General features: G+C 39.0%; 1 protein-coding gene across 1 annotated transcript; it reads left to right on the top strand.

Annotated features, from left to right (window-relative positions):
• Window positions 1–31164: 31164 nt before the first annotated feature.
• Window positions 31165–34085, top strand: LOC145002152 (receptor-like protein EIX2). The gene has a single exon (XM_078961449.1). The coding sequence runs from the start codon at window positions 31184–31186 to the stop codon at window positions 33890–33892; it is 2709 nt and encodes a 902-aa protein (XP_078817575.1). The 5' UTR covers window positions 31165–31183; the 3' UTR covers window positions 33893–34085.
• The last annotated feature ends 38004 nt before the right edge of the window (window positions 34086–72089 follow it).

Here is a 72089-nt window from a genome sequence, read left to right as displayed (position 1 = left end):
CATGTGTGGGGTATCTCGTCTCATGCGTCTTGAGCTGCCGTGATGCGTAGGCTATCACTCGTCCTCTATGCATGAGGACCGCCCCTGATGCATCACAGAACACCACAAAGTCCTCAACTCCCTCCAGGAGTATCAAGACTGGTGCCTCACACAAACGCTAATGGAGGGTCTCAAACGCCCTCTGCTGCTCGGGGCCCCACCGGAAATCCACCCCCTTCCTCGTCAGACGAGTGAGGGGTACTGCAATTTTAGAAAAATCCTGAATAAACCTCCAGTAGTACGCTGCCAATCCCAGAAAACTCCTAATATCGGAGGGAGATTTCGGAATTTCCCACTGCATAACCGCCTCGATTTTGGCTGGATCGACCAAAATCCCCTCCTGACTAATGAGATGTCTGAGGAACTGGACCTCTTGTAACCAAAACTCACACTTCGAGAACTTGGAATACATCCGTTCTCATCTCAGAACTCCCAACAGATCTCGCAGATGCTCCTCATGCTGCTCTCGGGTCTTGGAGTACACTAAGATATCATCTATAAACACTATGACCAAACGATCAAGCATCGGTCTGCAGACCCGATTCATCAGGTCCATGAACATTGCTGGCGTGTTGGTGAACCCAAACGGCATCACCATGAACTCATAATGTCCATAACAAGTTCAGAATGCGATCTTCTTGATGTGTGTGAAACGAACTAGTTTTAAATATACTTTTAATTATAAAATGAACACACAAAGGCAGTGGACCTATCAATTGTGGTACAGCTAAATAAGTAGGGTATCGAACACAAGGAACGGTAAATTAAAACTAAAGACTAATTTTATCTAAATTAAATAATAAATAGGGGTTTTCTCTAGGTTTACAAGACTAGAAACTTATTAACTATCACTTAAACTAAAAACTAGAAAAGAAAAGATTTAACTAAATTCAATAACGAGAAGAACTTCTGTTTAGTTCAACTCAATTGATCCTATGGTTGATATTATGGTAATAGTGCAATGGATTAATTCTACTATTGGCTACCGATTCAAATGATTAGCTTTGCATTCGCTGCACTAATCCTTAGAGAACAAACTAACTCAAACAGTGATCAGTTGTCTAATTTAATTTAATTCAGTAGATTATTTATTCGGGTTAATTTAGACTTGTAATAGCTAACTAATTTGGTCCTTTAGTTAACCTCTTGCTGATGGTCATCAAACAAGCTCACACATGAATTTACCTAATTTTCTATTAATTCTAGTTTCACGTTCGTTATTCCTAGACATATGATAAAGTGGTCACATAAACATATGAGGTTGACAATTAAAAGAGGTTCATACTATTTAATTATCTTCCTATCAACAGTAAAATAGGTATCATTCACACACAAGGTTCTTTAACAAGCTAAAATCAACAAAATCACCAATATTGAATTAATCCTATTAATAATCAAACCATAGTCTCAATTTTGTATCCCCAAACAGAAGTTTAAGAGTTTTAGCTCATGATTGAGGTAATTAACAGCAATAAAACGAATTCTAATTGTCTAACCATGATTGAAAACAATAGATTAAGTAGAATGATGAGAATTTGCCTCAAATCTTCTTCGGAATTGAATTCTAGGTTGTATCTTCGTTCTTCAGATCTATCATGGCTCTGATTTGCAGCTTGCTTCTCCCCACAGGTTCCAGAATACCTTATGTCGATCTGGACAACTGTGTTTATAGATTCGAACCGACTCGCCGAGTCCAAGACCGACTCGTCGAGTCCACCCCTTAATTCCCGTACATGGTAAGTCACGGAGTCTTTATCCTCTCGAATCTTCAATGCTACTCGCCGAGTAGTCGACCTTACTCGCCGAGTCCCTTGTATTTTAAGCCTTTTTCTTCTTTGTTCAACTCCTGAACTCCCAACCGCTTCTCCTGCTTCCTTTTGCTTCCGAGCTTCGCTTTTGGACTGAAAACACAATTCACAAACTTTTAAGTATCTTTTGTCCTTGATATGCAATAAATTGGCTAATAAATGATAAAGTTCTATACTTATTATGAGGCTAAATATGCAAATATCAAAATACCCCACACTTAACTTTTGCTTGCCCCCAAGCAAAAATGAATTTTAGCACATTAGAATCACATAGGACAACTCCAATCCAACCCAGCCATTATGCCAAGACCGCAACGCATGCGTTTGTGTCTAAAAATTTTCCTAATAACCCCCATACTCCAAATACTCACAATCCTCATAAACATTCGCCCACTTATCCCGAACAACACTCATTTTATGCATCCCTCCGAATCCATCCGCATAAAACCTCCTATCCTCAAGGTATTTTTAGTTGAGCAACCCAAGCATACATAATCTAGAATTACAATTTATGATACCACTATGGAGCTCTTTTGTATTCTTCACTTCCTTGATAATTTGATCATTTATTCTTGTAAATTCACCACCTTGTTTGATTTGATTTTTGGTATCTTTAATTTTTTTGAACTCTTGGAATTTTGATCTTTTGATCTTCACTTTAGTTGCTCCAAAATTCTTCAAACTTTTCTTGCAATTCTCTCTCTTTTTCTTTTACATGTACCTCACTTTTTTTCACTCAAAACCCTACATGCTTAAGTAGGGGCTCTCAACTTCAACCTTTATTGGCTAACGATAATAATTTTTCTGGATACATTTCTGGTATACGATGCTAAACATATTGCATCCTTCGGGCTGAGCGAGGTCGTGTTTTTGTCCCATGATTTCACTGGAATAAGGAAGCCACAAATGCACTAGAACGTATATAAGCTCAACTAAACATTTGGGTCTTCATGCAATCATCGAACATAATACTTGCATAAACCCTACTTGCTTTTACCAAAATTTTCTAATTTATCCCTAGAAATTTTAATGCAAAATTTTCAAAATTTAACTAAAAGTTTAACTAATGTAACCAACCCCCTACCTCACACTTAATTTATGCAATGTCCCCATTGCATATTATGCATGATAAAGAAAACATAAAAGGAAAGAGATAATTGGAACAAACTCCCCTGGGATAGTAATCGCGAGGTTAATCTTCTTCATGTAATGCTCCAACTTCAGCTGACTTTGGCATGGGAACAGTGCATCCATGCCTTGGACGTCAAATCTCGTGTGGTTGACAACTCTAAATACGTGGGAAAAAGCATCTTGGAAACACTCGGAAAATGATCTTCAAAAATATAGACAATGCCAGCGTCGAATGGAATCAAATCATCAACTCATATATAAAAATAATGAGTAACTCGCCGAGTTTTATGTGGAGACTCGCCGAGTTGAATCGCTATACTCGCAGAAATCGTGATTTTTTGCTTGGACTCGTCGAGTTAGTATTATGCACTCGACGAGTTCTTGACTCTGATCAGGTCTTTTCTTCTTTCTACCTCAGCTTTAATTTTGTGTTCAAGGAGAGTATCAAGGTAATACAACTCCTCATTTTCTTCAAGGACGAGACTCTTTTTAATCAAATATAAACATCGGCTCAACATATCGCTCAAAATCTTCTAATCTTCTCGTAAACGACTCGACCCCTCACTTTAATTCCCTTACGCTTTAAGAATTCGCTCTAATATCACCCTAGCTTCTAAAAAGCTCAAAGACAAAACCACGTAATAAAAAGGAAAACAATCATCAAAATAAAAATTCCTATATTATCCCTAAATACTAGAAGTTTAAAAGAAAAAGGAAAGCAAACTCTAATGACGAGTTGTCTCCCGCAAGCGTTTCTTTTTGTGCGAGTCTTTAGCTGGACTCCCAACTTAATAAACTTCCAATAAACTCAACTCCAATCCATCCGTTGCATTGAATATCTTCTTTGGACCAATTTGTAAAATTTGGCTCTTTTCTTCTAAAATTGGCCAAACAAGCTTAAGTACATAAAACCCAAGAATTCTGACAAGGGTTGGGACCGGTTGGATACTAATCAGAAATGGATCACACTTCAGAACTTTCTCCAAAGTTGGAATCGTCATCCCATGCTTCGAAACACAAAATGAAAATACAGGGGGCCATGTCGTGGTAATGGTCAAACCACGGGTTGGTTCCTGTAATTCAGCTTGTTCTTGTTCTTCGTCTGACCTCTCTGCTAGAAACCTTTCCAGCTCCTCCAAATCTCTTTCTGGATTAAATTCATCATCTTGTAACTTTACCTCTTGTGACTCAGATTGCTCTTGTTCGTTAGTCAAAAAGTTATCTAACCATCTTCTAAATTTCTTCAAATCATCATCGGAGTCATAGTCCTCATCTTTTTGCTCATTTACCTGCACTACTTCCTCAAGAAAAGCATCAAAAGCATTGAGATTTGGAAAATACATAACAAATAAAAATAAAATAATAAAAATTAAACTATAAAAAAATCCATAAAATAAAAATGATAACAGTTAGCAAATAAAATTAACTATTTGAACCGTTCCCCAGCAACGGCGCCAAAAACTTGTTATGTGTGAAACGAACTAGTTTTAAACCTACTTTTAATTATAAAATGAACATACAAAGACAGTGGACCTATCAATTGTGGTACAGCTAAATAAGTAGGGCATCGAACACAGGGTACGGTAAATTAAAACTAAAGACTAATTTTATCTAAATTAAATAATAAATAGGGTTTTCTCTAGTTTTACAAGACTAGAAACTTACTAACTATCACTTAAACTAAAAACTAGAAAAGAAAAGATTTAACTAAATTCAATAACGAGAAGGACTTCTGTTTAGTTCAACTCAATTGATCCTATGGGTGATATTATGGTAATAGTGCAATGGATTAATTCTTCTATTGGCTATCGATTCAAGTGACTAGCTTTGCGTTCGCTGCACTAATCCTTACAGAACAAACTAACTCAAACAGTGATCAGATGTCTAATTTAATTTAATTCAGTAGATTATTTATTCGGGTTAATTTAGACTTGTAATAGCTAACTAATTTGGTCCTTTAGTTAACCTCTTGCTGATGGTCATCAAACAAGCTCACACATGAATTTACCTAATTTTCTATTAATTCTAGTTTCACGTTCGTTATTCCTAGACATATGATAATGTGGTCACATAAACATATGAGGTTGACAATTAAAAGAGGTTCATACTATTTAATTATCTTCCTATCAACAAAAAAATAGTTGTCATTCACACACAAGGTTCTTTAACAAGCTAAAATCAACAAAATCACCAATATTGAATTAATCCTACCAATAATCAAACCATAGTCACAATTTTGTATCCCCAAACAGAAGTTTAAGAGCTTTAGCTCATGATTGAGGTAATTAACAGCAATAAAACGAATTCTAATTGTCTAACCATGATAGAAAACAATAGATTATGTAGAATGATGTGAATTTGCCTCAAATCTTCTTCGGAATTGAATTCTAGGTTGTATCTTCGTTCTTCAGATCTATCATGGCTCTGATTCGCAGCTTGCTTCTCCCCACAGGTTCCAGAATACCTTATGTCGATCTGGACAACTGTGTTTATAGATTCGAACCAACTCATCGAGTCCACCCCTTAATTCCCGAGTAGTCGACCTTACTCACCGAGTCCCTTGTATTTTAAGCCTTTTTCTTCTTTGTTCAACTCCCGAACTCCCAACCGCTTCTCCTGCTTCCTTTTGCTTCCAAGCTTCGCTTTTGGACTGAAAACACAATTCACACACTTTTAAGTATCTTTGGTCCTTGATATGCAATAAATTAGCTAATAAATGATAAAGTTCTATACTTATTGTGAGGCTAAATATGCAAATATCAAAATACCCCACACTTGACTTTTGCTTGCCCCCAAGCAAAAATGAATTTTAGCATATTAGAATCACATAGGACAACTCCAATCCAACCCAGCCACGTCCTCCTCCCTGACCCTGACCTGGTGATACCCAGACTTCAAATCTATCTTGGAAAACCACGATGCAACCTACAACTGATTGAAGAGATTGTCAATCCTCGGGAGTGGGTAAGGGTTCTTCACCGTTAGCTTGTTCAACTCCCAGTAATCAATACACATCCGGTGTGAACCATCCTTCTTTCGGACAAAAAGAATCGGCTCTCCCCATGGAGAACTGCTAGGTCGAATGAACTTCTTGCTCAGAAGTTCCTGTAGCTGCGACGACAGCTCCTACATCTCTTGGGGCGCCAATCGGTACGGCGCCTTAGCTATAGGGGCCGCACCCAGCACTAGGTCGATCTTGAACTCGACCTGCCTCTCCAGAGGCATCCCTGGCAATTCCTCCGGAAACACATCTGCAAACTCCCTGACCACTGGTACATCAGAAACCGAGGTCTAGTCCCTGACTCGCGTATCCACCACATACGCTAGATAACCCATACACCCATGTTGGATATACTGTCAAGCCCTAGCAGCTGAAAAAAAATCTTGATCCTACCCTGGTGCCCTCACCATATATAACCAGTTCTCCCCCACTTGGGGTCCGAACTACCACTCGATGGCCCTTGCAATCAATCATAGCACAGAACCGACTGAGCCAATCCATGCCCACAATCACGCACACCTACCCCATGGGGATCGAAATCAGATCTATCGGAAAATACACCTCGAAAATCTCCAAGTCACATCCTCGATAAACTGAAGAAGCAGAAACCCCGTGTTCTTTGGTGATAGACAATCGCAACGGACACTCTAACTCGCCCACGGACGCACTGAACTCTCTACTAAAAGACTGAGACATGAAGGACCAACTCGCCCCCGAGTCAAATAAGACCAAAGCAGGCAAAGAGTTCACTAAAAACGTACCTAATAACAGGTACAACATATAAGCATACAATAGATATATAAAATGAGATGAGGATAGAAACGTACCAGCAACCACATCTGGTGCTGCTCTGGCGTCCTCCACCGTAAGCTGGAAAGCACAACTTTGAGCCTTCGGAGGCTCTGCCCTAACTGGTCTCCCATCCGTGATCCTCAAAGTGGCCGGTGCTGCAGCCTGCACCTGCTGGGCTTGTTTGATGACCATTAACAAGAGGTTAACTAAAGGACCAAATTAGTGAACATCGCCCACTCAGTGAACATGCAGGTGATCTCCGTCACGGACTCCCCATCTTGCCTCAAACTCAGGAACTCATGTTCCAACCGTTCCCACTCAACCCTCGGAATGTAACGAGCACGGAACATATCCCTGAACTGCTCCTAAGTAACATCAGCTCTCTGATCATCAGTGTAAGCCCCAGTCGCATGTCTCCACCAGTCCTTGGCTCTGGACCTAAGCAGGTTCAGAGCACATCTGACCTTTTGGTTAGTAGGACACAAGCAGGTGAAGAAGCACCCCTCAACATCTGAAATCCATCTCATAGCCTTTATGGGATTCTGCGTCCCATAAAAAAGTAGGGGGCTTCGTGTTATCGAAGTCCCTGTACTGAAAACCCCTATCAACTCCTCCCCCTGCCGTAAATACAGTTGATGCAGTTGATGTGGCGGCTGTCTCTGCAAGGGCTGCGTAACGCTCATCAAAATACTCCACCATGGCGGTCTTAATCGACCCGAACATCTCCGAAAAATTGGCCCAGAACAACGCAGCAACCTCATCATGCAGTATCGCTTGGATCCTATCATCCATCTCATCTGGCCGATTGTCTCGGGTGCTGTCAGCTCCCTCTGTCCGCCCTCTCCTGATCCTGATCCTGATCCCGAACCGGATCCGGTCACAAAGCGCCTGGTCATCACCATTCTGAAACCCAACACAAGGTATCAGATAACTCATACGAATAATTGGGGACCAACCCCCGACAAAACCCTAGGGGTTGTGACTTCCTTGTTACACGTATGGGTCATGTGCTTTTAGTAGTACGGGCCCATACTACCTTCCACACCTACCCATATTTGTCCCAAGTATCATCACAAGGCCCTAACAATACACATAATCATATTAAACACTCAAGCCTCACTGCTAAATGAAGGCTAAATGCCTCGAAGTCGGCAGACTCCTCCCAATAACCTATCTACCCACGAAACTTCCACCAACCCTGCAGCACTAGCATACGCTAGCCATACATAACGATGGACCCTATATACTTTCGAATATTTAATTCTACCCTAAGCTCCCAATCAAACAAGAACATAACATAAGGCTAAATCAAAAATTCTTAGGCTATAAGATCTTAATTATGTACAACCGTGATGCCTACACTAGATAACTACAGTAATGATGTAAATTTCATATAAGGAAAGACCCTAGGCTAGCAGGCATTATGTATCAGGAAATTCTATCATACAATCCCTCAAGATCCCTGGCATACATTACTCACTTAACTCAACATATCAATAACTACTAGGATATCAATTCCAATGGGCCGGCCTTGGTGCCTTAGACCCATTAGTATAGTGAAGATAACTCACCTCGTAGATGTTAGCTCGGTTAATAATCACAGCTCTCTGATCACGTGCCAAAGACTCCGCCACCTATTACCATAATACGAACATACTTATGAGTCTTCAGAGTACTCTATGACCCACTCGTTAACCCTGGTCAAAGTCAAAGTCCTTGGTTAAGGTCAACAGTCCATGTTGACCCCAACTCGTCTAGTCTACTCGGCTACTCGCTGAGTCCCTTGAAGCATATTCCAACTCGCCGAGTCATTGGGGGTGAATCGTCGAGTTCCTTCGAATCTCGATCAAACCCCAAGGCCACCCGTCGAGTTCCCCCCCCCCCCCTTGAACTCAAATGATAAAAACGCAACACATCTTGGTTAAAACTCATCCGACTCGCCGAGTTGTTCATCAACTTGTTAATTCTCATGGAAATCTTCATCGAACTCGTCGAGTCCACGACATTATTCAAACGACTCTCCGAGTAGCCCTATCGACTCGCCGAGTCCCTTCAGTCCTTAAGCCATATAGACCCATTTTAAGCCATGCAACGACTCCAAACTACAAATCCAAGCTCCTAGGGCATGCCTTTCACGTAAAGTTGCAAACTTTACGTGCATGCATGGCTAAAAAGGTTCTCAATGCCCAAAACTAAGCTCTTAATGGGTTTTATGCACAAGGGAGGCCTCATTCATGTCCAAAACAGGGACTTTATGGATCTACAACCCATAGAGAGTTCAGATCTAAAGTTACAACTTCAGATCTTGGCTCATACTCTCGAAAAGGACTTTACAACCCAACCAAGAACCCTAATCTCTAACCAAGGAGGTTTAGAACTAAGTAGGAAGGGGATAACAGCTTGATACCTTCCCAAGATATGACAACTGGAGTAGATCTGGATTTCCCCCAAGCTCCTTGCTTCTAACCACTTGCTTCCCAAGCTCTTTTCCCCAAAATCCTCTTCCAAGGCTTCAAACACACAATGGGCACATACACACACGTATTAGGGTTTTGTAAGAGACTATAAAGAGGCTGAAGGAGGTTTGTGTTCCCTTAAATAGGGTGCACAACCCCGAGATTTAGGGTTTCAACTGCCAGCTCCTACTCGTCGAGTCCCTTCTTGGACTCGGCGAGTAGATCATTAAAATGCATGGACCAACCCACTGCTACTCGGCGAGTAGGGCAATCAACGCGCCGAGTAACCCTTGAAACCAAAAATTCACACATTAAAATCAATACCTGAGAATCGGGGCGTTACATCCACAAATTAAAGAGAAATATACAAACCCTTTGATAGTTCTTGTTTTATTTAAACCAAACAGAAATATACAAAGGAATGGATTTTTTATGTGCTTTGACTAAAATATATCATCAGTTGGCTATTTGTAGATGAGTATGAAATTACCAAAATACCCCTTTCACCCTAGAATTCTACAAATCAAAGGGAAATATACAAAACCCGTTGATAGTTTTTTTTCTTTTATAAAAAAACCAAACATAAATATACAAAGGAATGGATTTTTATGTGCTTTTGTCTAAAATTTTCTTTCATTTTTGTTTTCTATAAACAAAGTTGTTTATTGTCCTTCTAATTGTTTATAGAAATTGATCAAATGGCTCAAAATGGTGGAAGATTCCTATGTTTTCTAAACTATCAAAATCGAGTCCAACTCGAGCTTCAGCCACTGCATTTATTACTAACATTTTTCTAGCAGATTATTCGATTCATACATACTTTTTTCGATTCAAGAAACGAATCCATTTAAGATTGTTAGTTAATGGGCTTCGTTTCTTGAATCGGAAAAAAATATGTCTGAATAATCTGCCAGAAAAATGTTAGTAATAAACGCAGTAGCTGAGGCTCGAGATGGACTCGATTCCAATGGTTTAGAAAACGTAGGAATCTTCCACCATTTTAAGAAATTCGATCAATTTCAGCAAACAGTTAGAAGCACAATAAATGACTTTGTTTATAGAAAACAGAAACGAAAAAAAAATGTTCACGAAAACAAATTTAATCGAGCACAATTTGATTCAGAAAATCAAAGTAAAAGTAGAAGAATATGTTTACGGAAAACATATTTAATCGAAACGAACTCGATTGTAACAGTTTACAAAATCATATATAATATATTTACACAAAACAGATATACACAAATAGCAGAAATAAAAACGAAATAAAATTAGTTTAATCGAACCAAACTCGATTCAAACTCGTGGTTATTACAAATGTGGGAATAATTCCGAAAGTGGAGGCAGGGGTCGAAAGTATTGTTAGTCCATGTCTGCTACAAGAACAGGTCACATAAATCTTTTTAGGTTTGCAGTTTTCTAAAAACAAACAATCTACAAGAAGAAACATCTACGTTTTATATCCATATAGACAAAAATGGTCTGAGAACTATTCTTTAAAAAAAAAAACACCTTATTTTGATTTTTTTTGTCTTTGGGTTCCGATTATAGTCAATTAGCTATAAACAACTGAATTTTATTTATTTGTTGTTTCTTAGGTGTTGTTTGTCTTTATCTACAGATCTTCTTGACTTCTTGACTTCTTGACTTCTTCTGTTTGCGTCGTGCAGACCACACGCAGACATTAGGCTTTGCAGACTGTCTGTTTTTTTTTTTAAACTGCAGACCTAAAAATGTCTGCGCGTCCTCTTCTTGGCGCAGACATGGACCAGAGTCTTCAAGCCTCTTCAGACATCCTCTAGCCTAAAAAACATATATCTTGTTTTTTTAACTTAGATTTATTCCTACTTTATTTATGATAAAGAATTTTTGATAAAATAGAAACATTACTTGAAGAAAAAAGATTCTACAACACAATCATGACCTTTATGATAAATTTATAAATAAAGATTAATTACAATAATGGTATTGGAGGTTATTTATATAGATATGAAAAAAAAATTATAATATTGTCTTATATTTTTTATACCAATTTTTGTAAAACATTATTTAGTATAATATAACATCCGGATATCCAGGTATGGGAATTTGAGTAATTTATATTTGCGGAATGAGGAGACTCGGCGAGTTGACGCCTCAACTCGTCGACTAGGATCGCATTTTGGGGACCAGTTTAATGAAGGGACTCGACAAGTCGGGTATTTGGACTCGTCGAGTCGGTGCTGTCAAGGAAAACCCTAATTGTCCGGGTTTGGGACCTATTTAAAGGCCCTTATAGCCTTCAGTGGCGACCACCTACACCTTAGAGAGACCCCTATCGAACCAGAGAGCTAAGAGAGTGAAGAAGAGCCATTTTGGAGCATTCTTGAGGTGGTTGTGCAATGGAGTAGTCATTTCCAGCAAAGGGAGGTCAGGGGGTGTCGATTCTGAGCTTCTAAGCTTGCATCTTCACCATAGAGGTATCAAATCGTTCTCCCTTTTCTGTTTTGGGTAAGATTGGTGATTTTAGGGTTTTCTAGCTTCTTTTATGGCTTGATTTGTGGAGTATAGTGTCCCATTGAGTGTGAATCCATATATCTGGACCCAAAGAGGTCCAGAGAGTCCCTTCCATCCTGCTTTATGCATTCTATTTGAAGGTTTGAGCTAGGGTTGTTATGTAATGGAGGGTTTCACCCAAATAAGCTTGTAGAACCTTGCATGAGTGCCCAAGGTTCGACCTTTTCGTGGTTATTGGCTTAGATCTATGGTTTGGTGAAGCAGATCGGACCACAGAAGGTCAAATGAGGGTTGTCATGGGAGCAACTCGCCGAGTCCATAGGCAGACTCGACGAGTCGAGTCGGGGTTGCCCCGCGATTAGTTGCCGAGTAATTCGATGAGCGGAGAGGGAACTCGTCGTGTCTAAAAGGTTTAAAAAGGATTTAGGGAAACCACATGGACTCGCCGAGTCACTCTTGTGTACTCGCCGAGTCTGGTCAGTGTTGACCGTTGATTTGAGTTGTCTTATGCTAACTTTGAGAGTTTTGGTCAACAGAGGTAATAGAGGTCGAGGAGGGGTAAAATGGTCTTTTACCCATTACCTGACTAGAAAGGGAAAGAGTAATCGCCGGTTAATTAGAGTTGGAAATTCGAGTATTAATTAGAGGTATTTGCCTTATGTGTTAGGCGGTGGCGAGTCCAAGGTTCGCATGTGCAGATAATTGCTTTCGGATTGCCAGGTGAGTCTTCTCACTATACTTTACCTTGAGTAGGTAACCAGAGTTATGTGATAGAGTATTTGTATGTTGTGTATGTTATGTGTTGTATTGCATTATTTCTATGTGATTTATGTTGTGCATGTTTACAGAGTTAGAACCGGAAGGTTCCCAGAGTTAGAACCTGAGGGTTCACAGAGTTTGGGTGCACGGACCCACAGAGTTATAGCCTCGAGTGGCTAATATGTGTTATATGTGGTATTTTGGGGAACTCACTAAGCTTCATGCTTACAGTGTTTTGTGTTATGTGTTCCAGGTTTCTTTCAGGATCACGGAACGGCACCGGCTTGATTCTACACACCAGCGAAAGAGTCATATTTTGAGGATCCTAGCTTATTATGCAAGTGAAAACAGAGTTATTTTTTGTAATTTGATTATGAATGAGATATTAAGAAAAGTGTTTTTAAGAATTAAACCATTATTTTTAAATGAAAATTTGTTTTGGAAATTTACGGTGTTACAAATTGGTATCAGAGCCTTGGTTTGAGGGATTCGGATGCACCTTCGATGATTTCCCAAAACACCCTTATTTTGTGTTATGAGATATTTGTGATACATTTTATGAGATATTATGCATGCTAGAGACAAGATAGGCAATTCATATTTTAGGACTAGAGTGGCTTGATTTGTGATGCCTTAGCCTAGGGTTGCTGTTATATGTGATGTGCTTTCGAGTATGTGCTGAGCGAGAGTGTCCAGCAGGAATTTTTTTTTAGGGGATTCGAGTAGGGGAGTAATATGGAAGAGGTATCTATATGAGCATACGAAGAGCTTGCCGAGAGGGTAGCCAGGTGTCCACGTGGGGCGGAGTTGTTAGAGTTCAGTGATATCCATCACGTATGAGGAAAGTGAGTGGATATAACCTAAGGAGGTTTTTCGTGCTGAAGGGGACGCTTCAATGCCCGAATGTTGTTTGCTTCGTGCTTTGTGGAGCTCTCAAGGATGGGAGTCAGCTACTAAGTGAATATGACGATATTCAGGAGGTAGATGGTTGGCATCATTAGGAGTTCTTCAGCAGCTGATGGCAGAGAAGTGTGTGTTGGATTAGTGTCTAAGTCCATAACTATTTTGGTATGTACTTGACCCGATGGTGCATGGTCCTTTTAGGTTGCCTTCACCAAAGCAACTTGATTGGAGAAATAAATAAAGAGAGAGAGGTTATTATGATTTATTAATATGTTATAAGAATAATATATTAAAGGAGAAATCATATTTGCTTAATTAATATTGGTCAATAATTAATTAGGAATTAATTTTGTGATCAAGTGTAATTAATTAAACTAGAGGGGCTGAATTGTAATTATGTGATAGTTACAAAATATGGTAATGGTTATCCTAAATATGGGTTGAATGAATTCAAGGAGATAAGGATCCTTGAAATCGTCCAAAGGATAAAGGATAAGGGTTTTCAAGGCTTATCTTATGGTTGCTTTGTGGATAAGCAACTAGATAAGGATAATGACTGAAACCCTATCTCTACACCTATATAAAGACCCTAAGGCCTTAGAATTCGTGTACTTGTTCCCAAGAAGTCCTAAGGACGAATTCTAACCTCTCTCCTCTCTCTTTATACCTTCTCCATTTGCTCTTGGTGTTTGTAAGCCATTAGAGGAGTGACACTTGTGACTCTAAGCATTCCAAAGTCAATTCAAGGTGGAATTAGGATTGTTATTGCTATATAACAATCAAGGTATGTTCTTAAACCCATTCATATGTTAATATCGATTTCATATACTAGAATTAGGGTTTATAGTCTTGGATTCAAAGCATGTACAATAGAGAAACCTAGATCCAAGCATTAGGGTTTGTATGAGCACATAGGATGTCTTATGACCAAAACCCATCAGTGGTATCAGAGCCATTGGTTTGGTTTCAATTGTAAGAACTTGATATATTAGGGTTTATTGCCAATAAACCCTAAGAGGCTAGGGTTTTTTGAGATTAGGGTTTGCAAACCCTAATTTGCAAGAGTTTGAATAAGATCTTCAAATCCTTTCCTTAAACCCTTAAATTTCGAAATCTAGGGTTTGTTATAATCCCTTGTTTTTCGAAATTTGCCTCCTCCCCAAGATAAGATCCTAATTTTTAGGGATTTGGATTATCCCATATCTTGTAATTATCCTCTAATTGTTATATATGGTAATTCAAGATCTTGCATTATCCATCCATATTTTCGAAATCTATATAGATATTTAAGGGATTAGGATAACTTAAATGTATGAATGGTAATTATCCTCATTATTTAGATAATCCCTTATGATTTAATAATTAAATTAATAGTCTAATTTAAGATAATTATTAAATCAAGAGTTTTAATATTTAAAATTTTAAATTTAAATGTCATAAATTCGAAATTTTAAGATAGATTAAAACTAAATTGTTTTGAAATGTTTCAAAACTTGCCCTCAAGTTTTGGAATTTAAAAGTTGATTAAAAGTTGATTAGGAATGTTAAATTCTAAAACCCTAGTTTTGAAAAGTTCAAATACACCCTTATGGTTTTATTAATTAATTAAGGAGTATAATTAAAAGAGATTTAATAAATCCATAAAAGTTTAGGTTAACCATTTAATTGAATTAAAAGTGTAATTTTTAAAGTTAACCACATAGTATTTTAAGAGTATGAAATGCACCCTATACTATATATATATATAACATTAAAAGTCTAACATTATATATATGTATGAGTAAAAGTCAGTCTTACCGTTAGTAGGCCTCATTCACGAAGCTGGTTTATAAGGGGTGTTTAAGGAAATTGCCTATAAAATGGCGATTGAATGGGTATCCACTCTTACCCACTGCACTCTTGACCAGTGGAGGGTCGTTAGCCGAACGGGTAGGATAGGACGAAACCTTCCATTATAAGTATAATGAAATACAAAGTAACTAAATGTTTTTCTAACTCCCAATCTTAGTTACTTAGGCAAAAGTGAATTGATGCAATTCCATGAAATTACACTTTGTGCCCTTGCGAAGACGTTAGTGAAGCGTGTGTGGTTTACCGGCACACTAAATGGTTCTAAGCAAAGGTTGCAAAGGGTGACTCAATGTTTGTCATAGTTCGGTGGAGCGTGTGTGGTTTACCGGCACATCGAATGGGTGATTGTAACATGTGAGGGCACCATGTAAGTTTGCATGGTTATTCACACCCGCTTTGTGATCCTCGGCATCCCAGTCACAAACAAGAGGGGCATATCGAGATTTAAACATGCCATTGAAATTTCAATGAATCTCAAAGGATCTAGGAGTTTTCATAGATTTAAAACTCAAATTTCTTTTTCGTTTTTCATGGTGGAAATTAGTGAATCGTCATTCACTTACCTTCAAATATTCTGCAACTAGATTACGGCATCCCTTTTCTAGGTTGTAGTGTATTGTGTTGGGTCCTAGACTTAGTATCTCATTTGGATGATTTACTAAGGACTCAATCGATCAACTAACTTGAATTTGTTTTCTCCCATTTTGTAGATGTCAAAGTTCGACAATCATGGTCTTCCCAAATCCCGTGGAACAAGCATTCCACATGAAGATGATATTCCACGATTCGATCGAGGAACAAGAAATCATGCTTCACTTCCTCCTCCTCCTCCAATTGTTCTCCCGAACCCACAAGATCAAAGAATTGAAAGGTTCAATATCACTAAAGCCCTATTGGAAATGAAACATGAAGATGGTAAATCCGTGTGTGCCCACATTCTAGGAATGAAATCACACATCAATAGGATGATTATGTTGGGTGTGTCATTCCCGAATGAGTTGGCTGTAAATTGGGTTTTGCAGTCACTTCCTGAATCATATAATGAGTTCAAAAAAGAAAGTATTATATGATCGATCATGACGACAACCTCATTGACCTAACCTACATGCTCATTGCTGCTGAATCATAAATGATTTGGCGAAGCAATGGAGCGTATTTGTTGGGAGAATCAACCGACCATGCTTCCGAGGATGTTCTAGGAGAACCGACCTGCGTTTGCTGCCAAGAGAAAGGACGTTGGATAGAAGTCTTCCCCAAGAGCCTGAAAATTCCAAAGATGGGAGAGTCAAAGAGTATGACTGCGCTTCAGGTAAAATCCACTATCTAACTTTGTTAAGTTCCTATTCATTGATTTAAATACATGATCTGATAAGATTGCATTTGAATGTTTTGCAGGATCGGTGAAAAGAAAGGAAGCTTGATAAGAGAGCAAGACGAATCTAATCACAAGAGATGGATCTCGATCGCATGGACTTGAAGATTGGATTTTGAGCTTAGATAGTTATGATAGAGTTGTTAGAAATTTTCCTTTTACGTACTTTTCAATAGATTTTGCATTGTAAGGACAAATGTTTTTCCGCTGCTTTTATAAATAAGATAAATTTTGTTTGACTTATTTATTTATTTGTTTACTTCCTTGCAATGAAATCGTTATGAAAATTGATGTTTGCATATTTCTACAACGAATGGATATGACTCTTAGTTATGTTATTTATGGAAATGTTGAGAATTTACCAAATAGGGAGAGTTTCTCATCGCCCAAAGTTTCAATTGGACTGAAATTTGGAATCACGCAACTTGGTTGCATGGTGAATGAGAAATTTCATATTTGGAAATTAGACAAATTCGTTGACAAAGTGTCAAGTGAAGGACTAGGAGATCGAGTACACAAAGTTGTGTGTTCACCATAAGAGTAACAATGATATTTGTCATGATTTACTAATGGCTTAGTAAATATGATTACACTTACAAGATTAAGTGTAATTCTAAATTGATTAAAGGGTTTAGATCAATAGTAGAACGAACAAGAAGAATCAAGTAAGCAGAAAGATAAAAGTTTCTCCATTCTAAGAAGAAGGGAGAGTAGCTTTTATGCTTTATAATGGGTCTTAATGATTAAGAACCATGTCTCAATTGATCCTCTAAGTAAGTCTTAGTACAATTGTATGTTTAAGAAGAGGAATCAAGGATTGAAGAAATGGTTAAATCAAGAAGTCTATCATACTTCGTTCCAATAACAAGTCTTAAAGTTAAGATTGTGGCAATGAGTGAAAAGTATTAAAGGTTTATAACATTCATAAAATGTGGAAAGTTGTGATGTCTTGAATAAGACAAAGACCAACTTGGACCAATTTATGAAGTGTTTTGATAAAAGCTACACTAACTCTTGAATATTTGGTTGTCAACAAATGTTTATTGACAAGAGAATCTTATATGTCAAGGAGTCAGTGGGAGTTTTAATGGTCTTGAAAAGTTTCAAGAACAAATCAAATAAACCTTATCGATCATCACTAGCACACGAGTTGAGTTTTACAACCTATCGTGTTGACGATATTTTGATTCTGTGTTGTTCCAATTGAGTTAATTATGCATGTGAGTCCTATGAGTACTCATTTTGAACGCATAAAAGGCAAAGCACCTTGATCAATGAAAGGTACATTGATAGGAAAAGGGTGAGATGCTTAACTACTTGGAAGACGTGGTGGACAGCTGTGCTACCATAAGGCAAGAAATCAAGATTAAAAAAAAGGCTCGGTCCATATGAGTTTGAATTTATCGTAAACTTTGGTTTTAACAAATTCACATGGATAGGAACAAATACACCATTTAAATCTAAGTTTCATAAGATTTCCTCCTTCATGAAAATGATTGTGAGGAAATGCTTTCACTAAGAAAGATTTTAAGATAATAGTGATTGTAAAATTGCATTCTCGAATTCGATCATGGTTACGGTATCCCTTTCCATAATTTGAATTGTGAAGTTTCGCAATTAGTCTTAATTGTTAAGACACGCATATGAACTATCTAAGGCAAAGGTGTATAAGTTCAAGAAGCCTTGATAAAAGATTATCAAAGCACTAAGTATTAGAAACATGGACTTAAGAAATTCAATAGGTATTGTCTTTCTGAAAGTTAAGATGTTTATGAATACATGTCAAAGCTAGTGGGATCATAAAAGTTATGATTGTATGATTATTATAGAAAGTATTGCAAGTTGGAAATATTAATTATAGAAAAACAAGAGTTATACCTTGCAAAGTCGTAAGGGTTGTAAAGTTGTTTTGCTATAATTAAGGGAGAGAATATTATGCTTCATTTCAAATCTAAAGGATTAGGTTGAGAAATGTTGATAAATTTAGTCAAAGGTACATAGTGTGTTCTTAAAATTTCGATTATGATTACGGCATTCCTCTTCACAATTCGAATTTTGAGAACATAGCAAATAAAACATTATGCGTCGTGTCCCATACGCTTCGGGTATAGGATCGATTGCAAATGCTTTAATGTTTGACCATTCTAAAATATTCCAAATGTCTAGCGCATTTAGAGGGAAAAAGGGACTAGAATTGGTTTTGACTAAAATAATTAAACAACTATCAAAGGACAATCCAAAGTTCGACGAGGATTGGTCGCTTGTGAGTAGTTGGAAGTATAGTATTGGAAAATATGGAAATGTTTCCATATTGGATGGACCATATCGACATCATTACAAATAGAAAAGATTCTATTAAGAATGAGTTGTCATGAGGAAAATATGGAAGCGTGTTCATATTAGGAAGTAAATATTGAAAATCTATGTCTAGATTAGAAACTTTTATGCAAAAGGATGTTCAAAGGAATGTACTTTGAGTGAGAGACATCATATCTAAGGAATTCTCTTGTAACAATCTACGTTAGAGGACTTTGTAATATCATTGGCAATAGTCTTTGAGACTTTGGTGCAGTGACATTACAAAAGGATCGTTGCATAAAGTGTTAGAATCTAGTATATTCTATAAGTAACAAGAATTTGATATTCTTACACTTAAGAAAATGGATTTGGAGTTGTAAAATGAGAATGATTGGAAATGTGTTCAATTTGTCTATTTCACAAAAGTAAGAACCATAGGTAAACATTTGTGTGCATGCTAGGAGCATGGGACAAGTGTAATAATTCAAGTAAGAAGTTGATTACCCGAAACGACAAATAATGAGTAATCGATATGGTGATAAATAAAACGTGTTTTATTTATGCTCAAACGGTTGAGGCCATATGGGAATAGTATTATTCTTGTGTTTCACTTTGCATGTTTTGACTTCCAGAATAATTGAGTTTATTAAGAATAATCGAATTATTCAAATGGGCCACAGTCGTTCATATGTTGGAAGTAGATATGAATGAAGACTGTCATGAATTGGTGTGTGGATTGTCTAAAAGAGTATTAGACATAAGCAAATGTTTGCTGCAACATTCATGAGTGCTTATGAATATGAATTTGAGCATTGAATTAAACCCACGCTCACTTGGATCACTCCATGAATTGTATCACGAGTGATTGGTGAGACAATAACATCTTATATTCTTGAAACTGAGATGTGTGAGTTGTATCTTGCGAATCGGTTGCACATTGATAATATGTAAACGCACTAGTAACTTGGTGTTATAAAACATATTGTTGTGTGTAATTCGGTGAATAAGTGCAAACAAGCATTGTATCAAAGTTTATCCATTCCTTTTATCCAAAGAAGGATAAAAGCGATATCTTTGGGCCCCTCGATGGTTTAGTGATGACAAACGTAAATGCTCGGCTGGGCTAGGGCTAATTTGATTTGTTCAATTAGTCTGTCTTCATAAATCGGAAATCGAGAAGTAGTACAAAGAGAATGATTTGAAATCATATCTCATACGATATCTAGAATGGAGGAATATATGATCCCTTATCTAAGGACATGCGTATCTGATAGGATCAGAGTTGACATCGGCTTTGGAAAGCTACGATTGCAGATCAGGATCTGAAGTCATACGTAGAATAGTTATTAGACTTATCCAAGTGGGAGACTGTTGGATTAGTGTCAAAGTCCATAACTATTTTGGTATGTACTTGACCCGATGGTGCATGGTCCTTTTGGGTTGCCTTCACCAAAGCAACTTGATTGGAGAAATAAATAAAGAGAGAGAGGTTATTATGATTTATTAATATGTTATAAGAATAATATATTAAAGGAGAAATCATATTTGCTTAATTAATATTGGTCAATAATTAATTAGGAATTAATTTTGTGATCAAGTGTAATTAATTAAACTAGAGGGGTTGAATTGTAATTATGTGATAGTTACAAAATATGGTAATGGTAATCCTAAATATGGGTTGAACGAATTCAAGGAGATAAGGATCCTTGAAATCATCCAAAGGATAAAGGATAAGGGTTTTCAAGGCTTATCTTATGGTTGCTTTGTGGAGAAGCAACTAGATAAGGATAATGACTGAAACCCTATCTCTACACCTATATAAAGACCCTAAGGCCTTAGAATTCGTGTACTTGTTCCCAAGAAGTCGTAAGGAAGAATTCTAACCTCTCTCCTCTCTCTTTATACCTTCTCCATTTGCTCTTGGTGTTTGTAAGCCATTAGAGGAGTGACACTTGTAACTCTAAGCATTCCAAAGTCAATTCAAGGTGGAATTAGGATTGTTATTTCTATATAACAATCAAGGTATGTTCTTAAACCCATTCATATGTTAATATTGATTTCATATACTAGAATTACGGTTTATAGTCTTGGATTCAAAGCATGTACAATAGAGAAACCTAGATCCAAGCATTAGGGTTTGTATGAGCACATAGGATGTCTTATGACCAAAACCCATCAGTGTGGGAATCTAGGAAGATCCTAGGGAGTAACCTTAGCCAGATGAGTGCGCTGGCAGAGTAGAGAATTTTGCTAGGGAGCGAGCACACGCAACGGGATTAGTGAACAAGAAGGTCGAGTAGCTAGTCAGGAACTCCGGAATAGTCTGTGCTGAAAGTATGGGTAGATGTGGCAGGTAGTATGGGCTCGTACTACTGAAAGAAGAGGACCCATACTTGATACAGGGAGTATTCTGAAGGTCCTAAGGAACGGATTGAGGAGTGATGTTATGGTTCGAGTACCATACATCGGAGCGGATTAAGGAGTGATGTTATGGTTCGAGTACCATACATCAGAGCGGATTGAGGAGTGATGTTATGGTTCGAGTACCATACATCGGAGCGGATTAAGGAGTGATGTTATGGTTCGAGTACCATACATCAGAGCGGATTGAGGAGTGATGTTATGGTTCGAGTACCATACATTGGAGCGGATTAAGGAGTGATGTTATGGTTCGAGTACCATACAATGGAGCAGATTGAGGAGTTATGTTATGGTTCGAGTACCATACATCGGAGCGGATTGAGGAGTGGTGTTATGGTTCGAGTACCATACATCGGAGCAGATGGATGAGTGATGCTATGGTTCGGGTACCATACACCGGAGCATATTGAGAAGAGATGTCATGGGATGAGTACCATGGTTCGTAGTGAATGATGCTTGTGGTTCTTCGGTTATCCGGTCATGATTTATGAGGTAGAGATTTGGACGCTATGAGTTTTATGTATGTGGGCCATGGTTGATTTCGAAGAGGTGTCCCTTGAGAGGGAGGTCGAGAGCCTTTCAGAGTATTTTGGTAAGGAGTCAGAGGGAGGGGAGAATTTCGGTCTGAGTTGAGCAATCAGTCGATAGAGGATATGTCACCTTCTATGACCTGGGCGGTGCTATTTATGTTCGTGTGCGAAACATGAGAGACATGATGTTTAAGTTTTGGGTTTGGGGGTGAACCCTGCAGGTTGTCATTGATGATGATTTTCCACCAGAGTATCAGGTAGCATGTGTGCCGACAGGTACTGATTTATCATGGGCAGATAGTCAGTTGGGACTGAGATAGTCGAGGACCACGTTACACCTATTTGAGTATAGTAGGGCGCATTGTAGTGGTATCAGTAGGGAGTCCAGTCGATTTTATCAGTGCAGTGGTTTTTCTATCTATGTTGGGTATTGAATACAGGAGTGGGTCCTTGTTCTTGGGATGATCCATGTGTTGGAACGTGGGTTGATGACACAAGGTGGGGGAAGTATGATGATTTCGTAGTTCAGTTTATGAGTCAGTGATGTTATTGGTCAGTTGAGTTGTTTGGTATTGGATTGGTACGAGACTTGGAACAACTAGAGGCAGTCGTGACGAGAAGTTCTTGAGGATTTCATCGGAGGTTCAGAATATATGAGATCGATTGATTTCCTTAAAGGGGATTATCGGGCGTTGCGTAGCACTTTCCAGGGGCAGGTGCGATTTTGCTAGTAAAAATAGTTGTGGGATGGTTGTGTGCCAATTGGTGATGGTTTGAACCCTGAGTGGGGGAGAACCGGGTACCGTATGGAAGAAAACAGAGATTTGACAAGAGCGGTTATAAAGGGGGTATAAAGATCTGCGGTAAGAATTCATGAGACCAGAGTTATTGGTGATCGAGGAAAGGGTCAGAGTGAGCTAATGTAGGAAGTACTTGTTTGAGAAGGATGAATGTCTCCACGGCAGGTGGTCATTGGTCAGGAACCTGGTAGTGGTCAGGGTCGTTGCAAGTAGGTAGAGAATGATTGAGCAGCCAACTCTAGGTTCGGTATGCGTATTCTTGCTTGGATTTTGAGCGGCAGGAAAAAGGGTTTCGGAGAATTATCAGCATATTCCGTAGCGTTCGCGTTTTCTTGTGTTCCAATTGAGTATTTCGATACATTGAAGTTGCGTATTGGGAAAAATGAAGATCTTGTAATGTTCTGATGGGGTGTTCCGAGATATCCGGGTATGATATCTTGATTTCGGAGTTATTCAAGAATCTTGAGTTGAGACGACTTGTGGTGTATCAAGTATCTTTGGTTCTAGTGGGAGCCTTGGGAGTTGTCATCAGAAAGGATTATTTAAGAATGTGGACTTTCTGAAGTAAGAGGTATTTTGTTATGATGATTGTCATCATAATTTATGATGCATAATTGGGGGCAAGTGTGTGTAGATATCTATGATAGTCCACGGAGCATGAGCTAGTGGACATAGTGTGGTGTGGTATGAGAATTAGATTATGGGTTAACGGGAGAGAGTGTTGTGATGCTACGGGGAGCTGTAGTATTCACTAGTCCGAGGATGTTGTGATGCTACAGGGAGTTGTGGTATTCACTGGTTAGAGGGTGTTGTGATGCTACGGGGAGCTGTAGTTTCACTGGTTAGAGGGTGTTGTGTAACACCCGTAGATCCGGGCTAGTCAAATTAGAGGCAATAGGGGTTGAAAACGACTTTTCGACAAAAGATTATTTAGAATAAATAATCTTAACCAAGTTGTAGAGTATGTTTCAAGATTTCTGTACATATAAAGAACTCCGAAATCCGAGTTATAACGAAGAAGTTATGACCCGTCGAAGTTTTGCGTCAGAACCGACACAATACCGGAAAAGTGTAAATAGTGAATTTACGATAGAGTGAGATTTAGACTTAGCGATCTAAACGAAAGTCCTAGAATATCTTAAACTAATAACATCGATAAAAAGAACGCCCAAATCTGACTTCGTATGAAGAAGTTATGATTTTTCGAAGTTTCGAACTAGCAGTGTACAGCCCGAAATTCGAATATTAGATCGAGCGGTTTTAGCCGACATGACCTGAACGAGAATCGAAGATCTCGTTAAGAGTAGCGTAACGAGAAAAATATGGGCAAAACGGACATCGGATGAAGAAGTTATGAGGATTTAACGGACCAATCCTATCTCGGCCTGTTAATAATATAAAATTTAAAATCGAGCCAAAATTAGCTGACGGGGTCTAAACGAAAGTTGTAGAGTACGTTCCCACCTTCGCGTGGATATAAAGAACGTTAAAAACGGAGCTCGTATGAAGAAGATATGAGTTTTTGAAGTTGTAACTCGAAATTGCGAAACTGGAGCGAGGGTGATGACGTGGCTCGATCAGGGCCGTAGCTTGCTGGTCACGGTCTGGTCTTCGGATTCGGACACATGGCCTCGTTACGCCTCGCGTACGAAGGGAATGCCCCACGTCCGAGTACGCCCCGCATCGGAAGAAAGCTACGCCCAGCGGACTTTGGATTGAATGGTTCCGGAGCATGCCACGATGACCCATCCGAGGAGTGCCACCTGTTGATCTTATCCGAGGAGTACGCCCAGCGTACCCTCGGTACGCCCCGCGTAAGGTCCGAACTTCGGCCTATAAAAGCCAGCGAAGGCTGCCGACTTTCTTGCACATTTTTCACTTCTCTCTCTAATTACTTTCTCTCTCTAAGGTCCCAAACCACTCCTAAGCCCTAGGTAAAACCCCTAGCACCCTAGGGAAGCCCCGAGGCTCCCGGAGTCCCGAGAAAAAGGAGTTTTTCGGTTTTGAAACGCTGCTCCAATTAAGTTCCGGTTTTTTAATATTAGATCGAGCGGTTTTTAGCCGACATGACCTGAACGAGAATCGAAGATCTCGTTAAGAGTAGCGTAACGAGACAAATATGGGCAAAAACGGACATCAGATGAAGAAGTTATGAGGATTTAACGGACCAATCCTATCCCGGCCTGTTATAATATAAAATTTAAAATCGAGCCAAAATTAGCTGCCGGAGTCTAAACGAAAGTTGTAGAGTACGTTCCCACCTTCGCGTGGATATAAAGAACGTTAAAAACGGAGCTCGTATGAAGAAGATACGAATTTTTGAAGTTGTAACTCGAAATTGCGAAACTAGAGCGAGGGTGATGACGTGGCTCGATCAGGGCCATAGCTTGCTGGTCACGGTCTGGTCTTCGGATTCGGACACCTGGCCTCGTTACGCCTCGCGTACGAAGGGAACCCCCCGCGTCCGAGTACGCCCCGCATCGGAAGAAAGCTACGCCCAGCGGACTTCGGATTGAATGGTTCCGGAGCATGCCACGATGACCCATCCGAGGAGTGCCACCTGTTGATCTTATCCGAGGAGTACGCCCAGCGTACCCTCGGTACGCCCCGCGTAAGGTCCGAACTTCGGCCTATAAAAGCCAGCGAAGGCTGCCGACTTTCTTGCACATTTTTCACTTCTCTCTCTAAGGTCCCAAACCACTCCTAAGCCCTAGGTAAAACCCCTAGCACCCTAGGGAAGCCCCGAGGCTCCCGGAGTCCCGAGAAAAAGGAGTTTTTCGGTTTCGAAACGCTACTCCAATTAAGTTCCGGTTTTCGATAAAATTCACTGTAAGTGTGCTACGCTTACGCAATTTCTGAATATAGCTTTCAAATAATTATAGGAATGTTATTAGGTCCTTAAAATAATTATTTGGGCTATTATTATGAGTTATATTGAGTGTTATTAACACTTATATAATAATAATAATAGTCAGATAATTAATTTGTCGCGGTTATCATTAGACTAAACCGTAGTGGTATCGATACTAGGTTTTATCGAAGGAACATCGTTTTGAGAGTATCGAAGCGTTGTCCGAGTGCTGAGTCACCACCTACTCAGGTGAGTGCATAGTCCCTTTCATCTTACACATAGATATGAAGTATTTTATATAAACTACGTGCTATGTGTGCATATTATCTGAATACTTGCTGTCTATGCTGGATGAACGTCTTATACATGTTTTAAAGGATTTAAACTGTATAACGTATTTTATATATGAATATGTTGGGTATGATGATGGGTAGATGAATGATGACAGATAGAGGATGACGTGAGTATACATTGGCAGCTATAGACTTAGTGCCTATGGGACAAACATCGGTAGCTATGGACATAGTACCTGTTAGCCGTTGGTAGCTATGGATTTAGTACCTGTTGGGAATTGGTAGCTATGGACTTAGTGCTTATTAGTTAGACGCTGGTAGCTAAGGATTTAGTACCTGTAGGAATTGGTAGCTATGGACGTAGTACCTGTTGTACATTGGTAGTTGTAGACTTAGTACCTATTAGATAAAGACTGGTAGCTATGGATTTAGTACCCGATGAATAGACTATAGCAGCTATGGAATTAGTGCTTTATGAACGAACATCGGCAGCTATGGATTTAGTGCCAGTCCTATAACTCTGGAAGTAAGGGACTTCAGAATAAACGAGTGCAGGATAGATGACTCTTAGGTTAAATTCTTAAGAGTAAAGAAGATAACGGGGATGGTAATAGGGTTAATTGTTTGATGATTAAACATAACAATTATATTATTGTGGGTTGAAAACCCTATGTACTCACTAGGTTTCCCAACCTGACCCACTCAGTTTATGTATATCATAGGTGATGAAGTGAAGTGACATTACACTGAGAGATTTAAGGAGATGTAGATCACTAGAGTAAATCATTGTAAGTTCTGTTTATGCTTATGTTTCGGTATTAACGATGACATCCTAAACGTTTTAAAATGAAATAAATACGTTTCTTCGAAAATGTTTTAATAACGTATTTACCATGTTTTTCTGGGAACGAATTCCGCAACCTTTTTATAAAATGAAGTACTCTGATTTTTATAAAGCATAAACAAAATCGGTCTTCTCTGGCCGTGATTTTGGGGATGTCACATGTTGTGATGCTACGGGGAGCCGTAGTACTCACTGGTCAGAAGCTTTTGGTGATGTTGAGGAGCCGTAATATTTTAGGCGGCAAGAGAGTGTGATGATGAAGTGTTCTCCGATCTGAGTATGATGCATAGGAGTTTTAGGCTTGAGTAGCCTAGTATCGAGTTGTTGGAGCTTGGTGGTTAGGTGAGGGGCGAGACGGGGGTCTCCTTCTCTCTCGGGAATTATTATATTTTGAGTTGAGTTGAGCTGTGTTTGTTGCAGCATGATGAAATTGGGAAAATGGTATTCGCGCGGGGCATAGGGTGAGTCATGAGACCAAAGTTTTATTGGGACACGAGGTTTCAACTTTGGGTCGGACCCAAACTCTCGAGTTGAGTTTGGCTTTGATAAGTGGGAGGATATCGAGATGAGATTCTAGACTTCTAAGGTAAATTCTCGGATAGGAGGTACTGTTATCGTCATCTGTATAGGTCAGTACTCGGGAGCAAGAGATATCGCAAGATGCACAGGAGATGTGCGCAACTAACATCTGAGGTCGGGGTTGAGTTGATCTTCGGTTGGGTTGCAGTCCTTGTATGAGTTAATGAGAATTTCGTAACTGGTGTGCCATTAGGCTGAGATAGTTGATGCGAGGAGGAATTCGGTGAGACATTTTGGATCATGATTATGGGTAACCGTGGAGGTTTATTTTTAGGCTAAGGTCAGACCTTGTGTGGTGTTAAAAGAGATATGGAATTTAGAGCGAAGGCTTATGAGTGAGATGTTGAGGACACTTTTGAGCAAGCATGGTTATGCTTCTGTGTCTGAGGGTAGAGTGTTAGAATTTTTGGTTCGGATGGTTTCTGATAGCAGTTTTAGAAGATGTGCCCCGATGGAGTGTGAACCCTTTTATTCGCAGGGGTGGGGTTCGTCAGTTATGGCATAATCATTTTGGTGGAGAGATAGTCGGTTGTTGGATATGGTCGTATGAGAATCGGAAAACCAGTGAGAAAGCAGGGTTGTTATTCGAGGAGCAATTATCATGGTGATCACTCGAGTAGGCGGTCTGGAGGCGGTTTAGGTCACTAGAGTTTCCGGTTATTGGGAAGGCGTATTTCTAGCGGCGAAAGTGTTGGTTTAGACTTTGTTTTAGAGGTTTCATGTAATTTTGGATGTCTCTAGAGAAAGATATCCGGGGGTATGAGAATCATTTTGGTGGTGCCTTTCGGGTCAATGATTTAAGTTTTGGGTGGTTCAGGAGTGATTTCGGGGATGAAATCTAATTCAAGTGGGGGAGAATTGTAACATCCGGATATCCAGGTATGGGAATTTGAGTAATTTATATTTGGGGAATGAGGAGACTCGGCGAGTTGACGCCTCAACTCGTCAAGTAGGATCGCGTTTTGGGGACCAGTTTAATGAAGGGACTCGACAAGTAGGGTATTTGGACTCGCCGAGTCAGCGCTGTCAAGGAAAACCCTAATTGTCCGGGTTTGGGACCTATTTAAAGGCCCTTATGGCCTTCAGTGGCGACCACCTACACCTTAGAGAGACCCCTATCGAACCAGAGAGCTAAGAGAGTGAAGAAGAGCCATTTTGGAGCATTCTTGAGGTGGTTGTGCAATGGAGTAGTCATTTCCAGCAAAGGGAGGTCAGGGGGTGTCGATTCTGAGCTTCTAAGCTTGCATCTTCACCATAGAGGTATCAAATCATTCTCCCTTTTCTGTTTTGGGTAAGATTGGTGATTTTAGGGTTTTCTAGCTTCTTTTATGGCTTGATTTGTGGAGTATAGTGTCCCATTGAGTGTGAAGCCATATATCTGGACCCAAAGAGGTCCAGAGAGTCCCTTCCATCGTGCTTTATGCATTCTATTTGAAGGTTTGAGCTACGGTTGTTATGTAATGGAGGGTTTCACCCAAATAAGCTTGTAGAACCTTGCATGAGTGCCCAAGGTTCGACCTTTTCATGGTTATTGGCTTAGATCTATGGTTTGGTGAAGCAGATCTGACCACAGAAGGTCAGATGAGGGTTGTCATGGGAGCAACTCGCCGAGTCCATAGGCAGACTCGACGAGTCGAGTCGGGGTTGCCCCGCAATTCGTTGCCGAGTAACTCGATGAGTGGAGAGGGAACTCGTTGTGTCTAAGAGGTTTAAAAAGGATTTAGGGAAACCACATGGACTCGTCGAGTCACTCTTGTGTACTCGCCGAGTCTGGTCAGTGTTGACCGTTGATTTGAGTTGTCTTATGTTGACTTTGAGAGTTTTGGTCAACAGAGGTAATAGAGGTCAGGGAGGGGTAAAATGGTCTTTTACCCATTACCTGACTAGAGAAGGAAAGAGTAATCGCCGGTTAATTAGAGTTGGGAATTCGAGTATTAATTAGAGGTATTTGCCTTATGTGTTAGGCGGTGGCGAGTCCGAGGTTCGCATGTGCAGATAATTGCTTTCGGATTGCCAGGTGAGTCTTCTCACTATACTTTACCTTGAGTAGGTAACCAGAGTTATGTGATAGAGTATTTGTATGTTGTGTATGTTATGTGTTGTATTGCATTATTTCTATGTGATTTATGTTGTGCATGTTTACAGAGTTAGAACCGGAAGGTTCCCAGAGTTAGAACCTGAGGGTTCACAGAGTTTGGGTGCACGGACCCACAGAGTTATAGCCTCGAGTGGCTAATATGTGTTATATGTGGTATTTTGGGGAACTCACTAAGCTTCATGCTTACAGTGTTTTGTGTTATGTGTTCCAGGTTTCTTTCAGGATCACGGAACGGCACCGGCTTGATTCTACACACCAGCGAAAGAGTCATATTTTGAGGATCCTAGCTTATTATGCAAGTGAAAACAGAGTTATGTTTTATAATTTGATTATGAATGAGATATTAAGAAAAGTGTTTTTAAGAATTAAACCATTATTTTTAAATGAAAAATTATTTTGAAAATTTACGGTGTTACATATAATATAATTCATTGAGAAAAAATATAATGCCTATTTTTTAATTCGTTTAAATGAAAAAGTAAAATGAAAACTTTTAAAAATAAAAGTTTATTTCCCCTAATTATAATGTTTGGGTTTAACTTCGCAACCAAAGTTTGTTGGTTTTTATCAAATATATACGTTAATTCGTACCATTTTATTTTAACTTTTTATACAATAATACTTAAAAGTTGATCTATATTTGTTAATTATCTATAATAAAGTTATAAATTATTGAAAAACATTTTTGAGTTTTTAAAAAAAAATCAATTAATTAAATTTTAGTTTATTCCAGCATCATGCAGATGTTAAAAAAAAAACAAACAGTCTTCTATATTTAAATTATAGACGTTTGGTTCACCTCTTTTACTGCAAAGGTCAGCAAATTAGCAAACTGCAGATATTTTACCTCAATAAAAACACACTCATGTTTCTTCGAGAATCTAAGATCCAATATGGAGGTAGAGGATTATAAATTGACTATTGAGTCAAGTAGTCAACACTACATACTTTTCTACAAAAATACACGTCACCTGCACTTGCCATGCAATTTCCTATAGTAATAAAATTAAATAGACTTAAAGACTACTAAAATACCTATTAATATAATTACTACACTTTTGATTAATTCTTAGAAAATATCTATTGTAATGTGCATTAAGTATAAATGTACAAAACAATTTTAGTAGATAATTACTTTTTTATATCTGTGTTTTTCTTTATGGTTATTTTGTTTTGACGTGTGTTTGATTTGTTATATGAAAATGATATAAAGACGCTTTTTATATAGTCAATATAGTAGGTTTAATGGTTGCAAAGTCTTTTATTCAATCTTTATATTAAAAAACCCCGAAATTTCACTCAAAATTTTAAACTAAAGGTAGGCATTTGGATAGAGCCCATTGAACCGGACTTGATATATTAAGCAGGCGGACCGAAACCTCATCGAGCTTGTCCGTGTTTGACTGGCGGTTCACAAAAACTATTGTAGGACGCACCCGACTGGTCTCAACCACCTTGTTTTTTTTGTAAATAAATAAACAAGTTAATCAAACTAAGAAAAGTTCATTTCATAGTTGATTCCACCTGTTTCTTTTGGATTTATATGACAAATTGAGGACTAAAAGTTATAGTGGATCGGAAAAGATACTTGTAATAATTACAAATTGCCAAGAAGGCAAGGCTCATAAGTCTTCGAACGTCTGATTTGGAGAAATTTATATAATTATATTATATTAATTTTCATCTTTAATTTTTCTTGTCTTAGAGTTTAGATTAAATTCCATGGAAATCAATTATTGTAAATAAGCCACCAATTTGAGACCATCCACTTTAATATTTCATCTTTACAATTGACACTATATAAAGCTTCATAGGGGCATCTTGGTAGATACATTAACACAAACAAAAATCACTTTGCATTTACATGATGCATCCTTGTCTTTTTATAATTTTCTTATTTCTCTTGCTACTCCTTGAGGCTACCACTGCCAACCAATTGGTGTCAGTGGGAGAAGAAGGAAGAGATGTTAACAAGTTCTTTGATGTGGAGAGACGTGCTCTCCTTGATTTCAAATCTCACCTTCAAGATCCCAATGGCAGTCTTTCTACATGGACAGCTGAAGATGATGATGACTGTTGTACATGGAGAGGAGTCATGTGTAACGACCAAGGTCATGTCACACAGCTTGATATTAGCAGCAATAATCTTAATGGAACCATTCACAGGTCCATTGGTTCCTTGACCCAATTAAGGTACCTTAGACTTTCTTACAACTCTTTTTATGGAACCATTCCTCAAGAGTTTGGAAACCTCACCAACTTGCAAGGGCTTTCCCTTGGATACGTTGGAAGATGTAGAGTTGAAAACATACAGTGGTTGTCTCATCTCTCTCATCTGGAGGATCTGAGAATGGATGGGATTTCCCTTGCCAAACAAAATTATTGGGTAGATGTGATTTCAAGTCTCCGAAACCTATCATTTTTAAGTTTAGATGGATGTGAGCTGTCACAGGTCATGTATCCATATTCTTCTTCATTTCTCAACTCTTCTTCTTCATCTATTGAAACCCTTTATCTTGGAAACAACAATCTCACCTCATCCATGTATCATTGGTTGTTCCCATTAACCAGCAATAAGCTTCGTGATCTTGATCTCTCTGGCAACACGTTAGATGGGATACCCAAAAATCCTGGAAACCTATGTACATTGACCTCTTTAAAGCTGGATAACAACCCAATGCTTATCAATCTTCCTGATTTTCTCTACAACTTGTCTCGATGCACATCACCTAGATTAACATACTTGTATGCTTCTGATAGCGAATTTACAGGGTCATTGTCTGATGACATCCAAAAAATTTCATCCCTAAGATATTTGTACCTATCAGGTAATCACATAAATGGAACCATAAGCGAGAAATTGTGGGAACTACCTGAGCTTACCACATTTGACCTTTCTCAAAATTCTCTTAGTGGTGCCATTTCTGAAAAGATTGGAAACTCGGGCGCTATTATTATAAAACTATCAAAAAACCCACTCCAAGGAGTTCCTTCCATAGATCACATGTCAAACCTTTCTTATGTAGAGTCTCTTGATCTGAACTCTTGCAAGCTAGGACCTAGCTTCCCCAAATGGATTCAAAAACTCAAAAAGCTTACATATCTTGACATTTCCAATAATGGAATTTCAGACACCATTCCTCTGGATTTTTGGGACATGTGGCCTTCTCAATTAAGATTTCTGAATCTCTCATCCAACAACATCAGCGGGGAAGTACCAGATTTATCATTAAATTTTGACAACCATTCAGTGATAGATTTGAGCTCCAACAGCTTTAACGGTCCAATAAAAAATGTCTCTTCCGCTGTGGCATTATTAAATCTTTCCAGAAACAAATTCTCTGGAGGAATCTCCTTCTTATGCCAATTTGTCGATGGCTTTTTAGAATTCCTTGACCTCTCCCATAACTCTCTAACCGGACAACTTCCAGACTGTTTGTGGCATTTCAAAGAACTCAAAGTTCTTAATCTAGGAAACAACAATCTATCTGGAAGGCTTCCTGCCTCTATTGAATCATTGTTCAAACTTGAGGCATTGTATCTATACAAGAACGGTTTTTACGGAGAATTGCCTTTGTCTTTAAAGAATTGCACGAGCTTAAACTCGTTGAATTTGGGGGCAAACAAGTTTTCTGGTAATGTGCCTGTTTGGCTTGGGGAAAACTTGTCAAGGTTGTATGCTCTTATCCTATCATCTAACAACTTCTTCGGAACCATCCCTTTACAGTTATGTCAATTACCAAATCTTCAAATTTTGGACTTGTCAAGTAACAGTCTCTATGGAACCATGCCCTCATGTTTAAATAATCTCACGAGCATGGTTCAACAAGGATTTTTACCTCCGCCAAACGTACATCCCTTTACAACTCAATGGTATCATTCAAGAAGTGCGCATCCAGATATCATTTATGAGTACTACGTTGACCATGCAATGATCGAGTGGCAAGGAGATGAGCGTGAATTCTTTAGGAATTTGGGATTGTTGAAGAGCATTGACCTATCAAGCAACAACTTAACAGGACATATCCCATACGAAATTACCAATCTTTTTGAATTGATTGCACTAAACTTATCAAAGAACGCTCTAGTTGGAGAGATTCCTAGGAACATTGGTCAGATGAAAAAACTCATAGCTTTGGATATATCTAGAAACAATTTAACAGGAGGGATACCATCAAGCATGACTCAAATGACTTTTTTGGGTTACCTAGATGTGTCATATAATAACTTGTCAGGGAGAATCATATCTAGCACTCAACTCCAGTCGTTTGCACCTTCAAGATACGATGGAAATGCGGGACTATGTGGGCTTCCCCTCTCCAAAAAATGTCTTGGAGATGAAGAACCCATCATTGGAAAAAGTGAAGATGATGGGGAAGATGAATTTTGGGGATGGTTCTATATTGGCGGGGGTACTGGTTTTGCTACTGGATTTTGGATAGCAATTGGGGCTTTACTTTTCAATCGTCGAGGGAGACATGCTTTTTTTCACTTTTATGATAGCTTCAAAGATTGGGTTTATGTGAAGGTGGTGGTGTTCATTTTAAAATTGCAAAGGGAAAAATATACATAATCATGTATTACTTGTATTTGGTAGGGTTTTAATTAAGTCCCCTATTATCAGTTAAATTGCCACCAACACCATCTGTGGCCATTTTCTGACATTATGAAAAGTTTATATAGATTTGTAGTTAATAGTGTATCTTAATTTTGTAACCAACATTATGAAAAGTTTATATGCATCTAATGGTTTAATTTTTTTTTTACATAGATATATGTATTTTTTCCCCCTGAAATTGTTTTTTTTACATAGAATGCCCCCAACGTTTTCAAATTTTAGATCCGCCCTTGATGGTTTAATTTTTTTTTTACATAGATATATGTATTTTGGTCCCTGTACGTCTTACGTAAAAAGACTATTGTGCCCTTATTAATTTATTTTTTTATTTAATTTTCATATTTACGTATTTATTTTTTTATATATTTTAAAAAAGTTAATAGACCCCACATATCTGTATCTCCTCACCAAAAACCTCAAACCACATTTGAGAAATTTATTTTGGATGGCCCCTACTGTTTATTTTTATTGCGTGTTTGGTCCGTGTTTTACCTAAAAAGACTATTGTGCCCTTATTAATTTATTTTTTAATTAATTTTTTTATTAATGTATCTATTTTTTATATATTTAAAAAAAAATAATAGAACCCACATATCTATATCTGTTCACCGTAAACCTGAAACCACATTTGAGAAATTTAATTTGGTCTTATCGGTCACCATCTCATCTCTCATACTCCTCAACTTCTATTTCTTTTCCATTTTTAGTGTACGACGTCTTCACCATCATTCTTTTTGTGGTACTTCAACTCTGGCGAACCAACACCATAGTCTATCGTCTCTTTATCTTTAGTGGGTTGTGGGTTGATTCGACGGAGTTGGATTTGAATGACCGAAAAAAGAATGGATGGTGAAGACATCGATATCACTAAAAATGGAAAATAAATAGAAGTTGAAGAGGATGAGAGATGGGATGGTGATGAGATACATATATCTTTTGCCATATGGTTTTGGATAAAGTTCAAGATTTAGAGTCGGGAACAATAAGGTAAATTTTTTGAATATATTTATGGCTTATATTTTATTAAAGTTAGATAGGCCTTCATAAGTTGTTAGGTTGAGTAATTTAATTGAAGTTTTTGGGATCTACAATGTATTAGTAATGAATGATATTTAAATGGCAAATGCAGCCTAAATCTTCATCGCTTAATAAACAAGCCGCAAATTAGGTTTGAGCTGGCTCAAACTCGTTTAACTAGAGCTCAAGTCGAGCTTTTAACGAGTCATAACCAAGTAGCTCAACTCGTTTACACCGGTGGCGAGGCTATGTGTCTCAAAGGTGGGTCACTTAACCATCTATATTTTTTTATTATAAAAAGTTAAATAGAAATAAAATTGTGAACCACCTTAAATATTTTAAGCGAACCAATGAATATTTTTTACTAAAACAAATGTATAACTAAAGATTTTCAAAGTCCATATTTTATATTTTAATAGTCAAAATAACTAATTCATTTAATGTGTAATCCAATATGAAATAACCTTAAATTTAAATAAAAATAAAATCGTTTGTCAATTAGAAGACGTCATTTTATTATCCAAGACTCTGGTTCCCGCTTTACACCTTCATAAATGGTTGATCATCGACATTTGTTGCCATCGTTGATGGTCTCTCCATCGCCACAGCCGACAGCGGCTCCGGTCTCCGACAATCTTTCTTTCTCGGTGCCAATTTTTTTTTTCAACCTATAACTCAATGATTAGAGATAAAAGGTTCACTGTGTCATTGTGTGTATGGGATTTTTACTATTGTTATTATCATTCCTTATGAGCGGTTCACACGTTAGTAACATGTAAGAACTATAAATCTTTTTGTGAAAATATATCAATAGCATACAAACGATTATTTTTGTGAAAATATATCAAGATATAAAACCTTGTCGGATACAATTCTAAGAACTATAAATCTTTTTTTTTCCTTTTACGATGTGACCCAAATCTAGACTTGCAACTAATTTTTTTTTTTTCGGTTTCACTTAAATAGTGAACCATATGATTTTAAGTTCTAGATTCGCCACTGGTTTACACCCATACTCTTAACCCACATAAGTGTTAGGTTTTGCATGTAATATTCTTAACCCACAAAAGTGTTAAGTTTTGCATGTAGATCATAAATTAAAGATAACTTCTAGGGATGGAGTAGTGAATTTAATAATCCTATATTTTCAACACCATTCACCGTTTTTATAAGAGCAAAATGCAAAATTGGTCCTTATAGTTAGCCTAAAACTATGGATGGGATCTAAAAACTTTTCAACTTGCACCATTAGTCCAAAATGAGATCTTTTTATTGATCTGGTCCTATGAAATGACTATATGTCCTTTTTTTTCTTTTTTTTTTTTAATTTTTAATATTTATGTTAGTTTTATATTGTTATGGGTATAAATTCTCACTAAAATCTTGTGCAGGATTTGGGACAACAAGCTAGATAAGATCTTGACGAACATCTTGATCAAGATACTAAAGATTACTAACATTCATGCTTTCTCTTTATTTATCTATTTCTTTGATTCATGTCTTGATATGTCAACAAATACCCTGTCAAATTGGAATTGCCACAAGGAACATGAAGAGAAGACTCGATCATCAAGATTTTGGGGGTAAAGGAAGAATAATCATCGAGAATATTAGAGTAGAAGATAATGTCGAGATTATAGGGATTTTTCTTATAGATGTTAGGACTCTCATGTATAAATTAGTAGTTAGAGTTTCAAATGCACACACACATGAACACTCTTTTTTCTATTGTGAACTAGCTAGGATATTGTCATCAACTTGTACTTTTCGACTAATCAATAACACCATCAAAGGAAACCTAGCTATTTCCAGGTCCCAAGGTTTTATGTCGAAGATCTTACGGTTTTCCTTATAATTTTTGTGTCTTGTACCTTTATTTCTTGCACTATATTTTGATTACAACACCACAACCTTTACTATTTTAGTTGATATTCACTTAGCATATTTTTGACCAAAACAACATGTCAACAACTGTAGGTCGTGGTGCTACCATTTCATATAATTCTAATTATTCGGTTTATCTCTCAAATTATGTATATTGTGCCCATCACATTTTCAACCTCTATATATTCACAAGTATCTCGAATGCCTCTTGTATCTTCATTCACTTCTACCGGGAATAATGTTAGACATTCTTATAGAGGAACTCCTCAAGCAGCCCATGTCGCTCCAACAACTTATTATTCTCTAACTTCTTAATTTTCTTTAAAGTTTTGTCACATTTGATCCCTATACTTATGTCTGTTATATAAGTATGTATCTCACTTTAATTCGAAAAATATATGTAACGTCCCAAAGATATGAAGTAAACTTTTCATTTAAAAAAAACACCCAAATCATTAATTCATTGTTTAAAATAACAAAAGTATATCATGTTCTCAAACATCAGAGTAAATCACAAAAGGTAGTGTGGAATAAAACTCTAGGGTATGCAGTGCGATCAAGTTTGGTCATTCCTTTTAGAACTGGAAGTACCTGAAACATTAAAAACATAAAACACGTATTGTTTCAGCCATCGGGCCTATTTCATTCCAAGTGAAAGCTATGTAAACAGATTAGATAAAAGGTTTTGAATATAGGATATATCATGTTGTATAGATAGATCCTAATTATAAGGGATAATTGTTATCTTGTAATCATATTCGTATATATATTCAATCAATCCCATTGGGATCTTCTACACCAAATTCTCTGTTTCACTTGGTATCAGAGCAAAGATCTCACGCTCCAAACAAAACCTACCTTCCATCTCCGGTTCTTTGGTCTTCCTCGCCAAAGGATACTTCTACAATGTCTGCTCCTGTAAAATCTTCCACCATTGCCACTGATGTTTCATATAAGTTAACTCACACTAATTTCTTACTATGGAAAGCTCAAGTTGTTCCTATATTACGAGGTGTTCATCCCTTTGTACATCTTAATGGAACCATACCTGCTCCTCTGGAAAAGGTAACTACAGGAACCGGTGATGCTGCCAGGGAATCGTCAAACCTAGACTATGATACATGGGCTATTCAAGATCAGGTTGTGGTTGGAAGCCTGCTTTCCTCAATGACAGAAGAGGTTCTCCCTCAACTCATCCGCTACACTAATACTACAAAGGAATTGTGGCCAACCCTCCACACCATGTTTTCTGCACAACATCGAGGAAACTCTATTCAGATTCGTACTCAACTATCCACAACAAGGAAAGGAGACATGAGTGCAAACGAGTATAATCAGAAGATTACAGGTTTCACCGACACCATGGAAAACATTGGTCAACCTATGGGTGATGAAGAAGTGATTGGTTACATACTAACTGCTCTAAGCAATGAGCAGAAGGTAACTCTTCCAGAGTTCTACTCTTATTTAATTTCACATGAAGCACAAGCAACCTCTATGAACACTACAGTGGAGTATACTTCATCAACCAACAATGTCACTAAGCATGAACCTAATGCCCCTTGTCACAACAATAATAATGGGCATAATAACTCCAATCAGCGAAATAACTATCGTGGTGGCAGTGGCCGCAGACGTGGCAGAAATAATGACGGCCTGTGATGTCAGGTATGTAGCATACCAGGTCACACTACATTAAATTGTCATAACATGTACATGTTGGGTTTTGAGCAATCTAACACTTCCTAAGTGTGCATGCAACCCTAATAAACCTTGGATCTATGTTTGTCTAAATACATGCAAAATAATAATTTTCCAAGGTTTATAACCTATCTAACATGGCATGGGGAACATTTCAACATAAAAGAGTTAGAAGAGATTACATACCTTTTGGTGAGTTTGGTTCTAAGGAGTTTGAGGGCCAAGCACCAATAGTGTGAATGCCTCAAATGGAATCACAAACACCACAAACTCTTGGAAAACTTTGAGAGAGTATACACCTTGTATAAAATCGGCCACACACATGCACACACACACACACTAGTTCACTAGTTTTCTCTTAGGCTCCATTTCATGCTCCATAAGCATGCTTATATAGTGTGCATGGTTAGGGTGAAACCCTAATAACCCATGTCTTTTCCTTTTCCAAGGATCCATGGGTTAAAAGCTCCATGGATCATCCATGGACTTCCACATAAGCCTAGCCCATTAACAAATGAGTATTAGCCCACACTATATAAAACAAATAGCCCATAATCTAATTAGTCTTTCTTTTAATCTCTAAATTAATTTAAGACTAAAACTAATTAAATAACGTAACTTCATATTAATATATTATAACTCATAATATATTAATAAAAATATGTGTATAACTCTCATAAAATTATCCATAATAGTTTGGATGAGATGCAACCCAAATGGACCATGCCGGTCGGGTCAAGTATATACCAAATAAGTTATGGACTTAGACACCTTATCCAACAGACTCCCACTTGGATAAGTCTAATAACTATATTTGCCTATAACTTCAGGAACCAACCAACAATCGTAGCTCTCGAAAACTCCCTCGAACAATGAAGACTCTGTCGAACTATGAAGCGCCATTTTAGATAAGTGATCACATAATCCTCTGTTCTCATGATATCAGCTTGACAAACACATGGAACTATGTCTTGCTTATTGTCTAGCAGTTGTTTCTCGATTTTCCGATTTGTTTGACGAAGAACTTCACTGAACACATCGGTTTAGTTCTGACCAGGCCTGGTACATGGGTCAACACAAAATCATCGAGAGGCCCAGATATCGCTTCTATTTCTAGAAGGAACAGATAAACTTCGACTGATATGCTTGTTCTACTACTTATTGAATTGTACACAAAGGCACGTTTTATAACATCAAGTTACTGATGCGTTTACGTGCAATCAATGCACAACCAACTCATAGGTAACAACTCATATCTCTAGGTTTAAAGATTTATATGATGTTATCGTCTCACGATCACTCGAGATAAATTCCATGAAGTGATACAAGTGAGCGTGGGTTTATACCAATACTCATAACTTATGAGTACTCATGAATGTTGCAGCAACCATTGCCATGTCTAAACACCTTTAAGGCATCTACAAACCCAATTCATGACAATCTTGATTCATACCTACTTCCGACGTATGATCGATTGTGGAGGTTTGAATAAATTAATTATTCTGGAAGTCAAAACATGCAAAACTGAAACAATAGTAAATAATTGACAATGATAGTAACACTTTACTCATAAATAAATCACAAATTTTATTCATCATCAAATGTCGATTACATTTTACAAGTTTCAGGAAAACTATCTAATTTGTAAAACTAATATCGTCCCTCAGCCCGATGCGTCTTGCATGCTGAAAATGCTTAACCCTCGTCAGTCCCTTCGTAAGGGGATCTGCAGGATTCTCATTCGACGATATCCTCCTTGTCACAAGGAGTCCTTCTTCAATCTTATGTCTTATGAAGTGATATTTTCTGTCAATGTGTCGGGATCTGCCATGATCTCTTGGTTCCTTGGCTAAGGTAACCGCACTATTATTGTCACAGAAAATCTCTATAGGTTCCTTAATAGCTGGTACAACTCTAAGGTCTCCGATGAAGTTCTTTAGCCATATCGCCTCCTTCGCTGCTTCACTCGCTGCTATATACTCTGATTCACAAGTCGAATCAGCCACCGTCTCCTGCTTGGAACTCTTCCAAGAAATTGCCCCTCCATTTAAGGTAAAGATCCAGCCCGACTGAGAGCGGAAATTATCCCTATCAGTCTGAAAACCAGCATCACTATACCCTAATATTATCAAGTCATCACTGCCACCAAGGGTAAGGATCCAATCCTTAGTCCTCCGCAGGTACTTGAGAATGTTCTTTGCCGCAGTCCAATGAGCCTTGCCAGGGTTCCCCTGATACCTGCTGACCATGCTCAAAGCATATGCCACATCAGGACGGGTACAAGTCATAGCATACATGATCGAGCCAACTGCGGAAGCATATGGTAATTGGCTCATCTCAACTATCTCTGCCTCTGTACTCGGACTCTGAGTCTTACTCAGTTTGGTATTGCTTTGGATCGGTAAATCTCCTTTCTTGGAATTCTCCATGTTGAACCGTTTCAACACCTTATCTAAGTAGATACTCTGACTAAGTCCAATTAGTCTTCTACTCCTTTCTCTTAATATCCTTATCCCTAGGATATAGGTAGCCTCCCCTAGGTCCTTCATAGCAAAGCACTTCCCAAGCCAGGACTTAACCTCCTGCAAGGTTGGGATGTCATTTCCTATGAGTAGTATGTCATCCACATACAGTACCAAGAAGCTAACTATACTCCCACTAGCTCTGACATACACGCAAGACTCGTCTTCGCTTCTCAAGAAGCCAAACTCTTTTACCTTCTCATCAAAACAAAGATTCCAGCTATGAGATGCTTGTTTTAATCCATAAATGGATTTCTCAAGCTTGTATACTCTATTAGGGTACTCTGCATTGACAAAACCCTCTGGCTGATTCATGTACACATCCTCAGCCAACTTTCCATTAAGGAAAGCGGTTTTGACATCCATTTGCCATATTTCATAATCATGAAATGCTGTAATGGCTAACATAACCCTAATAGACTTAATCTTTGCTACCGGCGAAAAGGTTTCATCATAATCAACACCTTGAGTTTGAGTAAAACCCTTCGCAACCAGTCGAGCCTTATAAGTATGCACTTTTCCTTCCATGTCTGTCTTCTTCTTGAAGATCCATTTGCACCCGACTGTTTTACGGCCTGGTACATTGTCAACCAAGTTCCAAACTTGATTGTCATACATGGACTGTATCACGCTGTCCATAGCCTCCTTCCATTTAGCAGACTCCAGGCCTACCATGGCTTCCTTAACACTGCTAGGTTCATCCAAATTTACTAGTGTACTATCACTAATAAACGTATCACCTTCCGTAGTAATATGAAAACCATAATAAAACGCAGGTGTGTTCCTAACCCGTGTGGAACGCCTCGTAGGTACAGACTCGTCAGCTGGATCAACAGGAGTTTCCTCCTCAGGTTGATTGCTAGTGTCTGAGGTTCCTTCACGAAATGATTCTTGAATTTCTTCAAGATTAATCTGCCTCCGACTGTCTCCTTGGCTTATAAATTCTTTCTCGCGAAAGATCCCTCTTCGTGCTACAAAGACCACATTCTCACTGGGTCTGTAGAAGAGGTAACCGAAGGATTTCTGTGGGTAGCCGATGAAAATACACCTTTCACTTCGGGGTTCAAGCTTATCATGAGTTTCGCGCCTCACGAAGACTTTGCAACCCCAAATTTTGATGTGGTCCAAATTGGGAACCTTCCCAGTCCACATCTCATGAGGTGTTTTGGTAACCTTCTTTGTAGGGACTAGATTAAGGATATGGGCGGCAGTCTCTAAGGCATACCCCCAAAAAGAGATTGGTAATGAAACTCGACTCATCATAGAGCGAACCATGTCCAACAAGGTTCGATTACGCCTCTCAGCTACACCATTCAGTTGTGGTGTCCTGGGAGGAGTCAATTGTGAGACAATCCCACACTCCTTAAGGTAGTCAAGGAACTCGGTACTAAGATACTCACCACCTCAATCGGATCGAAGCATCTTAATGTTCCTGCCCAATTGATTTTCTACTTCCTGCTTGAATTCCTTAAACCTTTCAAAGGTTTCGGACTTATTTTTGATTAAGTAGACATACCCATATCTACTAAAATCATCAATAAAAGTCACATAATACCGATTAGCATCCCTTGTGGTGGTTTTGAATGGCCCACATACATCAGTATGTATTAGGTCCAACAAACATTCACCCCTCTCACCAGTTCCAGTGAAGGGTGATTTTGTCATTTTTCCAAGTAGACAAGATTCACAACTATCATCTGATTTGAGGTCAAATGATTCCAAGACTCCACTCTTTTGGAGTTGGCCTATGCGTTTCTTGTTTACATGTCCAAGACGACAATGCCATAATGATGCTTTATCTAGGCTAGTAGAAGAATCAATATACAACACATTATTTCCTAAGTTGTCCACAATCGACACAGTTTCATACACACCATCACAAGGTAATGCTTTAAAATAAAACACATTATTAAAGAAAGCATTAATACCACCACATTCATTATCAAACGAAAAGGTAAAACCTTGTTTGTACAAAGCATGAAAAGAAATAATATTCCTCGCCATTTCAGACGAGTACACACATTTATTCAAATCTAATTTTAACCCATTATTAAGCAACAAAGTATAAACTCCAATCTTGGAAACAGGTGAAGCCTTCCTATTCCCCATGATTAAGTTTATCTTCCCGTGCTCCACATCCTCACTTCTTCTTAGGCCCTACAAATCAGAACATATGTGAATACCACATCCTGTATCAAGCACCCAAGAGTTAGAATATGTTGAGTAATTAGACAATATAGTGTAAATACCTGCATAGGTGGGTTTCACTTTCCCATCCTTTAGATCCTGCAAGTACTTAGGGCAGTTTCGCTTCCAGTGTGCCTTTTCATGGCAATAAAAGCATTCAGCATCCTTGGGAATGGCAGAAGGAGTGACAGAACCGTTCTTAGTCTTTGATGAGGAGCCTTCAAGAGACTTTCCCTTGGTACCCTTCGAAGGGTGCTTCCTCTTTTTCCCTTTGCCTTACCCAATAGCTAAAACAGGGGTAGAAGTTGGAGTAGGAGTAGTAGAGGTAACAACCGCTTTACCCTTAAGACCGGTTTCAGCGGTCTTCAAGAGTCCTTGAAGCTTGCTGAGGGTAACTTCCTCCTTGTTCATATGATATGTCATTCGAAAATGATCATAACAAGAAGGAAAGGAGTGCAAAATGATGTCAATTGCCAACTCCTCGGGGATGTTAACATTCAGCTTCAGCAAACGGTCCACATACCTTTGCATCTTTTGCATGTGGCCCGTGACGGATTCACCATCCTTCATGCGGGTAGTTATTATGGAGGAGATTATTTCATACTGCTCCTGACGAGCACTCTGATGGTACCTTTCCATCAGGTCTTGGTGCATCTCAAAAGGGTAGAAATCTTCATACGACTTTTGGAGCTCGGCTGTCATCGTGGCCATCATGATACATGCCACCTTAGTAGCATCTCTCTCATGAGTCCTGAATTCAGCGATCTCCTCAGGAGTAGCAGTAGACTCATCAAGTTCTTTTAACTCCTTATCGAGGACATATTCCTTGTCCTCGTAACGAGTAACCATCCTGATGTTCCTAATCCAATCCATGAAGTTGGAACCATCAAAGATGACCCTCCCACAAAGATTCATGAGAGAGAAAGAACCAGTTAGGTTAGAGCCTGAAGCATTAGTGTTGGAAGACATCTGAAAGAAGAAAGTAAGTTTAGATTAGATATTTAGGATCCTTAATAAGACACCCAAATGTAATATTAAGGCTAGGATCCAATCACAATATATTACACTTAGAAGAGGGATGTCGTAATCTAAGTAATAATATATTTGAAAGGTAGGTGAATGACGATTCACCAATTTCCACCATGAAAACGAGATGATTTATTAGGTTTAGTTGGATTTGAAATTCCTAGATTCTTTTGAGATTTATTGAACTTTTCAATGGCATGTTTCAATCTCGATTGTGCCCTTCAAGTTTTGTGACTGGGATGCCGAGGATCACAAAACAAGGTGTGAATAACCATGCTAATTCACTTGGTACTCTTAATATTATCACCTAATCAATGTGCCGGTTAACCACACACGCTCCATTGATCTATGACAAACATTAAGTCACCCTTCGTGATCCTTACTAGTCCTAGTTAGTGTGCCGGTTAACCACACACGCTCCACCAACGACTTGGTAAGGTACAAAGTGTGAATTCCATGGACTAGCACCATGTTCACATTTTTCCTAAAATAACTAAGATTGGGAATTAAAAGAGTTTAGTTATTTTATAATATTCATTATACTTTTAATGAGGATTTAAAGTCATTGTTCTACCCGTTCGGCTAACGACCTTCCACCGATCAAGCAAGCGGTGGGTGAGAGTATACACCCATTAAGTCGCCATTTTATAGGCAACAACCTTATACCCACCTTATAGACCGGCTTCGTGAATGAGGCCTACTAACGGTAAAACGACTTATTCTTATACATATATGTAATAATTAACCATTAATGTTATAAATAGTATAAGGGTTGAATTTTAACTATTAAAACTCTAAGGTTTGGAATTAAAGTTTATTAAAGTGTGTGAAACTTTACAAATTCCAAAACTTGAGGACAAGTTTTGTAACTTTGCAAAACTCTTCATTTCATAACTTATGAATTAAAGGTTCATAAAAATGAAGACTCTTCATTTTCATGTAACTTATGTGTTTTAAGTGTGTGTTAAATGAAAGTGACCTTTGGTAATCCATAACTTGAGGACAAATTATGGACTCCACTAAAACACATAAATGATAAAGAATTCATCCTAAACAATTCAGCAAATAATTCCTATCATTTTCTAAATTCATAAGAACATGAACATGATCATCAAAAATTCAAGAATTATATGAACACATAAAATCATGGAATTTTGATATATGCTATTGCAAATGGATTAGAACAACCATTACACCAACTAAAATAAGTTTTATAACATCAAAACAGTTTAGGGTAATGTTTCTAGTCCATTTCCAGCAGCAAAAGTCGAGAATCTGCACTCTTTCGATCCTACTCGTCGAGTGCATGAACTTACTCGCCGAGTAGGTTGAAGTTTGCCTTGGACTCGTCGAGTCCCCCCAATGGACTCAGCGAGTCCACCATGCTGACAGCAACGATTTCGACTTTTTTCACTATTTTGCATCAAGTATCAAACAAGCAAGCCTAGGCTCTGATACCACTTTTGGGTTTTGAGCAATCTAACACTTCCTAAGTGTGCATGCAACCCTAATAAACCTTGGATCTATGTTTGTCTAAATACATGCAAAATAATAATTTTCCAAGGTTTATAACCTATCTAACATGCATGGGGAACATTTCAACATAAAAGAGTTAGAAGAGATTACATACCTTTTGGTGAGTTTGGTTCTAAGGAGTTTGAGGGCCAAGCACCAATAGTGTGAATGCCTCAAATGGAATCACAAACACCACAAACTCTTGGAAAACTTTGAGAGAGTATACACCTTGTATAAAATCGGCCACACACATGCACACACACACTAGTTCACTAGTTTTCTCTTAGGCTCCATTTCATGCTCCATAAGCATGCTTATATAGTGTGCATGGTTAGGGTGAAACCCTAATAACCCATGTCTTTTCCTTTTCCAAGGATCCATGGGTTAAAAGCTCCATGGATCATCCATGGACTTCCACATAAGCCTAGCCCATTAACAAATGAATATTAGCCCACACTATATAAAACAAATAGCCCATAATCTAATTAGTCTTTCTTTTAATCTCTAAATTAATTCATAATTAATTTAAGACTAAAACTAATTAAATAACGTAACTTCATATTAATATATTATAACTCATAATATATTAATAAAAATATGTGTATAACTCTCATAAAATTATCCATAATAGTTTGGATGAGATGCAACCCAAATGGACCATGTCGGTCGGGTCAAGTATATACCAAATAAGTTATGGACTTAGACACCTTATCCAACAGTACAATCATGCATATCAAGCTGAGGAGTATCGTAGTAGAAATAGTGTGACCACAAGAGGGTACATCCTAGAATTAAGTTGGTACATTGATACAGGAGCAACAGATCACATTACAAGTGATCTTGATCGTCTGACTATTCAAGAGCGCTACTGTCACAACTCGAAATTTTAGACCTAGCAAAGTCTAAACCCTAACCTTGTACAAGTGAAACCACATTACACCCCTTGTTGCTTTGTGTCCTCTATCGCCTTTAGGGCTTGTTTCCAAACTAATAACTAAGTATGGATTGAAACCTAGGTTAATAAAGGTTAGTTTAAAGTATTATAAATCAAGGGATTCAAGGATTAAGCATGAAAATTCACCATTAAATGGTGAATTCGATCAAGAAAACAAAAACAAATTACAATTCGGTTTCAAGTCAACCATTTTATGGAGAATTCGATTTAGGGAATCAAACTTGGGATGAATTCGGCCATTACTTTTAACAAATGGAGAATTCGGTCTTGCCATGACCAAATTTACTTAGATCTTGGCCTATTAGGACCGAACACACTAGTTACCAAGCCCTTTAAAACCGAATTACCAAGCCTATATAAATGTGTTCAACCGAATTTAACTTCAATTCTCACATTTCACACCGAATTCTTTCCTCATTTTGCTCTCAAAACTCATAAGGTGCTGCCCATTTTCCTTTGAATCTTCTTCCCTTTTCACCAAGAACACACCAAGAACAACCTTCAAGTCTTCAAGCCTTCACCGGAAACGTCTAGAATTCATTCAAATTAATTCCTACGGCTATTGATACGACTTCAGTTACGTATTCTAACCCGATGATCATTCTCAATCACTTCGAGTCCGATCAAGCACATGCACTAGAGGTGAGTTCATACCCCTAAATTTTTAATATTTTTTTCAATGTTTTAGGGGGGAATACAAGTAAAAACACAAGTAAGTCTTGTGTTAACATTCAAATAATTTTGAAACACATTTAAAAACATATCAAGCTATTTCAACTGATTTAAACTATTTTGAAAAAGTGTTTTCAAACTAGTTCAACTGTTTTATACATTTATTTTTCCAAAATACATGTTTATATGTGTGTATAAATATATAATTACTAGGCGAATGTCCGCGCGTTGTGCAGAAGCAACTATATAGCTGGCATTTTTACAAATATATGTTTTTTTTAATAAAACAATAATGTTGTCAAATTTGATATAATAATACGTATGTTACGTTGATATAATATACTGATTATTTTGATTTATATGATAATATATACATCTATTGAAATTACATAATCTTAAAATTTTGAATGACGTCTACATACGGGTTGCTCATGAATAAAATTAAATATAATATATGGTTTTATGTTATTTATAGTTTTTGTTATTATTAATTAATTTTTTAAAATTTATTTGTTTAAATTTATAATTTTTGTCATTGTAATTATTTAAAACATCAAACATTTTTTTAAAGGTAACAATATAATCATTTATATAGCGTTATTTTTAACTATTGTTATTATAAGTTAAGCTACTTATTTGAAAACTTTTAACGATTATAAAAATATCCTTAGGAAATATTTTAGTTAAATTGATATTACAATTTAATTTTTGCATTTAGCACTATAATTTATCACTTTTAACTATTCACAAAATATTGTTTGGGTTTTTTAATTGGAACTGAAATTTATATCGAAGTTGACCCTGTAATGTTATATTTAAATTAATACTTCAAGTATTTTGTCCAAACCTTTCAAAAGTTGTAGCTTTAAACTGATAATGGTTTACATATAACAACATTTTAAATCTAATAAATTAAGTATAATATGTTAAAAGTTAAAGACATAACTTTATAAGTAGAAGTAAAAATATTATTTTAATATTGAAATTTAGTTTATTTATGATTACACTTTAGGTTTAATACTTATTTAGCCTTATTATCCAGCTTATAATCATTATCATAAAGTCACTACAATTTATCACTTTTAACTATTTACAAAGCATTTTTTCAGTTGTTTAATTTGAATTAAAATTTATATTTAAGTTGATCCTGTAAGGTTATATTTAAATTAACAATTTAAGTATTTTATACAAATTGTTCAAACAACAATATATTAGACCTAATAAATTAAGTATAATATGTTAAAAGTTAAAAGCATAACTTTATAATTAGAAGAAAATATATTCTTTTAATATTGAGATTTAGTTTATATATGATTACACTTTAGGTTTTATATTTATTTAACCCTATTAACCAACATATAATCATTATTAGAAAGAAATTGAAAAGTCATGGGAGTCAAATGAATGTGGTGAAAGGAAAAGTGAATGGGAGTTTCAAATGAATGTGGTGAAAGGAAAAATGTTTCTTTTATAATGAAGATCTAACAGGCTTAGGACCGGTGTTTCCGCCCTATCTCCTGTTCTTTATCTGGTTGTGGACTAGGGTTTGAATCATTTGTCCGACTGCCTGATTGATCTGAATTTTATATATATATATATATATATATATATATATATATATATATATATATATATACTGTTAAATTACTAAGATTTTAATTTTAATTGCATACGGAACATACAAGTAAGCTATAATAAGTATGGTTTAGAGAACACTAATACTATTTTACTAAGTCATGTATATCATACTAAAATGATTATTTACATTATAATTATTGTACACTACTAGTATAGGGAAATTCATACATTTCAAGTACAAAAGAACATTAGTATTCTCTACATGTCTAGTTAATACATGGTTGTGGGGCACTATTTCGTTGTACCCATCATAGTACAATTTTGAAGTCCTATAAATTATAACCAGATTCTCCTGGAGGGAGAGCATGAATTTATGTATAGATCTATACGGGACTGATAATCCCGCACCTTGTTGTTAGCTACAGTGGGACCGGCAGGTCTATGGGTGACAAATGTCATGACTATTTTCGATGCCTACATAATGTCGTGTTTTATACTATTCAGATTAAGTATGGTTACATGAAACTCAAAATAGTATCAACTAAGACGTTTAGATTACGTGATTTCATAGCTTCAAGTGGTTTTACTAAACAATAGAACTACACTACACTACTTTTCCAGTAACATGAACATACATTTATGAAGGGACCTATAATGCTAACTCTATGATTCCTTGGTTTATACATCAGGGTTATATATGAATAGGATCCGATAGGCAATAGAATGTGTGCGTTCCGCTTCATTTCCTGGTTCTTATTTGGTTGTGGGCTTAGAGCAGATTCACATAGTCTACTATCTATTCGATCTTAGTTTTATATGTATAACCTGTATATACTAAGTAATCATAAGGGGAAACAGGTATGAGTTAGGTCATAACATACACGTACAACACACTATTTTCTAGTACAAAACTTACTTTTCAGAACGAACATTTATCATACATAAAAAAAGGTTTACATACATATACAACGATATTACATTACTTTATAAGTACAATGTAGATGTCACTCAAAAAGGACCAACACTGTTAACTCTGTAATTACCTAGTGTATACACTCGGGTTATGTATAATGTAGATCCGACAAACAGTGGAATGTGTGGATTCCACCTCATTTCATGTTCCTTGTTTGGTTGTGGGCTTAGGGCAGAACCACACAATTGATTGTCTGTTCGATCTGTAGTGTATATAACTTGTATGCACTAGGTGATTGTAGAAGGAACTATTAAGGGTCACATTTTCTTACATTAGATTACATCAGAAAATATTGTATTTTCTGGAGGAACATACTAGGGTTTTCAAAGAACAAAGAACATACTTTTTAAAACAAAATAATTATGAATTCACCAACTTAAATGTTGATACACCTTTAAAATCACTTGTATTCTTAGGAATCTAGTAGACAGGTATATGCACAGGCGGAGCATAATAGCTTCATGTCTTTGATTTTGCTACTTACTTTTGGAGTCAATCATATGTGAATTGAATATAATGTAAACACTATAATATTAATGCAATGGATGTTGTTGCTTGTTTTACTATTCTACATTTGTTGTGATATGGAACATGACGTCCTTCGCCCCCGAATGTTTCCGCCATCTCAGTTTGGGGGTGTGATAGCTACCATGGGAAGGATCAAGTTCAAGTAGCAAATGGAGCAGGTTTTTCTATTTCTCATATTGGTCATTCTATAATTCCCGGTTTAGGTCGATCTCTTACTATAAAAAAACATCTTACATGTCCCTAATATCAACAAGAATCTTTTATCTGCTCATAAACTCACTTCCGATAATAATGTTTTCATTGAGTTTTATCCTAATTGTTTTTTTGTTAAGTACATGGTCATGAAGAAAACACTTCTACTCGGTAGAAGCAAAGGAGGTCTTTATCCAGTACTAGTCAATCGCCCTTTTCTAGTAATTCTTCAAAGTATGCTTCAACTGTTAAAATCTCACCATCTCAATGGCATCGGCGTCTTGGTCATCCTGCTCCAACAATTGTCAAGTCAATTATGAAGTTAAATAAATTAGAATGTGTCTATAATAATGAGTCAAATGTTTGTGATGTTTGTTAGTGTGCTAAGATTCATAAACTCCCTTATAGTCGTTTTGTTCGTGTAACCACTTCTCCACTTGAACTTTTTCATACCGATGTTTGGGGGCCTACTCAAAAATCTAATGGAGGTTTTAAATATTATGTTAGTTTTGTAGATGACTTTAGTCGTTATACTTGGATCTACGTTATTAAGAATAAGTCCGATGTTGAGAAAAAATTTTACAATTTTCAAAATCATGTTGAGCGATTATTAAATACTAAAATTTGTGTTGTTCAATCTGACTGGGGAGGTGAATACCATTGACTTCATAAATACTTTCAAAACTCAGGAATCACTCACCGAGTGTCGTGCCTTCACAATTCTTAGCAAAATGGCATAGCAGAGCGTAAACACCGTCACATTTTGAAATTGGTTTAGCTCTCTTAGCTCATTCATCTCTTCCTCTTTGTTTTTGGGATGAGGCTTTCCTGACTTCCTCTTATCTTATAAACCGGATGCCTAGTTGTCTCTTAAATAATACTACACCCATAACACGTCTACTAAACATTAATCCCGATTATTCTTTTTTACGTACTTTTGGTTGTGCCTGTTGGCCATCTCTTCGAAAATATAATGCCTACAAGCTTGAGTTTCGGTCAAATTTATGTGTCTTTCTTGGGTATAGTTCCATACATAAAGGATACAAGTGTCTTGATAGAAGTAATGGTCGAATATATATCTCGAGATGTCATTTTTGATGAGTCTCGTTTTCCCTTTGCTAACTCATCATGTTTCACTACACCTCCCCCCCATGTCAAAATCAATTTCGTTCCCTCAAACTGAATCGATCATTGTGAATGATCATATGCGAAATTATGACTAACACTTTTATTGTCTAACAATTTACATGCGGAAAAAGCACCGAAACAGCAGGTCTTCCCATCACATAATTCGTAGCCTGTCACTAGTCGAGACCAACCTCTTCCAAGTATACGAGTAAATGATCACGATTTGGCAACATCTCCAACCATGCATGTTACACCAGATCCGCTATCACCCTCTATCAGCACATAGACGTCCACGCCACCACCTGCTACATAAAAATTTCTCTCCTACACCACCGGTTACCACTAATATTTCCTTCATAGCTCCTGAATCATCCTTACCTGGTGTTACTACTTGAGGACGGACTGGTAAAACTTTCCCTAAGACTTTTACTGATGGCACCATTCGTTATGATCCTCAGAAAAATGCATTTTTTGATTTACCAACCTCCTATCGAATGGCTCTGTCTCAACCAGCTTGGTGTACCAATATGGAGGCTGAATTTGATGCTCTTCAGAAGAACAACACATGGACTTTGGTTCCCATACCTACTAGTATTGATGTGGTTGGTTACAAGTGGGTCTTTAAACTTAAACAACACCCCAATTGGTCCATTGACAAACACAAAGCCCATTTGGTTGTGCATGGTTTTACACAACAATATGGTGTGGACTATCAAGATACTTTCAGCCCTGTTGTGAAACCTGCAACAGTTTGGTTGATTCTTTCTATAGCAGTTTCTCGTGGGTGACACCGTCGTCAAGTTGATGTCAGTAATGCTTTTCTTCATGGGTTTCTAAATGTGGAAGTCTATATGCAGCAACCTCCTGATTTTGAGGATTCCAAACGACCCCGACATGTGTGCAAACTAAACAAAGCACTTTATGGTCTTAAACAATCACCAAGAGCCTAGTTCTCTTGGCTTAGTGACAAACTACACCAACTTGGTTTTTGCTCGTCCAAAGCCGATACTTCACTCTTTCTATTTCATCAAGGGGACACTACTATCTATATGCTCGTTTATGTTGATGATATTATCATTGTTGGTCTCTCTCAACAAGCAGTTGATCACCTACTCAGTACCTTATCTTCATCCTTTCCTCTCAAAGACCTTGGTCGACTTCGCTATTTATTAGGAATTGAAGTCGCTCACAATTCAGGGGGAATTACCTTGATGCAACACAAATATGCATCTGGTCTCTTAAAATGTACCAACATGGTGAATTGTAAAAGCATTTCAACTCCCATGCCAGTAACTGAAAAGCTTTCCCTTAACTATGGAACACCACTAAGTGATGATGAAATTTTCAAATACATAAGCATGGTGGGAGGACTACAGTATCTCACCTTAACATGACCAAATATTTCTTTTGCTGTAAATAAGGTGTGCCAATACCTCTCAAAACCTACAAATGTATATTGGGAGGCAGTAAAACGGATACTGAGATATGTTAGAGGCACGACAAATACAGGTCTTCACATCCAGAAATCCAACTCTACACTTCTGAGTATATTCACAGATGCTGATTGGGCATGCTACTTAGACTATCGAAAGTCTACTAGAGGTTTTGCAATATTTTTCGGCCAAAATTTAATTTCATGGAGTTCAAGGAAACAGCCCACAGTGTCTCGGTCCAACACAAAATCTAAGTACAAGGCTTTAGCTAATGGTACATCATAAGCTATATGGATACAATCCTTACTTAAGGAGCTTGGTATTCGTCAAATGCGACCACCAGTGTTATGGTGTGATAACTTGGGGCTACGTACTTAACTTCTAATCTAGTTTTTCATGCACGAACCGAACACATTGAAGTTGATTTTCACTTTGTTAGATAAAAGGTGGAAATAGGTGCTCTCGATGTTCGTTTCATATCATCAAACGATCAAATTGCAGATAGATTTACAAAGCCAGCAACATGCAATATGTTGGATTGTCTAGGACACAATCTGAACCTAGTCACAGTTAAGATTGAGAGGGAATGTAAACTGTCACAACTAGAAAATTTTGTGCCTTGTAACTACAACACTTATGTCAACTATGAATCAAAAACATGAGCTTTCATGATGCTTACTCTATGACAACAGAATTTCAATCAAACACCTCATACAAGCATTGCAAATAGTCAACAAGCAATTGGAAACCCTAGAAGTTCTTGTTTAAGTCCATTTTGGACTAGGACTTCCTTATTGGGCCCAATGGACCATTAAGCTTCCAATTTGACTATCTTGGGCTTAGAACTCTTAAATGGGCTCTAATTGGACCCACTTCCATTTATTTCAATATTTTGGGCCATATTGGGCCTAGAACGAAATAAATTATTTAAATGAACCATATTGGGCCATAATTAACCTAATTTAGCCCTAATAGGTCATAAAAATCACATTTATATTTATTTGGACCAAACATCACTTAACATAACCATGAAATAGACTTAAGCATACAAGGCCCAATCCTTTTCTTTTTCCCTCTCCAAATCTCGGCCCAAGCCCAACCCAAAGAATGAAGAGTTGACTTGTGAGATTGCCACCTCATTTATACATCACATACCTCCATGCATGGACCAAAATACATCTAAGTTAGTCATCTCAACTCTCTCTCTCTCTCTCTCTTCTTCTTCTTGATTCTTGGCCGAGAGCTCCCAAACATACACACTTCATCCAATTTTTATTAAACAAACTCTCTCAAAGAACATCCTCACCTTTCTTCATCAAATTTTCGAGAATCAAGAGCTTTTCAAAGAGACTTTCCATAAAAATCATCATCCAAGGTAATTTTATATTTAGATTTATGATCTAGACTCTTAGTTTATCAAACATCTCATCTTAACTCAAGCAAATTCATGATCTAACTCCCTAGAACCATCTATGTTCGAAAACTTCCGCAAAAGGTTGCTAGGGCCGAAATCTTCTCTCAAATCTTCATCAAAACCAAATCTAATCAACAAGGTGAGCTTCACACCCCTTCTTTTCGGTTTTTATGAGTTTTTATAGGGGAGAATACAAGTAAATGTGTAGATCTATGTGTAAATGTATGCTATGTGTGATTTGATGCATGTATGTGTGTGATATCTTGTGTTTGTGATGAATATGTTATTCAACAAGTGTGTAAAACCGAGATCTAAAACATGGGAAAGGAAATAAACCTAACCTAAACCATTTTACACTAATCAAGTCAAGAAAATAGTTCATTTGGTTAGGATGAACATATTTGGACATAAAACCCATTTTTTGGCTTAAATTGTCAAAAATACAAAACTAAGGGCCCAAACCGACAAATTATAATTTTTGGAGGTTCAAAAGGGTCCAAACATTTTCTATAATAATTTTTCTGAACATCAACATTTTTGAGGGGCTTAAAATGTAAATTTTGAATTTAATGGGCTAAATTTGGGCTTTTCGACCCAATGAGCCCAAATTGCGTGATTTCTAAGATGGAGGGGCTGAAAAGGAAGTTTTCTGTAAAACAGGGGGTTTAAGGTGTATTAAAACCGTTTCAAAGGTCAAAAATGTTTTTCAAATTCAAAAAGGATCAAAAATGTAAAAATTTTCTATTTTGGGCCAAAATTGACAAAGTTGCGAAATTGAGGGTTCTAACCGAGAAGCTTCATTTTGCAAGGACTTAAGCTGTTTGCAAAACAAATTTTGGCTAAAAAAGTCTTCTCAACATGTTATGATACTAAGTGTCAAGAAAAATGGTTTAAGGACTAAAATGGAAATTCTTTTATATAAAGGACTAAAAGTGTTAACTTTATAAAAGCAGGCTTGTAAAAAGATAAAAATCTTACTTTTAAACAAACAAACCCCTTAAGACCAAATACGAGATCCACGACTACTGGCGAAACGTAATAACGAATACACATTCAACAACCAATATCGTTACCAAACGAATTGATTCGGTCTCGAATCAAAAACAAAACAAAAATCAATAAACCATAGTACTTCAATAAACATGCGATAACTACGAGGAGTCAATATTCAATCTTTGAGCTTGAAAGTTTCAAATCGTGCTTGTTGGGCCTTGCTAGCCCAATAGCATGATCTTTGGGCCCGAAGGGACACACTTACATGTTAATGGGCCTTCTATGACCTATTTCCATTTAAAGGACTTTCAATAGCTTTATCATGTTGTTGGACCCCAAGGGCCCATTAGTACTGCTAGCGAAGTCGAGAAGTCAAATGCGATTCGGGCCAAGTGCGTTTCTCATTCCCGATATCCTTGAATGAATTATGGAAATAAAGGAGGCTTCTTACCCTCCTTTCTTCTCGGTTGTGGGGCTATGAGAAACCGAGTAAGCAGATTCATGACGTTAAACAAGAGAAGTCAGGGTGGTTGGATTATGTGAGTAGTATGGACGACGTCACAAGATCATTTATAATTTGTAGTTATAAACTAGTCATTTTCAATAATGTGTGATTGTAACAACTCACAACCCTTAATTAATCCAATGTCACTTGGGTAATCAAAGACAGTCGTCGTATCGGTATAACAATAAACAAGTCATGTAATTTACGCATTGGGAAAACATCGGGTTTTCCCAGGGAGTTCAACATTTTAACCTATGTGATGTATACAAAGTTCAACAATTGTTCATGTTTTCAAAATCGACAAGCATATTTACGGATCTTCACACTTTTTTTTACAAATACTATTTTCAGAAAATATCGGATTTTCTGGGTTTGCAATCTTCACAAAAATCATTTTTCCATAAAATTACTTATGAACTTACCAACATTTCATATGTTGACCGTTTTCAAAATAACTTGTATTCTCAGGTAACAGGTAAACAGAAGAATATGTATCAAGTTATGTCATGGTGTTTTGCTTTGATTAATGATCAAACGGTTTATGTTATGGAATTGTAATATTTAAAACAATGTACTGAATGTAAATAATATCAGTTGTAATATTTCAATGCATGGTGATGAATGATGTTATGATTCATGTATAATAATTGTGATGGTATTCAATTAAGTCACAAGAGCCCTCGGACGTTTCCGCCATCTGGTTCGGGGGTGTGACAGGTTGGTATCAGAGCTCTATTTATAGTGAACTAGCATATCTAACCACACATTGATATGCAACTATAAACCAAAAAGAGGGACTAACACAACTTTGAACAAAACAAGTGAAACATAACAATAAAAACATCCTTGCTTGTATTAGGGAAACAACATAATATCGAACCAAACAAGATAATGCTAGTATCTCGGTTAAGCGAGAACTGTTCTAGTCATATCAAGGAGTGGATGTAGCCTGATCAACTACATTCCCTCCAAGGTATAACTATCCCACGTCCTGAGGAGATCGTGATAGCTAGGGAACCTAAAAACATACCCCTTTACCTCCAAGAAAAGAACATCCGTTCAGTTTATACAATAGTTGTAGCGTCCTAGGAATAATGTTAGCATATTTACGCACTCTCGCAGACAGTATGGATGGTTTCCATCACCCCGGAGATCCTTACTTCCCTAACCAGGGAAATAAATAACGGATGGTTAGATGAAGAGCCTGAGGAAGACCCCGAGGAGGAATCTGACGGGGAACCGAAGGCAGAAGTCGAGGGCGAGCCTGCCGAATCAGAAGAAGAACAGGAGGAGGAAGAAGATGAAGGAAGCTTTGAGGAGGAACCCGACGATAGTAGGGGTGATTCGGACGCGGAGTCCGAAATCATCAACCCCCTTACCCGATTAGGGTGCCCGCTTACCGGGTGGGCCCCACTGGTCCTACACCCTCCCTGGGGTATTGATCTTTGGAGGTGGAGCAGACAGCAGGGACAGCAACCCCCGTTCGGCATGTCACGCGAGTTCTTTGACCTGAAGGACGGAGGACCGGCCGATCGAGCCCTTCCGATCATGGTGAAACGGTTAGGGAACACCGGAGACCTAACTTAGAGCACCGCCGACCAAGTACGCCAGATGTGGACTAGGGTCGAGCGCGCAGAGCAGGAGACACGAGACATTCTTCGAGAGTTCCATATGAGGCAGGTGAGGTGGGAGTCTCGACTCCAAGATGCAGAACGACAGGTGGTTCGTCTTCAGGGAGCATCCACTTCCTCAGCACCACCCCCGGGCACAACTCACCGCGACTAGGGATAGACTTATCTTACTAGGTCATTAGGATCTATGATATGTACCCTGACTCTATGTTTAAGTGACTACACTACTCATAGAGCCGTTATGCTGTCAAACTAATATCACTTATGTATGCTCTTACGAGCAAAATTTTCATGTATCAAATGCGGATAATATTAGTAAAAAAAAATTATATGTTTTATTATGACGTTATAATCTGCTATGTGTTATGAATCCATGATTGTATGCTAAATTGTAGAAGTACTTAAGTTTGTGCCACGCACCTAGTCTATAGGATCACAACCTCACAAAAACCACATACACTCAACATCTTTCCGTTCTATGACAGAAAGATGCCTACACGACCTGCTCACGGAAACCCTGGACCAAACCCACCCGAAGTCAACTCAGCTGCATTCCAGGCAGCAGTATCTGCTGCGGTCACCGCAGCAATGGCACAAATTCACCAAGGGAACAATGGAGGAGTCAACGGACAACGGGCCGGAAGTTCGAACAACGGGATGAATCAAGGACCCACCAAAACATGTTCCTACAAAGACTTCACAAATGCCAAACCACGAACCTTTAATGGCACTGGAGGAATGATCACCCTGAAACGATGAATTGAGAAGGTGGAATCAGTGTTCAAGATATGTGATTGCCCTAAAGAGATGAAGGTGAAGTTTGCCGCATCCACTTTCGTTGACCAAGCGCTCACTTGGTGGAACGGATACATGGAAGCCATGACACTCCCCGTAGCCAATTCCATGCCATGGGCAGAAATAAAAGAAATGCTGATGGTCGAATACTGCCCTTGTGGTGAAATTCAGAAAATGGAACAAGAGCTGTGGAATCTCACTGTCTGGAATGCTGATATAGATGCCTATATATCAAGGTTTAGCGAACTGTCTTTGTTATGCCCTGGTATGATTACCTTAGAGGGTAAGAAGATCGAGCGATTCATCTGGGGACTAACCTCCCCGATCCAAGGAAACGTGATAGCTGCAAATCCCGAAACTTTCGACAGTGCCAAAAGATTGGCCAAGAAGCTGTATGACCACAACAACAAGAAGGGTGAGAAGCCAGTAGAGACGGAAGTTAAGAAGGAAAATGATAGCAGGAAAGGGAAGAACAACAAGAGGAGGGGACGTCAAGGCTCCGAATCATCCAAGAAGCAGCAAACAGTGGCAGTTAATGTTGCAACCGCTCAAGTTCCATCCACACCACATGCTCCAGCCTCAGTTGCTCCAAGTGCTCCTAGACCTTATTCCGGTAATCTTCCCAAGTGCAACAAGTGCGGTCTCCATCACAATGGGGAATGCAAAGAGATGCAGTGCACCAGTTGCAATCGGAAGGGGCACACGGCAAAGTACTGCAGGACTTATCCTCCTCAGAATCAACAACAGGGAAGCAACAACAACAATAATCGTAACAACAACATCACCAACACCAGCGGAAACAATGCAAGACCTAGCCCCACCTGCTATGGATGTGGAAGATCATGGCATTTCCGTCGAAATTGTCGTAACAACAACAATCCTGGAAATGGAGGAACAGGAAGGGTGCTGACCATGGGTCAGGGGGAGGCGATTCAGGATCCCGCTGTTGTTACCGGTACGTTTCCCCTAAACCACACTTATGCATGCATCCTATTTGACACCAGAGCGGAGCGAAGTTTTGTGAGCAATAAGTTTAAACATTTGTTAAAACAACAACCCCAAAAGCTCAATGAAACCTTTACGATGGAAATGGCCAATGGGAAAACCGAATCCACTGGGGAAATCTACATCGGATGTACCCTAACTCTAAAGCAACACGTCTTTCGAATAGACTTAATGCCTGTTTCCATTAGGAGTTTCGATGTGATTATTGGCATCGACTGGTTAAGCCCCCACCATGCTAAAATTATGTGTCACGAGAAGGTCGTTCTCCTTCACCTTCCCAATCATGAAACCCTAGTTATTTACGAAGACAAACCTAGCACGAACCTTCGCCTCATCTCGTGCATCCAGGCACAGAAGCATCTGCGAAAGAACGATTTGATGTTCCTGGCTCACATAGTGGATAAAACCAAGGAAGAGGTTAGAATTCAAGACATTCCAGTAGCACGTGAATTCCCAGACGTATTTCCTGAAGATCTCCCTGGAGTACCCCCAGAGAGACAAGTTGAATTCCAAATTGATCTTGTTCCAGGAGCAAATCCCCTCACTAAATCGCCTTACCGACTGGCTCCTACTGAGATGCAGGAATTGTCCAGCCAACTCAGCGAACTCTTGGGCAAAGGATTCATCCGACCTAGCTACTCGACATGGGGAGCTCCGATCCTCTTTGTCAAAAAGAAGGACGGATCTTTTAGGATGTGCATCGATTACAGGGAGCTAAACAAACTCACTGTCAAAAATCGTTATCCACTCCCACGAATCGACGATCTATTCGACCAGCTCCAAGGAGCTAGTTACTTCTCTAAGACAGATCTAAGATCTGGATACCATCAACTCAAGGTCCGCGAAGAGGATATACCCAAAACCGCTTTCCGAACTCGTTACGGACATTATGAATTTGTCGTAATGCCCTTCGGTCTAACGAATGCCCCTGCCGCATTTATGGACCTAATGAACCAAATATGTCGTCCATTCCTCGACAACTTTGTTATCGTTTTCATTAACGACATTCTAGTCTATTCCCGAAGCGAAGAAGAGCATGGCCAACATCTCCAACAAATCCTGGAAACCCTGCGGACGGAGAAGCTATACACAAAACTCTTCAAGTGTGAGTTCTGGCTCCGTAGCGTGAACTTCTTAAGTCATGTTGTTAGTCGGGAAAGAATACATGTGGATCCTTCTAAGGTCAAAGCTGTTAAAGGATGAGTAGTTCCGACGACACCCACAAAAATTCGCCAATTCTTAGGCCTAGCAGGCTACTATAGGAGGTTCATTCAGAACTTATCTAAGATCGTCAAGCCACTTACCTCGCTTACACAAAAGGGCATACCATTCAAATGGACGGACAAACAAGAAGTTGCATTCCGAACTCTGAAGCAAGCACTCTGCAGTGCCCCGGTACTATCTCTACCAGAGGGAACAGAAGATTTCATGGTCTACTGGGACGTGTCAAATCAGGGTTTAGGCTGCGTTCTCATGCAGCGCGGAAAGGTGATAGCTTACGCCTCCCGCCAACTAAAGACACACGAAGTGAACTATACAACCTACGATCTGGAATTGGGAGCAGTGGTCTTCGCTCTGAAGATTTAGAGGCATTACCTCTATGGTACGAAGTGCACCATCTTCACGGACCACAAGAGTCTCCAACACATCCTGAATCAAAAAGATTTGAATATGAGACAAAGAAGATGGGTTGAACTATTAAACGATTATGAGTGCGAAATCAAGTACCATCCAGGCAAGGCTAATGTGGTAGTCGATGCCTTGATCCGGAAAGAGTACTCTAATCGTCGTGTGAAAACTCTCTCAATAACCATCCAATCTTACCTAACCACTCAGATCAGGGTATCCCAGTCAGATGCCATGAAGGTGGAAAACAGAGAAAGCGAAGCATTACGCGGAATGGAGAAGAATCTAGAGGTAAAAGTGGACGGAGTATACTATTTCATGAACCGTATTTGGGTCCCTAAACTTGGAGGATTTAGGGAGGTAGTCATAAATGAAGATCACAAGACGCGATACTCCATCTATCCAGGTTCAGACAAAATGTACTTGGATATTAAACAACATTATTGGTGGCCTAACATGAAGGCAGAAATTGCCACATATGTCAGCAAGTGCCTTACTTGCGCCAAAGTAAAGGTGGAATACCAGAAGCCCTCAGGGTTATTATAGCAACCAGTAATCCCCGAGTAGAAATGGGAAGGGATTTCTATGGACTTTGTGACCAAGCTACCCAAGACGTAAGATGGATTAGACACTATATGGGTAATAGTTGACCGACTGACGAAATCCGCCCATTTCCTGCCAATAAAAGAATCCTACAAGATGGAGAGACTGACACGAATATAAATCCGAGAAATCGTGAGGCTTCACGGAGTACCAGTGTCTATCCTCTCAGATAGAGACAGTAGGTTCACTTCACGTTTTTGGCAATCACTTCAAAAAGCACTTAGAACCCATCTCGACATGAGCACCGCTTATCACCCACAAACGGATGGTCAAAGCGAACGAACCATCCAGACGCTCGAAGACATGTTTCGCGCATGTGTGATAGACTTTGGGAAGTATTGGGATACCCACTTACCCTTGGTTGAGTTCTCATATAACAACAGTTATCATTCAAGCATCAAGGTCGCCCCTTTCGAAGCGCTATATGGACGTAAGTGTAGATCACCGTTGTGTTGGGTTGAGGTGGGCGACACCCAGCTAGCAAAGGAACTAGCATCGGACAAGGCGTTAACGGGACCAGAGATCATATGTGAAACAACAGAAAAGATAGTTTAAATCAGAGCTCTACTACAAGCCTCGCGCGGCCGACAAAAGAGCTACGCTGATAAACGGCGAAAGCCCATAGAGTTTCAGGTCATGGATCGAGTACTGTTAAAAGTTTCACCATGGAAAGGGGTCATTCGTTTCGGAAAATGGGGAAAACTGAACCCACGATACATTGGACCTTTCGAGATCGTTGCCCGAATAGGTCTAGTGGCGTACAAACTGCAGCTACCCGCTGAGCTAAGTAGTGTACACCCTGTGTTCCATGTTTCCAATCTAAAGAAGTTCCTATAAGATGAAACACTCGTCATTCCCCTTGAAGAAATTGAAATCAATGAGAATCTCATGTTCGTGGAAGAACCAATCGAAATCATGGACAGGGAGGTGAAGCATACTAAGCAAAGTCGCATCACGATCGTGAAAGTACGGTGGAACGCGAAGCGTGGGCCAGAATTCACGTGGCAACGCGAAGACCAAATGAAGCAAAAGTACCCTCATCTATTCTAGCATTCTCAGATCTAGCTTTCAAAAGAATTTTGAGATGAAATTCCCTCTAACGAGGGGATGATGTCACAACTAGAAAATTTTGTGCCTTGTAACTACAACACTTATCTCAACTATGAATCAAAAACATGAAAGCATGCATGATTCTTACTCTATGACAACAAAATTTCAATCAAACACCTCATACAAGCATTGCAAATAGTCAACAAGCAATTGGAAACCCTAGAAGTTCTTGTTTAAGTCCATTTTGGACTAGGACTTCCTTATTGGGCCCAATGGACCAATAAGCTTCCAATTTGACTATCTTGGGCTTAGAACTCTTAAATGGGCTCTAATTGGACCCACTTCCATTTATTTCAATATTTTGGGCCATATTGGGCCTAGAACGAAATAAATTATTTAAATGAACCATATTGGGCCATAATTAACCTAATTTAGCCCTAATAGGTCATAAAAATCACATTTATATTTATTTGGACCAAACATCACTTAACATAACCATGAAATAGGCTTAAGCATACAAGACCCAATCCTTTTCTTTTTCCCTCTCCAAATCTCGGCCCAAGCCTAACCCAAAGAATGAAGAGTTGACTTGTGAGATTGCCACCTCATTTATACATCACATACCTCCATGCATGGACCAACATGCATCTAAGTTAGTCATCTCAACTCTCTCTCTCTCTTCTTCTTCTTGATTTTCGGCCGAGAGCTCCCAAACATACACACTTCATCCAATTTTTATTAAACAAACTCTCTCAAAGAACATCCTCACCTTTCTTCATCAAATTTTCGAGAATCAAGAGCTTTTCAAAGAGACTTTCCACAAAAATCATCATCCAAGGTAAGTTTATATTTAGATTTATGATCTAGACTCTTAGTTTATCAAACATCTCATCTTAACTCAAGCAAATTCATGATCTAACTCCCTAGAACCATCTAAGTTCGAAAACTTCCTCAAAAGGTTGCTAGGGCCGAAATCTTCTCTCAAATCTTCATCAAAACCAAATCCAAACCACAAGGTGAGTTTCATACCCTTTCTTTTCGGTTTTTATGGGGGAGAATACAAGTAAATGTGTAGATCTATGTGTAAATGTATGCTATGTGTGATTTGATGCATGTATGTGTGTGATATCTTGTGTTTGTGATGAATATGTTATTCAACAAGTGTGTAAAACCGAGATCTAAAACATGGGAAAGGAAATAAACCTAACCTAAACCATTTTACACTAATCAAGTCAAGAAAAATAGTTCATTTGGTTAGGATGAACATATTTGGACATAAAACCCATTTTTTGGCTTAAATTGTCAAAAATCCAAAACTAAGGGCCCAAACCGACAAATTATAATTTCTGGAGGTTCAAAAGGGTCCAAACATTTTCTATAACAATTTTTCTGAACATCAACATTTTTGAGGGGCTTAAAATGTAAATTTTGAATTTAATGGGCTAAATTTGGGCTTTTCGACCCAATGAGCCCAAATTGCGTGATTTCTAAGATGGAGGGGCTGAAAAGGAAGTTTTCTGTAAAACAGGGGGTTTAAGGTGTATTAAAACCATTTCAAAGGTCAAAAATGTTTTTCAAATTAAAAAAGGATCAAAAATGTAAAAATTTTCTATTTTGGGCCAAAATTGACAAAGTTGCGAAATTGAGGGTTCTAATCGACAAGCTTCATTTTGGAAGGACTTAAGCTATTTGCAAAACAAATTTGGGCTAAAAAAGTCTTCTCAACATGTTATGATACCAAGTGTCAAGAAAAATCTTACTTTTAAATCAAACAAACCCCTTAAGACAAAATACGAGATCCACGACTACCAGCGAAACGTAATAACGAATACACATTCAACAACCAATATCATTACCAAACGAATTGATTCGGTCTCGAATCAAAAACAAAACAAAAATCAATAAACAATAGTACTTCAATAAACACGCGATAACTACAAGGAGTCAATATTCAATCTTTGGGCTTGAAAGTTTCAAATCATGCTTGTTGGGCCTTGCTAGCCCAATAGCATGATCTTTGGGCCAGAAGGGGACGCGTTTACATGTTAATGGGCCTTCTATGACCTAATTCCATGTAAAAGGACTTTCAATAGCTTTATCGTGCTGTTGGGCCCCAAGGGCCCATTAGTACTGCTAGCGAAGTCGAGAAGTCAAATGCGAGTCGGGCCAAGTGCTTTTCACATTCCTGATATCCTTGAATGACTTATGGAAATAAAGGAGGCTTCTTACCCTCGTTTCTCCTCGGTTGTGGGGCTATGAGAAACCGAGTAAGCAGATTCATGACGTTAAACAAGAGAAGTCAGGGTGGTTGGATTATGTGAGTAGTATGGACGACGTCACAAGATCGTTCATAATTTGTAGTTATAAACTAGTCATTTTCAATAATGCGTGATTGTAACAACTCACAACCCTTAATTAATCTAATGTCACCTGGGTAATCAAAAACAATCGTCGTATCGGTATAACAATAAACAAGTCATGTAATTTACGCATTAGGAAAACATCGAGTTTTCCCGGGGAGTTCAACATTTTAACCTATGTGATGTATACAAAGTTCAACAATTATTCATGTTTTCAAAATCGACAAGCATATTTACGGATCTTCACACTTTTTTTTTACAAATACTATTTTCAGAAAATATCGGATTTTCTGGGTTTGCAATCTTCACAAAAATCATTTTTCCATAACATTACTTATGAACTCACCAACATTTCATATGTTGACCGTTTTCAAAATAACTTGTATTCTTAGGTAACAGGTAAACAGAAGAATATGTATCAAGTTATGTCATGGTGTTTTGCTTTGATTAATGATCAAACGGTTTATGTTATGGAATTGTAATATTTAAAACAATGTATTGAATGTAAATAATATCAGTTGTAATATTTCAATGCATGGTATGAATGATGTTATGATTCATGTATAATAATTGTGATGGTATTCAATTAAGTCACAAGAGCCCTCGGACATTTCCGCCATCTGGTTCGGGGGTGTGACAGGTTGGTATCAGAGCTCTGTTTATAGTGAACTAGCATATCTAACCACACATTGATATGCAACTATAAACCAAAAAGAGGGACTAACACAACTCTTAACAAAACAAGTGAAACATAACAATAAAAACATCCTTGCTTGTATTAGCGAAAGAACATAATACCGAACCAAACAAGATAATGCTAGTATCTCGGTTAAGCCAGAACTGTTCTAGTCATATCAAGGAGTGGATGTAGCTTGATCAACTACATTCCCTCCAAGGTATAACTATCGCACATCCTGAGGAGATCGTGATAGCTAGGGAACCTAAAAACATACCCCTTTACCTCCAAGAAGAGAACATCTGTCCAGTCTATACAATAGTTGTAGCGTCCTAGGAATAATGTTAGCATATTTACACACTCTCGCAGATAGCATGGATGGTTTCCATCCCCCCGGAGATCCTTACTTCCCTAACCAGGGAAATAACGGATGGTTAGATGAAGAGCTTGAAGAAGAGCCTGAGGAAGTGTAGCACCTGGTTCCTGGTATGTAAATCTTATTTGAGTATTTTCCATTTTGCCTTTGACTCGGCGAGTCATAAGTCCGACTCACCGAGTAGAGACAGGACCCGGGACACGTTTAAGTTGGCGACTTGGCGAGTCCATATCCTGGACTCGGCGAGTCACCGCTGTTGGATGAAACCCTAAGTTTCAGGGGTTTACACCCTATTTAAGCCCTCATTTCTGCCCCATGCCATCTCCCTTCACCCTCAGAAGCTCTCCTTACGTTATAGCTCTTGTTCTTGGGAGTTTGAGGCATTTTAGTGTGTGTTCTTGAAGATTTTGAGAAGGTAGTGGAGTAGATCAAGAGGAAGGGAAGGAAGCCAAGCATCTTAGTGTTCTCTCAGTGATTTCTTTGAGGTAAAACTCGTTTTCCCCCTGTTTCTATGCTTGTTACTCCATTAAAGTCTTTCTTGAGCCCTTCCCCAAGCTTGTATGTGCATTATAATTCGTAATAAGCTGATTGGCCTCTAGATCTAGGCATGGTTGAGCTCTAGGAGCTCAGATCTACTGCCTTTATGGACCCATGTTGCATGAAGACCTTATATCTACTCTTTTGGTGCATTTTGAACCCTAAAACCCTCATGGATGAATATTTACACGTAAAGTTGGAAACTTTACGTGTTATTCATGCTCTAGGAACCCAGATTTAGGAATGGCATGGACTGGATTCGAGCAAAATTGTGTATATGGCTCTTGCATGAAGAAGACTCGGCGAGTCGCTCATCTGACTCGGCGAGTCTAGTCGCGAGTCTCCGAGTTGTCCCTTTTTTTTGTTGTGCCGAGTTGTGTAGTGGTCCAGGGTGGACTCGGTGAATTGGAAGCCAAAACTCACCCATAAGGGAACTCGGCGAGTTCAAGGCAATCTTCTAAGAATCAAGGACAGACTCGGCGAGTTGTTTATACAAATCGACGAGTCACAACATAAATTGTTCATCGGACGAAGATGAACTCGGCGAGTAGGATGAAGGACTTGGACATCAGTTTAGAAGGAGAACTAGTCGAGTCAACGCCTAACTCGACGAGTAGAGACGGGTTGTAGAACAATTTTTTGGACAAGGACTCGGCGAGTTGGAGAGCTAACTCGGCGAGTCGGGTCGACTGAAAGTTGACTCTGGCTTTGACTTTTAACTTGATCAAGGGTAAAATGGTCAATTTACCCAAGGGTCAGTTAGCGGTGTTTGATTGAGTGTTTTGTGGGAATTATAGCCAGAGGATTTCCGGAGCAGCAGCAGAAGTAGACAGTCAATTCCCACATAGACCAGCAACTACTTCGAGGTGAGTTTTCCTTACAGTAGGAACGGGTCTACGGCACCAAGGCCGACCCATGGAGACGAGATGTTAGCACTAGAGTGTGGGCCGAGCCCATATCTCTTGGGTTAGTTGATTATGATATATGTGTCAGTATGATAGAGTTGTCTATACTTGTTGTCTGTGTGATACCTGTATGTTATGGGTTAGTGGTTGAGTGTGGGCAAGGCCCGTATCTCTTCGAGGGTGGAGTGTGGGCTAGGCCCGTATCTCCCAGGTAGTAGTGTGTGGGTGAGGCCCGTATCTTCCAACTAGCGAAATGTGGGCAGGGCCCGTATCTTCATGAGTGTGGGCGAGGCCCGTAACTCCTAGTTGAATGTTGTATGTTATATGCTTGCATGGTATGAGGTATTATGGGGGAGCTCACTAAGCTTCGTGCTTACGGTTTTCAGTTTTGGTTTCAGGTACCTCTTCAGCTAAGGGAAAAGAGCCGACGCGGTAGCAGCATATCACACATACGCTTTTGTTTTTCCGCACTATGGATTTTCTGGGATGTACTCTGAATTCTTATTATGATGTCACCGGTTTTCAGACATGGATTATTATCATGAATGTTTTACGTTTTAACCTAAATTAAAATTAAATTTTTAACCGGAAATTTTGGGGTGTTACAAGTTGGTATCAGAGCCCTGGTTTTTAGGGATTCGGACACACCTTCGGGGGTGTCTGAACTCAAATCAAGGGATTAAAAGATTTTCTAAAAGAAAATGTTTTCTAAAAATTGAGAAAAGAGTTTGAGAAAGAACGAAGTGTGTGATGTGCGCGACCGGCCGAGCTCAAGTAAGTATTCCCCAAAATACCCATACAAGTTTATGATTATGTTTATCAGCTTTTGTAGAACAACATGCTAGAATAGGACTAAGGATCTAGGAGTGATGCCTTATGTGCCTGCTTTATGTGTCTCAGCTGTATGAGAATTGCATGCTAGTATTGAGTAGACAGCAAGTAGGATAACCTGATTAGGTTATGCCTGATGGTATGAGCTTAGCATTGTATGCTAGTACAGTTCCTGTAAGAAGATAGAGTTGATTGAGATTGTTACCCTTGTCTGAATGCTACTCGCTTCGTGCTATGTGGGACTCTGAATAATGGGAGTTAACCATTAGGCGAATACGTCACATCACATGTGATCATGGTTGAATAATCTTAGAGTGCCGGATTTGATCCTACTGCGTAGCTCCTGTTTGAGTCCAACCGTTGTAGGGGCGAGTTGGGTACTCGAAGGATTATCTGAGCCTCATCACATGTGATGGTATTCGGGTAGTGGCTAATTGGCATTACAAGGAGGCCTGCAGCAACTGAGGACTGGATAGGGAAGAATCAAAGATTTCCCTAGGGCAAGCCTAGGATGAGTATAGTCGTGCTCAGTGGTAGTGAAAGGGACCCGGTGGAGTCGAGGCAATCCTTGAAGAAGGTACGGATAGATGTGGAAGGTAGTATGGGCCCGTACTACTGAAAGCGGAGGATCCATACCCGAACCAAGGAAGGCCAAGATAAGACCAGGGAACTTGTGGTAGTTGTGATCCCTCAAGAAGTATCAGTATCACTAACGATTGTTACTTATGTATTGCAGAATGGTGGTACTATGATCGAGGCTGATAGATGGTGGTTCAGGAGAGGGGTCAGGTTCGGGATCAGGTTCCGAGCCAGTGGATGAGGGACTACGCGAGTTCATCGCGTCAGAGATCACCAGGGGTATCCTTGAGTCGACCCCCATTATCTTCGGGTCGATCAAGGAAGGGATAATTGAGTTGATGGAAGATCGTCTTCGGGCATTCAGGAGTGATATGGCATCTAGCCAGTCAGGATCTCGCACACTGTCCTTCAAGGACTTCAGGGGTAGTGGTGCGCTGGATTTTCACGGGGCGAAAGACCCCATAGATGCTAGACGATATATTGTCGACATTGAGTCTGCACAGATGATTAGCTTCTGCCCTGAGGGGTCGAAGGTGAGGTTCGCAGCGGGGTGTTTACGAGATCGAGCTAGGGATTGGTGGGAGTCCATGGGGGACTCATTAGGAGCCTCGGCTATCGAGGCTATGACCTGGTCGGACTTTGCGACCAAGTTCAAGGCGGAGTTCACGCCATCCGTCGAGCTTCAGCAGCTGGCCAGGGAGAGGGCTTTGTTGGTGCCCCAGTATGCGGGTGATGAGGATATGAGGAGGACCCGTTATCATGACATGCTACGGGCTGACATCCGGGAGCATGTTAGCTTTTCAGCTTGCCCTACCCTGGACTCCATGATTGCTAGGGCAAGGGAAAGGGGGATCAATTTAGAGGACATCCGGAAAAGGAAAGCAGAGGCATGGCAGGCGGTTGGGGCTTCGGGGAAGAAGCCCAAGGGATCAGATGGGAGGCCGAAAGGCCAAGGGGGACCGGGCTGCTGCGGGAAATGTGGTAGGACACATGAGGGAGGATGTCGGATGGGATCAGCAGGCTGCTACAAGTGCAGCAAGGCAGGGCACTTTAGCAGGGATTGTACTACTCCTGTTTCGGCTATACAGACATCTGAGTTGCTGTGTTTCCACTGCAACCAGAGGGGCCACAAGAAGGCCAATTGCCCCCAGTTGACAGTTTCAGCGTCAGTGAAGGTGCCAGCTCCAGCGACCCTGCGGATCACGGATGGCCGGCAGGGCAAGGCAGAGGCTCCAATGGTGAGGAGCCGGGCATTTCAGCTGACTACCGAGGAGGCACGCACCGCACCCGATGTGGTGACGGGTATGATTCTTTCCCTCTATTTTATTTTTATGATGTTATGATATTGATATGTGCTCCGTGTGTATATGTATGCATTAGGATCGTTCCATGTGAACGGCATCCCAGTTCAGGTGTTGTTCAACTCGGGTGCATCCCGATCATTTGTTTCACTTGCGCTTAGCAAGAAGTTTCCTGAGTCATCAGGCGAGTTAGATTGCCCTTTAGAGGTAGAGATTGCTGATGATCGATCGGTGTGAGCATCGATGGTATTTCGAGATTGCGTATTGCGTTTGTTTGAGGAGCGCTACTTGGTAGACTTGGTTCCTATTCCGTTGCGTGGGAACAAGGTAATTATACGCATGGATTGGTTGAGCCCTAACGGGGCGGTGATAGATTGTGCACAGCAGCTAGTGCGAGTCAGGACCCCAGGTGGGGGAGAGTTAGTGATTCATGGCGAGAGGCCACAGTGTGGACCCACAGTATGCTCAGCAACGAGGGCTAGACGATACCTTCAGCAGGGATGTGCAGGTTATGTCGCGTACGTGATGGATACCCGGGAGGCAGGTAAGGCGACGGTGAGTGAGGTTCCGGTGGTGCGAGATTTTGCAGATGTCTTTCCGGAGGAGCTTCCTGGGATACCTCCGGAGCGACAGGTGGAGTTCAGGATTGACCTCGTTCCTGGTGCGGCTCCGATAGCCAAGGCACCACATCGGTTGGCTCCTCCTGAGATGCAGGAGTTGTCTACACAGCTGCAGGAGCTGTTAGACAAGGGATTCATTCGACCGAGCAGTTCGCCATGGGGAGCCCCGATTCTGTTCGTGAAAAAGAAGGACAGGTCGCATCGGATGTGTATAGATTATCAGGAGCTGAACAAGGTAACGGTGAAGAACCGTTACCCACTCCCGAGGATTGATGATCTCTTTGACCAGCTTCAGGGAGCATCTTGGTTCTCCAAGATTGATTTGCGTTCGGGTTATCATCAGATGAGGGTCAGGGAGGAGGATACACAGAAGACCGCGTTTCAGATACGCTATGGCCATTATGAGTTCGTGGTGATGCCGTTTGGGCTCACCAATGATCCTGTCGCGTTCATGGACCTCATGAACCGCGTATGCAGACCGATGTTGGATTGGTCAGTGATAGTCTTTATCGATGACATCTTGGTTTATTACAAGACATAGGAAGAGCATGAGGAGCACCTGAGAGAGGTATTGGAGACCCTGAGGAGGGAGAGCTTGTATGCCAAGTTCTCCAAGTGTGAGTTTTGGTTACGCAAGGTGCAATTTCTCGGACACCTTGTCAACCAGAACGGGATTCTGGTCGATCCGGCCAAGGTCGAGGCCGTGATGAGATGGGAGGTTCCGAAGTCTCCATCTGAGATTCGGAGTTTCCTAGGATTGGCAGGCTATTATCGGAGGTTCATTCAAGATTTCTCCAAGATAGTCGTACCCCTGACACGGTTGACGAAGAAAGCCGTGGTCTTTATGTGGGAAACCGAGCAGCAGGTTGCGTTTGAGACACTGAGACAGAGATTGTGCGAGGCGCCGATCTTAGCCCTGCCAGAGGGCGTAGAGGATGTTGTGGTTTATTGTGACGCGTCCATTTCAGGGTTGGGCGCGGTACTGATGCAAAGGGGGCATGTCATTGCCTACGCTTCGAGGCAGCTCAAGCCTC

The sequence above is a fragment of the Lactuca saligna genome, chromosome 6, assembly GCF_052625555.1.
Source record: "Lactuca saligna cultivar CGN05327 chromosome 6, ASM5262555v1, whole genome shotgun sequence".
In the NCBI taxonomy this organism is placed as follows: domain Eukaryota; kingdom Viridiplantae; phylum Streptophyta; class Magnoliopsida; order Asterales; family Asteraceae; genus Lactuca; species Lactuca saligna.
This window is presented reverse-complemented; position numbering and strand designations above follow the sequence as displayed.

Excerpts from the sequence above, each read along its gene's own strand:
- LOC145002152 (XM_078961449.1), top strand. The coding sequence starts at position 31,184 with ATGATGCATCCTTGTCTTTTTATAATTTTCTTATTTCTCTTGCTACTC.